This window comes from Salvia miltiorrhiza, chromosome 2 (genome assembly GCF_028751815.1).
Source record: "Salvia miltiorrhiza cultivar Shanhuang (shh) chromosome 2, IMPLAD_Smil_shh, whole genome shotgun sequence".
In the NCBI taxonomy this organism is placed as follows: domain Eukaryota; kingdom Viridiplantae; phylum Streptophyta; class Magnoliopsida; order Lamiales; family Lamiaceae; genus Salvia; species Salvia miltiorrhiza.
The window spans coordinates 46,445,944-46,518,032 of record NC_080388.1 but is presented as its reverse complement, the minus strand read 5'-3'; the positions used below and the strand labels follow the sequence as shown (position 1 = coordinate 46,518,032).

At 34.7% G+C, this 72,089-nt stretch overlaps 5 protein-coding genes across 18 annotated transcripts; 2 read left to right on the top strand and 3 right to left on the bottom strand.

The window, feature by feature from the left end:
• The first annotated feature begins 18,729 nt into the window (after positions 1 to 18,729).
• On the top strand, positions 18,730 to 25,158 carry LOC131011718 (pentatricopeptide repeat-containing protein At3g61360). Of its 11 annotated transcripts, none has more exons than XR_009097091.1 (5): positions 18,748 to 18,952; positions 19,064 to 19,465; positions 19,634 to 21,323; positions 21,443 to 21,622; positions 24,678 to 25,158. XR_009097091.1 is itself a non-coding variant. In XM_057939520.1 (2 exons), exon 2 carries the CDS (start codon positions 19,713 to 19,715, stop codon positions 21,201 to 21,203), a length of 1,491 nt encoding a protein of 496 aa, XP_057795503.1. In that variant the 5' UTR covers positions 18,730 to 18,952; positions 19,634 to 19,712; the 3' UTR covers positions 21,204 to 21,889. The 11 variants fall into 11 exon arrangements, 1 of the variants encoding a protein (XP_057795503.1); XR_009097087.1 differs by having other exon boundaries at positions 21,424 to 21,622; XR_009097088.1 differs by having other exon boundaries at positions 21,424 to 21,622; positions 24,668 to 25,158.
• LOC131011716 (probable metal-nicotianamine transporter YSL7) lies at positions 22,143 to 25,080 on the bottom strand. The gene is made up of 6 exons (XM_057939518.1): positions 24,660 to 25,080; positions 24,423 to 24,586; positions 24,222 to 24,319; positions 23,958 to 24,092; positions 23,612 to 23,801; positions 22,143 to 23,523 (listed from the first exon to the last, which is right to left on the bottom strand). The coding sequence occupies exons 1-6, from the start codon at positions 25,078 to 25,080 to the stop codon at positions 22,369 to 22,371; spliced, it is 2,163 nt and encodes a 720-aa protein (XP_057795501.1). The 3' UTR covers positions 22,143 to 22,368.
• Positions 25,159 to 38,711: 13,553 nt separating the features above from the next.
• LOC131011715 (fructose-1,6-bisphosphatase, cytosolic) lies at positions 38,712 to 43,826 on the top strand. 4 transcript variants are annotated; one of them, XM_057939517.1, is made up of 14 exons: positions 38,712 to 39,239; positions 39,350 to 39,522; positions 40,865 to 40,912; positions 41,022 to 41,096; positions 41,186 to 41,247; positions 41,340 to 41,406; positions 41,493 to 41,606; positions 41,706 to 41,792; positions 42,077 to 42,147; positions 42,223 to 42,288; positions 42,365 to 42,451; positions 42,526 to 42,601; positions 42,681 to 42,798; positions 43,582 to 43,826. In XM_057939517.1, the coding sequence occupies exons 2-13, from the start codon at positions 39,364 to 39,366 to the stop codon at positions 42,789 to 42,791; spliced, it is 1,023 nt and encodes a 340-aa protein (XP_057795500.1). In that variant the 5' UTR covers positions 38,712 to 39,239; positions 39,350 to 39,363; the 3' UTR covers positions 42,792 to 42,798; positions 43,582 to 43,826. The 4 variants fall into 4 exon arrangements, with proteins under 4 accessions (XP_057795500.1, XP_057795499.1, XP_057795498.1 ...); XM_057939516.1 differs by having other exon boundaries at positions 38,712 to 39,522; XM_057939515.1 differs by lacking the exon at positions 43,582 to 43,826 and having other exon boundaries at positions 42,681 to 42,895.
• Positions 43,827 to 48,318: 4,492 nt separating this feature from the next.
• LOC131009618 (uncharacterized) lies at positions 48,319 to 52,728 on the bottom strand. Its single transcript, XM_057937033.1, has 4 exons — positions 52,510 to 52,728; positions 52,305 to 52,444; positions 51,794 to 52,087; positions 48,319 to 48,484 (listed from the first exon to the last, which is right to left on the bottom strand). The coding sequence occupies exons 1-4, from the start codon at positions 52,726 to 52,728 to the stop codon at positions 48,319 to 48,321; spliced, it is 819 nt and encodes a 272-aa protein (XP_057793016.1).
• Positions 52,729 to 56,750: 4,022 nt separating this feature from the next.
• LOC131011714 (vacuolar iron transporter homolog 4-like) lies at positions 56,751 to 57,622 on the bottom strand. The gene has a single exon (XM_057939513.1). The coding sequence runs from the start codon at positions 57,547 to 57,549 to the stop codon at positions 56,923 to 56,925; it is 627 nt and encodes a 208-aa protein (XP_057795496.1). The 5' UTR covers positions 57,550 to 57,622; the 3' UTR covers positions 56,751 to 56,922.
• Between the last annotated feature and the right edge of the window lie 14,467 nt (positions 57,623 to 72,089).

The window sequence follows — 72,089 nt, the reverse complement described above, 5'->3', positions numbered from 1 at the left end:
CCTGCCATGTGGCGCGCTCCTAGCGCGTCACGTGGCCCTATTGTGTGGTCCAGATTTGGACCTATATACTATGAGGGGAATGGATATTACATAATTCCATCTATATATATATACGCACACACCTATATATATACTATATAACACTGGTTCAAATAAGTTTAGGTATATGTTGTATAAAATATGAATTATTTTTAACACTTAAATCGTGAAGATTATTTTACGATAGATTCATAATATTTCATAACAAATTCATAATGCTTCGTAACAATTTAAAAAGAGGAAGTTCAAATGAGAACCCTTACCATATATGAGAATTGATTTAATTTATGAAAAGTGAAGAAAGAAAATTAGTTAAAAATAGCAATCAAATACCTATTAAAAAAATTATGTCCTATTTCCTTTTCCCGTTTTTCAATTTCTCCAATTTTCACTACTGCTGCTGCTTTTTTTTCTTGATAAATTTTCTTTTCAGTCCACATAAATTAATCAATTATTGACCCTGAAAATGTCGTTTTATGTTTTATATGTGTCACGAAGAGCTAGCGGATACCGACGAAGCCACTTGAGATACTATATGGCTATATATATATGTGTGATTTTTTGTCAGTTCTCTCCCAATTCTATTACAAATGTATAGAAAAATCAGTTCTCTCCCAATTATATTACAAATGTCTCACTTTTTATAATTGAATGTATCATTACAAATGTCTCATTTCTTTTTTGACAAATAATTAAAGTATTTACATTCATTAATTAATGGGTCCACCAACCCTTCTCTCTATACTAATTACACATTCTTTAATTTTTGTGCCCAAAAGTAATGAGGCATTTGTAATGAGACGGATGGAGTTCTATTACTTATTATTATTATTATTATTATTATTATTATTATTATTATTATTATTATTATTATTATTATTATTATTATTATTATTATTATTATTATTATTATTATTATTATTATTATTATTTTCTTCAAGTTCATTTATTCTTGTGTTTTAGCTTAAATTTTCAGTTCTTGATTAAGATATCGAATTTGTTTTGAGTTCTTTAGTTTTTCATTTTTTAGTTAATTCATTATTATGGTTGATTATTTTCACAATTAAGATTTACGATTTTTTATGGTTTCATTTCTTAGTTAATAAATCTTAGATTATATTATTATTAGTTTTATTTTAGAACAATAATTATTAAAATATTAAATTGATGGCGGCACAGAGTGAAAGTGAGACAAAAAATCAGCGAAGCCGTAAAATCAAAAATAGAACATGAGACATTGTATTGCCACGCGCACAATCATACATACATATATAATCCAGTGATGATTAATGGTGAAGATATATAGTTCTGAGAAAAATAAGAATTAACAGCAAAAAAGTGGAGTAATAAACAACGTTGGTGTGATCAGTAAGCTAAGGAAACCATGTGGAGTGAGTTAATTGCGCAAGTAACTGTGATAATGATGTTGGTTTAAGACACAATTAGTTATAACGAATTTAATAAATGCCTTCTCCTAGGTTTACTTACTCTCTCTCTCGTTGTAGGGTTTAGTTCAGATAAAATTTAAATATCTCATGAATTCCTTAAGAAGGAAAAAAAAAACGGCATGTGAAGGCGCAGCCAAAATCATGATGTAAAGCACATGCAAGTGTGTGTGTGTTTTGCAAACGGTTAGAGGATGTGATGGGATAATTAAGGAAGCTAAGTAATTGGTTGTAATAAAAAGACAGGCAAAGCTAACTCATATACGTTCATCCATTCATTACCCAACGCTATTTAGCTATGCAGATCAGTTTGTTTAAGTTTTAATTACTTTACTTTTCACAATCACCTACTCATTGTGGCGTGCTTTCACCCAAATTTATACACATATATATTTGTCTGTAATTATATTTATAGTTATAGGCATCTCTCTATTCTCTAACAAGGGTTTTTTTTTTGTACGTAACTGCATGTACACGTACTGTTTTACATCGATCTTCTTCCAATACTGTTTTACGTGCTAACTATAAATCATAATAATATAGTTTGAATTTAGTTTTGGTACTAATACACTTTAGTTTGATTTATTAAATCACAAAGGTATACATATTTTCAATTTAATTTGATTTTAACGACAAGCCGCACCACACCAGCGGCGAACATCCATAAATGAGTCGATTAAATCATTTCACCAATTTATGTTTGATTTGGTGAAATTATGTAGCATTTGAAAATAATTAGAATAATATACAGTCAAAAAATTTAATTAAGTTGAAGACCATTCAAAATAAGGCGGGAAAGTCTCGTGTGTATAAAATTATTAATAATAATATGATATTTAAAAATGAATTTAAATCAAAACCTTCTCTCACATTTATTTTACGATCCCTATAATCAGCACTACGGAAGGAAAGAGATTAGCTTGTTACACATAGTTGCTAATAACATGTGAACCCGAAATAGAAGCAAATGAGTTGGACCCAAAATTCAAGTTGCGTTGAATTTATGTTAATAAATCTAGAAACGTCGATCGATTAAATTTTAATACGATTTCGCAAACTTTTAATTTTCATATTGACAGGAAGATAAGATAAAACACCTAGATGAAAGTCATTTCCTCAATTAAGGCACACAAGTTCTATCATTGCTACAGTACAAGCATATTAAATTTGAAATATAATCTATATATAATATAAAAGACCAGTACAACGGTCATATTTTCCCGGCAATTTTTTTAGCAGTTATTTTTCCAAAGTTTTAGTTGTATTTGAAAAAACGTGAATGAAGCAAAAATTCAACTTCTTTTTTTCTCTCTCTAAATTTGGAATCGGCAGTAAGTCAGTTTTCAACCCACATCAAACACATTTGGAAAAACAAATATGAATTTCAGCAACAATACCAACAAAATTAATTCAAAATCTTCATCATAAAAATATGACATATTCTTAAGCAATTGAACAAATTTATCTTACCTAAGAAATTTTCAAAATCACCCCTCAAAAAAATTCAAAAACTTGAATTTATTTTTTGCTTTTTCTGGAGAAGAGGAACTTTTGAATAAAAATTAATTTCGATCTGCTTAAGCAACTCAAACGAATTTGTCTTACATAAAGAACATTTCTTGAATCTTCTTGGATAGAGGATAACTATTGAGAAGAACCTGAATAACAATTCTGTTGAAAGAAAAAGAGAAAGAAAAGAAGAAGAAAAAGCGGTGCTATATTTCCATTCCAACGCCACTATAATTGAAATTTCAATGCCTTCACTCCAACGGTTGGTCTGGGCTATCGAAGCATTCAACTTTACACAATTCTGGAAATTTCATTTCACCAGTATTGTTTATGAAAATTAAGAGAGAAGAGGATGAAGCTATTTTTCAAAAGAAGAAGATAACGCTGCAAAAAGAAGATGAAGAAAAAAGAAAAATAAAAGGCTACGCCTTAGAAAAAGGGAAAAAAAAAAGACGCGTGAAGAATAGAAAAGGAGAAGATGGAAGAAACGCAGGCGGCGCAAACTGCAAAGGAAATAGAATAGGGTTTTAACTATTTCTCTTTCATAGCACTTATATTTGTATGTTTTATTAAATTAGATTTGAAGTATTTAAAAGTGGGCTATTAATATATATATAGTACTCCATAAGTTGAATAACGGCCCAATTTTTTTAGTTAGGTGTGTATTATTTATTTTATTTTATTTAATTAAAGATATAAAATTATTAAATTAAGTTTGGGATATTGATTAAAATTATAGAACTTTAAATATGATTTGTAATTTTTTTATTTTTATTTATTTTTGTATAGTGTCTAATACTCTATAATTATAATGTTATTATACTTACTAATAATTTAAATATTTATATAATACACCATCCGCTTCTTTTTTGTCCTTTTTATTAATGATTATGTTTGTTGGGAATTTGACTCTATTCTTTGTTTAATATTTATTTATTTATGATTATCATATTTCCAAATCAAATTGCTTTTTTATATTATCAACTAAACTCTTTTTTTTAATGATTTAGTATTATTTGTTCAAAATAAAATTAACTTAACTTACTTACTTTACTATCTATAAATTTATTTATTACTATATGAAACTCATTAAATTTAATATTATGCTAATTCAATTGATAATAGTTTATTCTACATAATAGTTTATTTATATAAACATATTTGTTGTTATACTTTCTTTTTAATGTAATTAAGGAGAAGGAACTTCGTAGTAATTTTAATATAAATTTGTAAATAAAATTATATATATATAAAACATATTTGTTATTATATTTTCTTTATTTAATATTAATTCGCATTAGTATGATTTATTAATTAATTTTGGGCTATTTAAATATGAACTTTTTATAATACTTGGACTTTTAAGAGCCCAAAAATATTATATTAAATGATGGCTATTAATTTTGTTATATTGATGGTTTAGTGTTATTTGCTTAATCAATGAGATTGACTTAAATTATTTGCTTTACAATCTATAAATCTAATTAGTATTATTATACGTAATATTTATTGAATTTAGTATTATACTCATTAAATTGATAATATTGTTATTGCATACCGTTCTAAATTAAATACTACTAATATTTAATTTAGCATACTTTTTTTGTCACCAATTAATCTAACTCATAAATAAAAATATTTTGATATTTTTACTTAAAAATAAATAAATATATCGTCGCCCGTGCATCGCACGGGAGGATGCACTAGTATTACTAAACATACAAGTTTGGTCAGAGGTCATAATTCGAAATTAATCACCTCAAATAATTTGCAAGAGGGCAGCACCGGAATTTCTCAAATCTCTTTCTCTCTCTCTCCATATAGCTAGATATACACGGTAGGATTATGATGAGAATCAATCTTATTCTTTAAATTGTGAACAAAACGTTTTATATTATAATATATAAAATTGTGTTTTAAAAATAATACTGACCGTCTATCATTTCATTTATATACTAAATTGATTTTTTTAGTTAACATAATAAAGATTATTTTTATATAATCATCTCCCTATATGCATCTATACTAGTATATTAAAAAGCCAAGATTTCATCAAAACAATTTTAAATTGATTTGAATTTTTTTTCTATATTTATTAAAAGATTAATTTTTTTAAAAAAATATCTTTCCCCTCTCATATTTTTTTAATAAAACTATTTTTAATTATTTTTATTTTTATTTTTAACCTTTCTTTGTCTTTTCATAATATCAAAAAAAATTATTGGGATTTTTTTATTTTTCGTAATTTTTTAACATTCAATTCAAATATATTCAATTAAAGTCGATTTTTTTATTTATTAATTGAGTTGGTATGGATTCTATATAAAATATAAAAATACAAAATATTTTTGTGCATTGCACGAAATGCAAATACTAGTATATAAATAAATGGAAAGGGTGAAATTTGAGAAAGCGAAATGGGTAAAAAGAAAGAAGAAAATAATGGATAGTAAGTGCAGTGGAGGTCCATGAAAAGGATGAGTGCATTGTGAAGATCACTGTTGAAGGGCCCATAGAAAGGCCCACCACTTTTAAGAGGCCCAAAATCAACACCCATTCTAATTCTAAACGACAGGTGCCACCTATATTTGACAGCCCACTATTTTGTGTGCACTGTGTGTGTGTGAGAGAGAGAAAGAGATGCTCACATTCACTATTTAACTGCAGTCATGCTCTTGTCTATTTTATAATAATATTTAAATGCCGTTACTCATGTCACATTCCACGATCTGACTTATATATGGATAAGGTTCCTGTTTATAAATATCATTTTTTTTTTGTCTCGACACCATTTATTAATTAACAAAAAGATGACCAATTTCACCCACATTCTTACGTTTTGGAACTATCTTCAAGAGTGAAGTAATCGAAATTCGGAAATATCAGGAGAGATCAAATAAATTTAGACCAACCAAAAATGATTATTTGGTCCAAAATTAGATTAATACTATAAGAAGCCAAATTGCGTAAGTTGTAAGAAAAATGCAGGATAATAAAAATAATAATAAACCCAACTACTATTACATAAATTCTATAATGATATTGTAACAGTATTTCCATCATCCATACATACGTAGTACTAGGTTTAATTGCTGTTATAAGATATATGTGCATGACTAAATTTAGAAACTCATAGTCTCATACCCGGACAAGCAGCAGCCTTTCCTAACTCAAACTATTAATTTTCTTATTTGATTATCACTCAGAAATATTAAAATAACTCTTGATTATTTGTAAGGCCAACCTGCCATGGAATATGATCTAAAAGGGGTAAAAGAACTTGCTATGGAATATGATCCGTGTATAATATAATGGTGGAGGTCCCAACCCAATTTGTAATGTCGACTCTTCAATTACAAACAAACTTGCAATTTATGGTCCAAATATATTCCATCTTAGTATCTTATATTCCCTCATCCACGATATCGTTTTCACTTTTACTATTTTGGTCCGTCCATAATATCATCTTCATTTTTATTTATAACAATAGGATCCACACACTCCACTCACAATAATAATGAGACTCAAACTCAACTCACAACAATACTCACCATTATCAACTACTATCCACACCACTTTCTTAAAACCTATGTCGTCTACAAAATGACAACAATATCGTGAATGGAGAGAGTATATAATAGGAAAATGACTTATCCTACGTGACATTCTCATATTACATTATTATAATTAAAACTATTTTACATATATTCTTATTTAGGGGTGAGCATTCGGTTATATGGTTCGGTTTTTGCTAAAACCAAACCAAACCATATTTTAGTTCGGTTTTAAAAAAAAAACCGAACCGAACCGAATTAACCGAACAAACCGAACCGAATTAACCGAAATTTTTATAATTAAAACCGAACCGAAAAACCGAATTAATCCGAAGAAAACCGAAATTTTCGAAAAAAAACCGAAAAAACCAAAATTTTAGAAAAAAAAAACCGAAAATTCCAAAAAAAAACTATAAAATTAAAAAAATATTAGAAGCTAGATTTTATAAAATTATAATTAAAATATTATATATATATTTATATATTTTTATATATTTTTATAAATATTATACATATATTTATATATATTTATATATATTATAAATATTATACATATATATATATATATTTATATATATTATAAATATAATTCGGTTTTTCGGTTTTGTTCGGTTTTAAAAAATCCGAACCGAACCGAAAAACCGAAATTTTATGAAAAAAAAAACCGAACCGAACCGAAAAACCGAAAAAACCGAACCATATTTTAAAATTTCGGTTTGGATCGGTTCGGTTATTCGGTTTCGGATTTTTTGCTCACCCCTATTCTTATTGCATATTCCTATAAAACAACAATGTATTACATAATTACATGATATTAATATATTATATTGATATCTTAATTTATTATTATATTATTTAATCAATATCATTTTATATCTAATAGAAAAACAGGTTAGTTTTATGTGGCATCACTATATTTTTATATTTATTGTTGCAAGTATTTTCACATATATTCATTCTTAATTATTTATTAAAATTATTTTATCCCACATTGATTTTAATGAACTCTCGCCAAATGGATTATACTCCACAATAATTGCTTATAAGAGATTAGCGAGAGGAGGCAGTCCGGACGAAGGTAGCAGACAAGATCGGAAAGCTTTCAAAAAATTATGGGGGAGTTATGCTCCAAGAAGAGTTCCAACTATCATTTGAAAGATGTTCAAACAAAAAATGCACGACGAAAGATAACTTGAGTAAGAGGGAATCATTTTCAATGATGAAGACTCAAGGGGCGTGTTTTGCAAAGAGGAAGAGGTAAATATAATCCACATTTTCTTTAAATGTAAGATCGTTTCCTCTATTTGAGACGAATGTCACAAATGGTTGAATATGTATATGGTATCTCATTTTGATCACATCATACATTTTCTTCTACATTGTGAAATTTTTGAAAAAGGTAAAGTGTCAAAAATTGCTGCTACAATTTGGGTAGGAATGGTGTGGTTGATATGGAAGACAAGAAATAAAATGGTCTTCGAGGGATGTGTGTTTGATCTCGCCAAGGCAGTTGACAAGATTAAGATTAGAGTTTGGTCTTGGATTTTTTTCAAAGGATCGGAACTTGTCTTATGTTTCTATTGCTTGTTGGATGTCTGGTCCTAGGTCTTGTTTGGAGTTGTAAGATTGTGATGCTTGGAAACTATAATTTAGGTGTATTCGGTATTGAGGCGGTCTTTTTGTAAGGGACAGAGTACCGCTTGTCTAATTTTTTGTTATTTTATCTCTTTATCCTGATAAAAAAAAAAAAAGATGCTTCTACTTTCGAAATGAAAAATTCACATTTAAATGGTGGAATATGGTTGAGATTAATACAAATTAAAAAATATTGTTGATTTATTTGATCAAGTTTATTTGATTAAATAAATAAATTTTTTAATTTAATTTTTAAAAAATAAAAAGTTTTGAATATATAGATTATTTCTTCAATTTGATTTGACCATAAAATTATAAATTACATACAATTTTTTATAATAAATTTTTAATTATTTTCTTGTGATGCAATTTGCACATATGAAACTTTTATTGTTGGGCATAATTCATTTATTTTCTTTTATCTTTCTTATTAGTTTATTAAATTTGTGATTGAATATGTTATATAAATATATATAGGGGTGGACTAAAATAAAAACACTTCTTATAATATAAAATGGGAACCATTTTCAGTCCTTAGATCATCAAGATCAACGGTTGATTCATCACCTTGTTGGATGAATTCATGGTCCCGAGTTCGAATCTCATAGGTAGCAAAAAATTTATTTTTCGCAATTCATACATTTACACAACGAATTCATACGTGTTCTACATAGAATTCATATATTTTAACTAGTTCTTATTTTATATGTTAAGAAGTGTTTATATATATATATATATATATATATATATATATATATAGGGCGGTTATTCAATAAACCACCCTTATTTTAAGAATTACGAACCAACAAAAATGCATGAATTTTATTTATAACACGCATGAATAAACTGTATAAAGGTATGAATTGCGAAAAATAATTTTTTACTACCTTTGGGATTCGAACTCAGGACCATGAATTTATCCAACAAGATGATGAATCAACCGTGTAGATCTTGATGATCTAAGGGCTGAAAATGGTTCCTAATTTATATTTTAAGAAGCGTTCTTATTTTAGCCTTCCCATATATATATATATATATATATATATATATATATATATATGTAGGGTTGAGTTCAATAGATAATTATCTTTTTATTCATTATGAACAAATCTATTCATTTTACGAACAGATCAACATAAGTAATGAACAGTCGTATTTTGTAAAAATAAAGAAAAACTCGCCACCAGCAAGATTCGAACCCTTGGCAAATTGCTGTTCATATGGTACATTGATCTGTTCATTAAAATTATAGATGTGTTTGTTTTTATTTTACGAATTCTCTATTCTCCACAATATTTAGCTTCTCTGTTGAACCCTTCTCTCTCTCTCTCTCTATCTCCCTCTATATATATATATATATATATGTATATATATATAGGAAGAGGTTCTAATAAAAACCTCTGTTAAAATGAGAACTAGGAACCTAATCTTGATCTTTTAAATATTAGATCTAATGGTTAGGATTTAGTCAACAAAAGAAACTGTGCATCTATTATATTTTACTGTGCACTTAAAAAATATGCAATTTATGCAATTGAAACCAACAATGCAAAATACTCAAGCAAATCGAAATTGTGCATCTATGCAATTGAAACTGTGCATCTATGCAATCGTGTAGATCTTGATGATCTAAGGGCTGAAAATGGTTCCTAATTTATATTTTAAGAAGCGTTCTTATTTTAGCCTTCCCCTATATATATATATATATATATATGTAATGACCCGACTTTTTATTAAGGATTATATACTTTTAATTACTGATTTAAGGATTTATATGGTAATTAGAGTTCAGCATCCATTAATAAAATACGAACTTATATGAATTTGATAATTTATATATGTGATGATTTATTTTTATTTTTTTCAATAGATGATGCACTCAAAATATATTTTGAGTCCATTAATTTATTGTGGAGAATTTAACACTGAAGTGTTAAATATGAATCTTTTATCGATTGTTTACTTAAGCTCATGAGTAATTTAATTTATGTTAGAAGCAAGCTCAAATGGATTTTATGCTTCAATAAGAATTAGACTTATATGTCTTAATGTATTTAAATGAGTTTGGAACCATAAAATTAATATATTAATCTCTTAGATTTTTTTTATTTGAATAATCCTAAGCATGCTGAATCCTAAGCATGCTGAAGAATTTACTACGCATGCTGAAGAAATTCTTCAGTCATACATGCTGGCTGAAAGTGTTCATACCTGTAAGTTGAAAAATTTCCACGACCCTCACCACCCCATTTTTCTTTTATAATCTACACCATTCTTCACCCAATCCTCACCACTTCACCATTTCTAAATTCTGCAGCAAGTTCACACAGCAACTACACTACCAGACCAAGGTTTTCTTCTTAAACTGAGCTCGTTTATTTTGAGCTCTCTAGTTCGTTCAACTGTTACAGAGAACCACCAACACATACCAATTTCTCATATTCCATTTTTATGTGCATATGCAGCCTGTTATAAACAGAATTTACATGTATAAATGGAGGATTGAAATTACATGAATGAATGTTTAAGTGCAGTACGCTTTATTGAAGTACATTTACAGTATTTGAAAATGAATTCAGTAAAAAGCCTATTTCTATGTTTTGAACTAAATATGAGGCTTGAACCCTGTTTTGTATATGTGAGTCGAGATCAGAGGGAGGCGGCAGCCGCGGTGGCTCGTCGCCGGCGACGGAGCGGCGGCGGTGAACCTGCCGTTGTCTCCGATCTGCCAAGAAAGGGAAAGAGGAGTTTCAGTTTTTAATTTAAAAAAAAAGGGGAAAAAGATGAGGAAATTTAAAATGAAATGAGAATAGGGAGATCCGGGGCTTACCTTTGTGAGACGGTGCTCGGCTCCTCACAGCGAATCCGACGACGAACGGCAGCGATGGAGGACGAAGAGACGGCGGCCTGGCTTGGACTCCGGCAGAGAGGGCGCATGCCCTGTTCCGATCTAGAGATCTAGAAACCGAGAGAGAGAATCAGGGCGGGCAGGCGGCGGCCGTGCTCTTCCACGGCCAGGCGATGGCCGTGAACATCCGTGGCGTTGAACGGCGGCGGCGGATCTGCCATGGAGGAGAGGCGGAGGAGATGACAGCGGCGGCGTGGTTGCGCTTGCTGTGCCTTTCCAGCGGCCGAGATTGAGCGAGAGAGATAGAGGAGAAGAGGGGGGGAAGAGTTCAGGGAGAGAGAAGAAGAGGCCGCGCCGCTCGCCGGCGGCGACGGCGCCGTTGAACGGCAGCGGCGGCGGCAGAACGATAGAGAGCAGAGAGAGTCGGGAGAGAGAGAGGTCCGAGAGTTAGAGAGAGAGAGAAGCTTGTGTGTGTTGGTGTGTTATGTGTGTGTTATGTGTGTGTTATATTTTAGGATTAGGCTTTATTTTTTTAATTGGGCTTAAACCTCTAATGACTGGGCCGAAAATTTTAAAGAAAAGAGAAGGAATGGGCCGAATTTTGCATTAAATCAGTAGGCCGAATTTTAAATGCTGGACACCTTATTTTAATTTCTGTTGGGCTCATTTTGCCTTTAAATCCTGATGGGTGTTTATTTAATTGTTTGAGCCTTATTCAAAGAAAAACATGATAGACTTAATTTATCTAATTAATTTGGGCTTATATCTATTTAAATTATTTGAGCTCTTAATTACTAATTTAAATTGAGCTTGATTAATTTAATTATATATTGACCTTTAAATTAATTATTTAAATGGAGTTCTTTTATTTCAAGTATTTTTAAATGGATTATAAAATGAAATATTTTGAGTTAAACTCTCATTTAAATTAATTCTTTTCAAATGACTTATTAATATGGATTATTTGAAAATGATTAAATGATTTTAAAAATAAGAAAGCATGATCTATGATGATATAATTTATCTATGTAATATTATAGGATTTGTTTTTAAATGACGGAATATTTGACTTGATGACATAAATAGAACGAGTTATGATTAATGCGCATGTTGATGTTCGAATAAATAGTTTCGAACCTAAATGATAGTTATGTGATAATGTTTTGAGTTTAAGGTTTTGACGAGATAAGATTAATTCTTTCCAGTCCACATTAATTATTACTTGGGCTCCTACGATTTAATTGATTAAGTCCAATGAAATTTATTTATTTAACCCAATAAGAATTATTATTTTAGGCTTCTTTATTAATCCTAATTATTCTTAATTAGTAATTAATATTAAAATTTACTATTTTTTTTAAGGGTGATGATGGGCTCACTTATTAGGCTTCATGATTTTATTATCTTGGGCCTCATTTGTTGGGCTCTAGAAATTAATTGATGTTGGGCCTAATATTATTAATGCACTGGGCTTCGAATTTATTCTTTTGGGCTCGAATTAAATTCCTTTTGGGCCTTGATTATTTTATTTTAATTGGGTCTTCATAATTATTCTATTAAATTTAATTAGAGAAGATTTTAAGACTTACTAATTATTAATTAGTAAGTGAATTAGATTATTTTAAGATGAGTAGATTATTAAAGATTAATAATCCGACCTCATAAGACGAGCTTTAATTCCTTAAATAGGATTAGCATCTCATAATTTAATTAAAGGAATATGAGTCATGCATAATCATTTCACGCATCCTCATTTATTGAGATTTTTCGAGAATTAGAATCTTATTTTATTTTCTCGAATTAAAGGTCAAACACCAGAGTTAGAGCTAAACCGTGAGTCTGCTATTCAGGTAGGCTTTCTACGTATAAACTAAAATTATATATTAGAATTGTTAAGACTTTATGCTTATGAATTTAAATGATATTGTCAATGCCTAAATGCTTTATGTTTTATTATTAATTGCCTATCTGATGTTAATCGAATTCGGATTCTGGATGGGACCGCAAATCCCTTCGGAATTAGTGTACACCTTGTGATCGTGAGTCATCTAGCGGGTTGGCCGATCATAGTGTCCGTAGAGGGAGGCCTCCCTCTCGGCACGAGTTACTGATATGGTGATTAATGATATAAAATACCTCCGCGGGTTATTGATGAAAGAAATGATATTATGTTTGGTAAATACGAGTCTTTAAAGGAAAACCCTCGTATCTTACTACTGTTGAAAGGCTTGACAATAAAATATTATGCATATATGTAAATTTCGGCAAGTGTCCACTAAGTACTTTTGTACTTAGCCCTGCATGTATTTTTAAATGTGCAGGTTGAGCTGTGATCGAGGATGTAGTGTGCAAGCGGAGCTTTTGTCAATTTAGGACGAGAACCTCAGAGTGGAGTATATGTCTTCATACATATACTCAAGTTATTGTTATTCCGCTGCGAACACTGATTATGTTAAGATATTATGTCATTTGTCAAACAATATGTATTATTTAATAATGTACTAAAACCATTGAGTACCCCGTTTTGGGATAATATTATGTACGGTCCCCTTGTGGCCTTCATTGATATCTAGATATTTCGATTGATTTCTTTATACAAGTCGAGTCATCAAGAAGCCGAATATGCCCTTTCTAACTCCCGCTCCTAAATCCCCTCCCTTAGTCGCGGTTTCCCCGAATTTGCTATCCTTAGCAAGTGCGGTCGTGACAATATATATATATATATATATATATATATATATATATATATATATATATAGGGTTGAGTTCAATAGAGAATTATCTTTTTATTCATTATGAACAAATCTATTCATTTTACGAACAGATCAACATAAGTAATGAACAATCGTATTTTGTAAAAATAAAGAAAAACTCGCCACCAGCAAGATTCAAACCCTTGGCAAATTGCTGTTCATATGGTACATTGATCTGTTCATTAAAATTATAGATGTGTTTGTTTTTATTTTACGAATTCTCTATTCTCCACAATATTTAGCTTCTCTGTTGAACCCTTCTCTCTCTCTCTCTCTCTCTCTCTCTATCTCCCTCTATATATATATATATATATATATATATATATATATGTATATATATATAGGAAGAGGTTCTAATAAAAATCTCTGTTAAAATGAGAACTAGGAACCTAATCTTGATCTTTTAAATATTAGATCTAATGGTTAGGATTTAGTCAACAAAAGAAACTGTGCATCTATTATATTTTACTGTGCACTTAAAAAATATGCAATTTATGCAATTGAAACCAACAATGCAAAATACTCAAGCAAATCGAAATTGTTCATCTATGCAATTGAAACTGTGCATCTATGCAATCGAAATTGTGCATCTGTAGTTTAATCTCAACCCTCTATTTTATTTAAATAAATGGCTTTAAATTGGTTCCTAGTTTTCATCTTAAGAGGGGTTTTTATATTAACCCTACCCTATATATATATACATATATATATAGAGGGAGGCTAAAATAAAAACACTTCATAGGCTATAAATTAGGAACCAATATGAGCCTTTGGATTTAAAATATCGGATGGCCAGAATTTTTTCTATTTCTAAGCCCTGCAATTCACGCCAACTTAGTTTAGGTTAGGATGGTATTTTCATTCTTTTATTTTTAGTTAATGCTTGATTTTGGGGATTACACCATTGATTTTCCATATCTAAACAAATTAATCTTAAATATTTAATATTATACCTAAACGTAAAAGAACAGAAACATCATTCTTTTCATCATATTGGGGATTACAACATCGATTTTTCATAGAATTTTTTCTGCGAACTTGTTATGTGCATTATATCACATTTAATTCAAACTATTTCATTATTTATTTTATTGTTGATGCATGAACTAACATTAAAAATTGTGAGCATATTCACATGAGATGCATTGCTCATGTAATAAATTTGGTGGTGCGGGATGGGCTGAAAGAGATGGGTAAATCTGTTGATAAGATTAGAAGTGTTGTGCGTTTTGTTAGACAATCACCTGCTAGGTTGAAGAAGTTTAAGGAATGTTGTGAGCATGAAAAAATCTCAACCAAACGTTTGTTGTGCTTGGATGTTTCTACTAGATGGAACTCGACATATTTAATGTTGGATGCTGCCCTTAAATTTGAGAAAGCATTTTCTAGGTTTGATTTACAAGATCCAATGTATAGAATTGAACTAGAAAGTGATGAAGGGGTTCCTGGTAAGACGTACTGGCAGAAAGCAAATAGAGTGTTGAGCTTTTTGAAAGTGTTTTATGAGATAACTTGCAAAATTTCTGGATCTTTATATGTGACATCTAATATCTTTCTTCATGAGATTTATAAGATGCATTGTTTGTTGGATGCTTGGATAAAAGATATAGATCTGGAATTGAGCAAGATGTCACTTAATATGAAAGCTAAATTTGATAAATACTGGGGAGATCCAAGGAAGATGAATAAAGTGATATTCATTGCTGTTATTTTTTATCCTCGGTACAAATTAGCATGGGTGCAATATGCTTTATGTGTTATATATGGTGATGATTTGGGTATATAATTGGCAAAAGAGTTGGAAAATGAAATAGTTGCCTTGTGTAATGTCTACAAGCCACCAAATGTCTTAGAGAAAAATAGTGGCCAACAAGATCAAGATGTGTTGATGTCAACTGATCTGGACAATCAAGATCGGACTGCACAAGTGTTGAGTAGGATAGATGCTCAATACAAAAGCTTCCATAAGAAGGGTGATAATGATTTGGATAAGTGTCTTAAAGAAGATATTGAGGAAGATGTAGGTGCCTTTGATATTTTAGGCTGGTGGAAATTGTATGCATCTAGGTATCCAATTATTTCACAGGTGGCCCGTGATGTTTTAGCAGTACCCATCTCTACTGTAGTTTCGGAGAGCACATGTGGACGAGTACTTGATGCTTTTAGGAGTTTATTAACTCCTAAAGTTGTCGAATATCTCATTTGTGGTCAAGATTGGCTTCGGAAATCCAAAACTCAAATTAATGTTGAGGAACTTCTTGAAGATGTTGATAGATTTGAAGAAGGTATAACATATTTTGTATGCATTAGTTTTTTTTGTTTTTAAATTAATTGATTTGATTTTGTTTGAAACTTATATAACTTGTATTTTGTTTTATAGGTTTACGAACTTTAGCAACAGAAACTTCAACGGATTGAATCATTCAAGTTGAAGTTGGTGCCAATTTCATAGTAAGTGTTGTGATCTTGTTCTATGTTATGTCTTTTAAATAACAAGTTTTGATTTTTTAAATCCATATTCTGCTGCTGTTTTGCTGCTGTTTTGATGAAGTTGTTATTTTTGTTGTTGTGTTGTTGTTTTAGTGTTTTGTTGTTGCTGTTGTTCCTGCTGTCCGATCTTGCTGTTTTGCTGTTGTGTGCTCGGAATAGTCATGTTTTTGTCAAGCAAGTTAATGACAATTTGTGAACAATTGAAGCACTTTTGTTTATTTCTATTGTTAGTGTGATCACTAAGAGTCTAAGAATTTGTTACATTGCTTGAAATTTTCTTAAGATTAGATTTGCTTATTTCTATTGTTTTTTGTTTATTTATATCATTTAACTGCTGAATTTATTTTATGTAAATTGATTAGGAATAACATATTAGTGATTAGTTTTTGAAATATATATTTTGGATTGATTTTTTTTTTTAAAATCTGAAAAACCTTAAAAACCGAATTAACCAAATGGTTATTTTGGAATTTTTGGTTTTTGGTTTTAGTGATAAATCGGTTCGGTTCAGTTCGATTCGGTTAAGAATTTAAAATTATGGTTATTTCGGTTCAGTTTTTTTTCGAGTCAAACCCGACCGGAAAAACTGAATACTCACCCCTACTCATACCTGATAGCCGATTCGAATTAACCGAATAACCAATAAATATTTAATTAATAATTATATAAGATCTACGGTGGATGCATAATCTTGTTGGATGAATGTAGATCCTGGGTTCGAATCCTGAAGGAGCATTATTTTTTTAATTTTTTTAGTGCATTAATTTTAACAGCGAATGCATTAATTTTTATGGATGCATTAGATTTGATGGTTCTCCCGTTCTCACAAATAATGTAGTTCTCTCTAGAACCACACCCTATATATATATATATAGGCAGTGACGTAGCTAGGGGGGTCCAGTGGGGGCACTGGGCCCCATTGGAATTTTTCAAAAAAATAGTATATATATATATATATATATATATATAATGTATTTCTTTATTTAGTATTTAAATGAAAATTCGTTTTATTTTTTAAAACAAAATTCTCATAATAATATTATATGATGTAACTTTGTTGTTATTTTATAAGTATTTTCTTTATTTCTTTATCTAATAGGTGAGTTTGATTTTAAAAATTTTATAGGGAATTTTTTTATATTAGACTCAAACAATTAAAATTTGAGTTTAAATGTAGAATTCTTGGTAAACATACTTGTAATTTACTTTTTATATTGGATTCTCTATGATATTTTTATGTAATAGCTTATTTATTTAGCTTTTTCACACATTCAATTTTTATTATTATGTGAATTATTAAAATATAGTTATTAATAGAATTTAACTAGAATTTCTAACTCATGTTAATTGTTAGCTCAGACCATGTACATGCAAGTGAATTATATTTTATTTATTTTTGTTAGATAATTTTATTTGTAATATCTTATTATTGAATATTTTTTTGTGAATATTAATTAATACGTGTTGGGCAAATGAATAAAGTTATTACTACATATTTATAACTTTAAACATATATGTAAGTCATTAGGATGCGTGATAGTCATATATAAATATTTCAAAAAAATTGTTATAAATTTTAATTTATATATCTCCCTTCGTATTAAAATAAGTGTTATATGACATAAAATTATACTCACCAAGGAAAAATATAATTTTACATGCTTTAAGATGAAGTATAGAAAAAATGACATGAGTAAAATTGAAAGTTTAGCTTACTTTTACTATTAAATTTTTACAATATGACATTTAAAAAGGAACAAGAAAAATTCCGTAATATGACACTTATTTAAAAACGGAAAAAATATATTAAAATTATTATAAATTGGCCCCCACTGAGGTGAAATCCTGGCTACGTCACTGTATATAGGCCAAGGTTCAATGAAGAAAGCTTAAATGTAAGAGAGAAGAGAGAAGTAATTTCATTCATTGATCTTATCTAATCTAACAGACATGATTTATTCACGCCATATTCAACAGATTTTTTCGTTGAACATATGGGGGGCCGAACCCCAGAACCCCAAAAATATTGTATATGTTCAATATATTTGATGAATGTTCAACGAAAAAATCCATTGAACATGACATGAATAAATTATGTCCGTTAGATTAGATAAGATCAATGGATGAAATTACTTCTTTCTTCTCTTTTACATTTAGGCCTTGATCATTAAACCTAATCCTATATATATATACTCCCACCGTCCCTAAAATAACTTCATCTTTTATCATTTTGGGACGTCCCCAAATAACTTTCTCTTTCCATTTTTGGACACCTACCACTAATAATATTTTATTTATTTTTACTTTTCACTTTTCACACTTTTCACAACTTCCAATAATAATTATATCACTTTTTCTCCACTATCAATACACTTTATAACTTTTTATTAAAATCCGTGTCGTCCTCAAAGAGGAAGCCATTTCAGGGACGGAGGGAGTATTAATTATAAATTTGTAAATTAAGTATTTAGTAATCTAATCTGCAGTTCGAGAATACCCTTCCCAGACCCCCGGCCGCTGACGCCGTCCGCCGCTGCCCTCCGTCCGCCGCCGCAAGTCTCCGGTGCCGCTGCCCTTCTGCGCGACGTCCGCTGCCCTCCGCAAGTCGCCAGGCTCCAGTCCGCCACGAGCCGCCCCGCCGCTTCGCCGTCCGTCCGCCGGCCGCAACTCACGCACACGGTAAGCCCTCTGATTATGTGTGTGCTGATTTGTTACAATATGCTTTCTTAATTTTCGTTTTTGAATTGTCATCTTGAAATCTTGAGGCATTTGTGCCCTACTGATTTGCAGCCTACTGATTTTGAATTGCCATCTTGAAATCTTGAGGTATTTGTGCTGAGTGTGTGCTGAATTCAGTTTCTTAAATGGGTGTTGGGATAGTTCTGGGTATGGGATGTTATCGGGTACCGCCTACCGTCGCCGTCTCTGACACAACTCCCTCCTTTCCCTCTCCGTCTCTTCTCTCGCATTGCTCCTCTTTGCTCTCTGTCGGCGCTACCTCCAGCACGCAGCGGCGATTAGGTTGAACACTACTGTATTTTAAGCTGATTGTTTTCCAGTTACTGCATAGTCAGTTGGTTTCGTTGTTTTGATTCCAAATCTCAGCTCCTTTTTGGTCATCAGTCGAATGCATAATATATGTTTGATGAAATGCTAAGCAATCGTCACCGTGCTATAACCACTGTATGGTCGGTGAGTCAAGTTCAACTTCTTACAATATGATTGTTTCAACTATGTACATTTCGTCAACGATATGAATTTTCCGTATTTGCAACATCTTGTTTCGTTGTTGTGGAATTTTGATTGTGGGTTTTACACTGTTAATTTGTGTTCTACTTTTTTTTTTTGGAAACATATTAGGTTCTGGAGCTTCGCAGATTCGAGTTAATTGGATAAATGACAAAATAGAAGCGAAAGAGCTGTATCTGTTTTTGATAAAATGATGCTTCTCACAGGCAGAAATTGTAGAATTAATCAACATTTCAATATCTATCAGAGGCTGAGTGTTGCCTTGTTTTGTTCCTCTATGGAAAAGGGCGCAGAAATTGAAAGAGTTGTGAGAATGATTAGTGAGCATCCTTTTCCAGATCAGCCACTACGTCCCACTCTACAATGCCAAATTCCCCCGGCTGCCTTGTCAACCCCGTTTGTTGAAAACGTGCTAGGTAGCTTGTTTGGTGCCCATACCAATGGCCTGAAAGCATATGAATTTTTCAAATATTGCCTTGATTGTAAGCTCTATGTTCCTAGTTCTGGTGCATTTGACAAGACACTGCATATTCTTGCACGTATGCGTTACCTTCACAAAGCATGGGAGTTGTTAGAGAGTATCAAGCGGAGCCACCCTTCCTTGCTTACGCTCAAGTCAATGAGCATAATGTTGTCTAGAATAGCGAAATCTCAATCCTATGAAGTCACCCTAGAAGCTTTTGAGAAGATGGAGAAGTATATATTTCGAGGAAAGAAATTTGGTACAAATGAGTTTAATGTGCTTCTTCAAGCATTTTGCACACAGCGACAGATGAAAGAAGCACGATCTGTTTTCCACAAGTTGCATCCTCGGTTTCCTCCCAACACCAAGACCATGAATATTTTGCTGCTGGGATTTAAAGAATCTGGTGATATTACTGCAGTGGAATTGTTCCATCATGAGATGATCCGGAGGGGTTTTAAGCCAAACAGTGTTACGTATAATATCAGAATTGATGTGTATTGTAAGAAAGGGTGTTTTGGTGATGCTCTGAGACTTCTTGAAGAAATGGAACGTGCAGGTTTCTCTCCCTCGTTAGAAACAATAACCACGTTAATTCATGGAGCTGGGGTGGCTCGTAATATCTCAAAGGCTAAGCACTTGTTTGAGGAAATTCTTAGAAGGTCTCTACGGCCAGACACTGGGGCTTATAATGCCTTATTGAGTTCTCTGGTAAGATCAAAGGATGTGCACGCTGCAGTAAGCTTAATGGAAGAGATGGAGAAGAGAAACATTGAGCATGACAATGTCACTTATCATAATATGTTTTTGGGATTAATGAGATCAGATGGTATTGATGGTGTTTCAGCACTTTATATGAAGATGGTTAAGAAAAATTTTGTGCCAAAGACTCGAACGGTTGTTATGCTGATGAAGTTTTTCTGCCAGAATAGCAGAGTTGACCTGGGATTGGACTTGTGGAATTACTTGGTGGAGAAAGGGCACTGTCCTCACACCCATTCACTAGACCTCCTGGTTACGGGGCTTTGCGCCCGAGGGAGAGTTGAAGAATCCTTTGCTTGCTCTAAGCAGATGCTGGAAAGAGGTAGACTTGTGAGCGAGCGAGTGTTCCAAATGTTGGAGAGGTTTCTGGAGGAGATGGGGGAGTTGGAGAAATTAGAGGAATTGGAGTATATGATAAAGAAGTTGAAGCAATTGTTGCCTTCAAGTCCTACATGAAGTTAGACCAGTAAAATATGATCAAGTTCCAATTAACGTCGGAAGAACCTATAATGTTGCAGAAATTTAGAAAGCAAAGGAGAAATAGTTCAAAGCATAACTTCTTTTTAAGAGGCACAGGTAACCCTTCTCCCACACAAGAGCTCGGGTCTTCTTAAATTTGTAGTACATTTTTGGCAAATCAAGTAATTTACTGCTTTCTGTAAACATGTCTCAACAGAAGCACCTTCATATCTCAGGGTTTTGAGGGGACGTAGTGACATGTAATAGCTTTTGAATGGAAATGGGGAAGGATGTAACCAATTCCTTCACTATGTTGTGGATGGAGCTTGATGATAGCCAGATGACTGTCAACATCATATGATTTTTGGAACTTCATTCACATGGTTAGCTAGACAAACCTCTCATCGACAGCAGAGGTAACATTGTTGCACATTACTTTAGCCATATATCTTTGTCTTCCTCTCGAGAGATGGGCAGAATTATATTTGGGGAATAATATGTGGTGATTAGTAACTTCTTCTTTGTTTCAAGGAAGGGCAGTATTTTGTGGTGTCATTTCCTGCTTCTGGCATATTTGTGACTTGTTTATGAGTAAAACTGGCTGGGGGCATTCAACCCAATTACTTATGACATGCTTGGTCTCAATACAATTTGGAAGCACTTCTACTTCGCTCTTATTAATACGCATTTATCTTTGTATCGTCGATGTTCAATTAATGATCAGTCGTTTTATCAATCTCTCATTTCTTTTGCTTTTTGTGCGTCCATGGTACTTTATCCCTGCCTGTTTATATGGTTATGTGTGTGCTCTTCCTCTCTCTAGCCCTTCCTTTAATAGTCCATAGATCACATTTTATGTCAATGATAGTAGGCTTTCTGATCTGTCTCATGTAATGCATCTTTTGTGATCAAGACCAGAAGAAAAGTTGTAGCAACTGCAGCACAACACAAATATATCATCACTTAACGTGCTTACTGTTACATGATTATAGTTTATCATCCCGGAAACCTAGAACCCTGCTTCTTGAACCAATATAGATCACCCTAAGCCAACAGGTCTATCTCAGTGAAAACATCAACATGTGAAGCAGTTGTACAAGATTATGCATCATCTATATAGCTGGCTAACGCCAGATGTAATAGGTAATTATCTCTTCCTTATCTAGGATCGTAAAAAATTATCGACCTTGCTATTTGTTTTCCTGGAGAGGAACTTCATGCAAATGGGAGGTTTGACCCCTGCTAGAGCTAGCACAGAACTAGGAAACGCCCACATTGCTTCTCCACATATTAGACCTGATGCTACGGCTGGCCCAAAAGCATCTGCCTTAGCCTTGTTTATCTTCTGCCAAATGTAGAGTAAGAGGCTTCCAACACACATGTCGATGGTGAAGTATGCTCCCAAATAAAATGGGATTGCCATTGCTGTTGGAAGTGGAATAAACCACGACCTTTTCTTGCCTAAAACATCTCTAATGAGATTGATGAGAATGGCTGCTGCAAAGAATACGTAACATAGCTTCATACAATAATATGGGAGTGCTGAGGGACCTTCGACTCCTAACTTAGCTATATTGTAGTAAATAGTAGCATAAGGAGCAGGATAGTTACTCGTAGGAAGCCCGAGATCAGGAATTGCCTTGTAAAATATCCAAAACACGCAAGGAGAAATGACGCATCCCATTGCTGTGCCAATTGCTTGGCTCACAAACATGGAACGAGGTGAAGACATAGTCAAGTAGCCAGTCTTGAAATCCTGCATAAGGTCGGAGGCAGTGGTGACTATGTTCATCATGACACCACATGCTGCTAGACTAACAAGAATTCCTCCATGAGAAGCACCTGCCCACGCCCCAATAGCAAAGATGGCAAGCTTCCCATATGCAGATGCTAAAGACCAATCTGTCAGCCCACACCCAAATGCATTGCAAAAGGCCAGGGATGGGCCGAAGATGTAGAGCACTGTTATGTAGTACCATTTAAGCTGGTGGAAGATTCGAGTAAGTGTTCCGAATAAGAAGTACCATTTCAGCTGGTGTAAGATGTGAGGAAGCGCCGCAGTAGTGATTGAAGCAATGATTATATAACCTCCAATTGCAAACCATGTTGGTACTTGATACTTTAGAAAGAACTGGGTACGGCACCGTTCGTCATAGCTCTTAAATGTTGTAGAAGGTGAAGAATGTTGTGACACTGGGATTTGCATGTTGGCATTTTTCTCTCGAAGTTTTGCAGCATATCTGGCTACTGCTAGGAACAGCAGCTTGAAGGAAAAGTATATGCCATCACCGAGTATCATGGCAATGCCGATGAACACCTGAGTTTGAATAGGTATTATCAACAATGAATATATACACATATATATTATTGAGATGGGAAACTAAATGAGGACACTGTAAAAGCACCTTATAACCTTGAAGCCCTTGTAAACTGCTTGAAGGGAGATCTGCAGAATACCAACTGCCCTTGCGAGTTTCAATAAGTGGCCACATAATACCCCAGGAAATAATTCCTCCGACTAGTAAAGATACATTTATGATACGAGGACAAATCATCCCAACTCCTACATAAGTTGTCGAAAAATCGAAGTAGAACCTATAATTGAATGGAAAAATATGGTAATTAGTTTATAGTTTTAGTGCTTTGTTTAAATTCTTACTGGTAGAACATCCAACATTTCCTAATTCCTATATCTAATGGTACAGAACTAACTCAAGAGATAAGGATATGTTCTTGTGCGACCATGCTTACCTGTTTTCTAATGCTTTCAATCCGAAGGTTGGGAAGCTTGAAAATCCACAGTCGTCCTCAGTTTGGAAGAACCATTGAAAGAAACCCCACAAGAAAGTATATGAGAAAAACTTGCCCAACTCCCTGACTTGCTTTCTGTGATAAAAGAACACGGACAAGCTCTTGACATCTCCATATAAGCTATATAAACTTTTAAGTTGTTTGTCGTCTCGTATACATTACTAAATGGATCTCTATAGCTTTAACCTATATAAACTGGCTTACTTTGCTAGTTTGACTCCTTGAGGAGTGTGGAAACTGTTAATAAGATTTGCTGTTGCAGTAGCGGATGGATAAGTCAACTTGAAGTTTATGATCATGACCTGAAATATTAAAAGCATAAATATAGATATAGTAACATGGATTGTGTCTGTGTGTCTCCAAAATGCAATATCTAATTCGATAAGCAGATTGTAGAAAGATCACCTTACTCAGAGGTGCGACACAGAAGAGTCCTAGAAAGCTAACTGCTGCTAGAAAGATAATCATCCACCCGAGGGATATGTTCTTGTAGTCCAGTCCATCTCTGCTGTCCTCTGATTGTTTGGCTACGCGTTCGCTCATTGCGAGAAGGTAGCTTCCAAATCCTCCTGTAAAACATATGATAATATGTCAACTTTATTTATGTAGTTGTGTCATCTTCTTCAACACATTTTTATTTACCGCTGAAGGCTATGCCAGATGAAGCAGTGACACAGGTCTGAATGACGGTGTTCTCTTGGCGCGTGAAGGGATGAGTCAACATGCCAAATTTCGCCATCAACTTGGTCCAAATCTTGACAAAGAAGAACCCGAGTAAAGCAGCTGATATATTGAGTGAAGGTATGATTCCAGTGGTGAGGTTGAGTTTCATCACTATGCAGCTGAACAGTAGTGACAGCAGAAAGCCTACAGCAAAGGCTCTCACACTCAACTGCTTCCTCCATGATGACGCCTCCTTGTTTTCGAACATCCTCTCCACAGATAACTCTTCATCTTCCAATTCTTTTGCTTCTCCTTTTTTCAAGTTTTCTTCGCTTTTTTGTTTTCCACATTCTATGCTGCTTTCATCCTCCACCACATTGATTTCACTTGCATTGCCCATTGATTCTGCCTATTATTAGGAGGGTAGTATTTCTTCTTCTGGTTAACAATCAAAAGTAGCACATTTTATGTTAGCAACATGTGTGAATCGTAACTATCACAGTCCTACAAGTCTTGAATCATAACATACGTTAATCTTATGCCTTGAAATGTCTCATTTCTTTTCCAATATTTGACACGAGCATTTTTTCTTCCTTATTTTCACTTCAAGGGTGGATAATATTATCACACCAAAAATGGAGGGATAATATTATCCACCCTTGAAGTGAAAATAAGGAAGGAAAAATGCTTTTGTGTCAAATGTTGAAAAATAAATGAGACATTTAAAGGCATAAATTTTTGTTATACATAATTTTCCATGGATAAATTTATCCATTAAAGTAAACGCAGTCTCAGTGTTATTAGTTGACCCAGTCATCCAATTGAAATATTAGATTACTTTATGAAATATCTATGCAAATGATTGGACTCTTGATCACGGAAACTTGGAAGTCTTCACGCGCTCAAAGTAAGTTGGAAAAATATCATAAATGTGGAGTTACATTCACGAAAAATGAAAAAGAATCAAAATGAGCTGATTTATACATTTCTTTAGTTTGTCGTTCCAACCTAGATTATGTAAAGTTAAAGCTCCACAAAATGAGAACCAAGCAGCAAAAAGATAAGCGGGAAAAAAATAAAATAAAGAAGCCCATCACCTCACAAATGGAAATCCATTTCCTCCCCAGACTTGAATATAGCCATGAAGAACAGAGGTTACTTACGATTGTTTTTTTTTTTTTTTTTTTTTTTATCAGTAAAAATACTTTATTGAAATAAAGGAAAAAACCATAGGTACCAGAGATACTTAAAACATTACAAAATAGAAAGTTTGTGTTCGCTTGAACACCAAGAAGAGAAAGGAACATTCCCATCAACAATTTGGTAAATCTTGTTCCAACTTCACAATCTACCCTTAATCTCCAGAACAAGTTGCTTAGCATCCCACACCCTACCCTCAAACCTGCTCTCGTTTCTACACTTCCAAATCAGCCAAACAATCCCGACCCAAAGTGCAAGAAGCAATTTTCTCCCTTTTTTCTTCCTAACTCCAAGGACAAAAGACTTAAAGTGTTGTAAAATACCTTTGGGTTTGGCTGTTTTTACGTCGAGCCATTGGTGAATTTGGTCCCAAACCATCTCAACTTTGGGGCAATGAAGAAAGAGATGTTCCGCCGTTTCTTCTCGCATCACACATGAGTTACACCATCTCTCTTCGAGACCAATTGAAACATTCCTTCTAAGCAAGTTATCACATGTAGGCAATCTATTGATCAAGCCTCGCCACGCCGTCACTGCTGCCTTATGAGGTGTCTGAGCCTTCCAGACTTGAGCTGCCTCGACCTCCGCCTCCGGCACCTACCCGCTTTTTGAAGCCGCAATGGTATCATAAGCTGCCTTTGTTGAAAAAGCATCGTCTTTACCGGATTTCCAGCGCCAATCATCTTCCTTACCTGCACAAGGGATAACTTGAGATATTAAAGTCCTCAAAGCCTCCCACATCCCTCTTTCCCTCTCTCTCAACTCCCTTCTCCATCCGATCTCCCAGTTCCAATCTCCATTCTCTCAAAAGCCCGATTCCCCCACCAAGCCTCTTTTATCAAGACATAAATTGAATAACCTTGGAAAAACAAATTTCAGAGGTTTACACCCAACCCAAACCTCCTCCCAAAAGCTCACCCTCATGCCATCACCCACCCGACGACAAATGTTACTCGAGAACCATCTCTCATTGAACTCCCCACCCTTCTCAATTATTCTCGCCCACCATCTCTTCCCGCTGCCCCTGTTCTCCAGCCTACATTCTCCCCAGCTTACCTCACCCTAAACAGATTTGACCACCCTAGCCCAAAGAGCTTCGCCCTCCGTCAAATATCTCCAAAGTCATTTAAAAACCAGTTCCTTGTTAAACCACTCAAGATTCCTAAACCCCAGCCCTCCCTCTCGCTTCTTGTTACAAAGAACACTCCATTTGACCCAAGCAATATGACTCGACTCCCCATTTCCCCCCCCAAAGAAAATTACAAAAAAGAGAGTTAAGCCTACTCAACACAGCTTTTGGGATAAAGGAGAAAGAAAGTTGAAACACCGGAATGGCTTGCAATACCGATTTGATCAAAGTAATTCGCCCAGCTAGCGACAAAGTTCTTCAATTCCAACCTCCGATTTTCTTAGCAACTTTATCAACCAAGAAATTCCAATCCCCAATGCTATTACATCGGCAGCCCCCCTTAATACCAAGGTAGTTGCAAGGGAAGGCGCCAACCTTACATTTTAGGATTGTTGCCCATCTCAAAACTTTTTCTTCGTTCACCGAAACCCCCATGATGCTACTCTTATCAAAATTGACCGCCAGCCCCGACAAGAACTGGAAGAGTAAAATCAGATTCTTGATTACCATCACATTCCTCTCATCTTCATTGAGAATAAAGATTGTGTCATCTGCATATTGCAAATGAGATATCGGAATTTTCTCCCTTCCCAACACCGTTGGACCCACAAGCTGTTTTTCTGTTGCTTTTCAATAAGCGAATCGGTGACATTGGGTCCCCTGTCGAAGGCCTCTCTCCATCTTAAAATCACCCGATGACGACCCATTTACCAACACGCTTGCGGTTGCTGATGACAAGCATCCCCGAACCCATCTTCTCCACTTAACATCGAAATTAAGGAGCTCCAGTAAGCTATCTAGGAAATCCCATTGAACGGAGTCATAAGCTTTTGCGAAATCGATTTTCAAGAAAATTCGGCCCATTTTCCTTTTCTTTGCCTCTACCACTGCTTCGTTCAAGTTAACAACCCTATCCAGAATATAGCGACCCTTCACAAAAGCACTCTGCTTTTCTGAAATAATCGACCCCACAACCTCCTTCAATCTCCCGACGAGGACTTTTGCAATGATTTTATATAAACTACTAATAAGGGAAATGGGTCTGAACTCCTCCAGAGACTCTGCACCTTCTTTTTTCGGGATGAGCACGAAAAAAGTTGTATTACACCCTCTAGGGATTGCACCATTCTGATGGAATTCCTTCAACACTTGCAGTAAATCCTCTTTGACTGTATGCCATGCTGCTTTCTAGAACATAAATTTAAACCCATCTGGACCCGGGCTTTTATCTCCACTGCAGCTCCAAACCGCCTTCTTGATCTCGTCCAGATCAAACTCCCGAACCAGCCACGATCTTTCCTCATTCGAAAGCCTTCTTTTCATGAGATCGAGGGGTAAGTTCGGTAGATGTCGCTGTCGCCGCCTGAAGAAAGCTCCGAAGTGATTCCTGATTCTGGCTTTGACCTTCACCGAATTTGAAATCCACTGATTCTCGAAATTTAGTCCAGAAATTTCGTTCATTTTTTCGTCTCCCTAAAATGGCCCGATGAAAGAAACTAGTGTTGAGATCTCCATCCTGTAACCACTTGATTTTTGCTTTCCGTTTCATCAAACTTTGCTTGTCTTTTAACTAAAGAATCAGCTTCGCTTGAACTTCATTTCTCTTGATTATTTTTGCTTCCGGCAGCCCACTCTCCTCATCTTTTTTATCCATTTCATGAAGCTTTAACTTCAAACTCTGAATCCTAAAATCATTACTCCCAAATGATGATTTGTTCCACTCCTTTAATTTCTCCTTAAGCAACTTTAGTTTCTCTTTGACAACATAACTTCTCCAGCCCACCACATTTGTCTTCGACCAAACATCCTTAACCACCTGTTGAAAACCCGGGTGTGACACCCAAACATTATGAAATCGAAACGGTGTAGGGCCCCAATCTTCGGATTTGGTCATGAGTTGAATAGGCAGATGATCTGATAAGGATCTTTTTAGACCATGGCCAGCTGATCCTTCTCAAACTCTCAGCCATTCCTCATTAACTAGGAAACGATCCAGCTTGCTCTTGCAACTCCCATTCGGCTTATACCAAGTGTATTTTCGACCTTGAATTTTGATTTCCTCCAGAGCATTACTTCAGATGAAATTTTTAAACCCTCTTGCCTCTGCCTCATTAAACAACTCCCCATTACCTGCTCTTTCATCCCCTCTTCTAACCGCATTGAAATCTCCCATGACACAAACACAGAGATCTGCATTTTGTACAATAATAGCTCCAATAGCATCCCACAATCTTCGTTTATCCCCTGCTCCAGCCGGTGCATAAACGTTTATGATACAGCACCTAATATTCCCTTGTTTAAAAATACCATTTACAACCACTGCCCCGGGCAGATTCCATTTACTGGATGCCTCAAAGACTTCCCTATTCCACACACAAGCAATCCCACCGGCCCTCCCCTCCGAATTCTTCACCGCCACTTCGAAATTATTCACACCCCACCACGAATGGCAAAAGAGTTCATTAAAAATCTCCATTTTAGTTTCCTGTAAGCAGCAGAAATCCACTTTCTGATTTTTAACCAAATCACTCACATCTCTTTGTTTCGCAATACTCCCCAAGCCCCTTATATTGTAAGACAAAAAAAAAAAATCATGGAGAACTTACTGAGATACTCCTAGCTTCTGCTGTCCCTTGCTCCTTACCTTGATTCTCCATCTGGCGTTCAATCTCGCTGTCTTCAAGAGAGCTTGTAAGCCCAAGCTTTTTCCCCAAAAATTAGATTTCATGACTCTCTGATCTTTCCTTATCTGGGACTTCGAGATCTTCCTTGTTCATCTGCACTTTTCTCAAATTTTCCTCCTCGCTGACCGACGCCCCTTCATTCTCCAGATTTGAGATTAAAGCCCCCCACTTATTCATCACCTCCTCTCTGCTTTGCTTTCTTTTTTTCTTTCTATTTCCTTTTGGTTTGAAATTTTTTATTTTTTGCTTTGGCTGTCTGGTCTTCGTGTCGCCTTCTTTTTCTTCCCTTTCCCATTACCTTCGGTTAGCTTCTCGAGCATCTATCTTCTAGAATCAACAATCTCCTCAAGATCTGTCTCAATATCCTCCGACATAGCCTTCTCATCTTCTTATCCTTTACTGCTCAAACCGCATTCAAATTCCTGTGGCTCCCGATCTATTCTTGTTGTTTGCACGAACATAGTTTTTTGTGTTGAAAAGATTTCAATCTCTGTGTTGCCTTCTTTGTCCAGAGTAGCTTTGTCCTTTGAGACGGAGGAGTCCATTCCTGTATCCACTAGAAAAGGGCCTTCACTGGATGGGCCTTGGTTCTCGGCCCACTTCAGGGGTTCAGCTTGTGTTGGGCTTTTCACAAAATGGTCCTCCCATAAGCTCGCCCCATCAGCATTCGTGTTTTGCCCTACCCCTTGGGCCCCACTTTGAATCTTTTTCGGGACTTTTAACTCCGTCTCCCCATCATGAGGGATTTCAAAAGGCGTGTCTTTAACGGTTGTGCGCTTTGTAAACGAGGGGTTTGATTCTTGGGAAACTGAATCGTCCCAAACCTCTTCACCTTCCACCGTCTCGCCTTCGATCGTGGCTTTTGCCGGCGCCATCGATTCCTCCTCCCACGTCCATCCAGACTCTGATTTCGTTTCACTTTGGTCCGCCGTACCTTCCGGATTGATGTAAGAATTATCTTGGATTTCCTCGATGCGAATGTTGAATCTAGCTCCCTCGATACAACATTCCGTTGTCCTATTCACTGACTTGAGGCCTGTTGAGATTTGTATGAAGGCTTCGTCCAACTTTTCTCTCGACTTGGTGTTTTCGTAAAGTTTCAGTACCAGTCCAAAGCTTGCGCTTATCGTATCAAAAAATCTCTGGTTCCATGCATGGAGCGGCACCCCTTTCCATCTTGTCCAAATTACCCTCTGTTGGTACACATCCACCTTATGTCATTTTCTATTCCATTGTAGCCAAAAAGAACACCATTCGTCCATCTCCTTTAAGGCCTTCTCCGTTGTTTCCTCACATAAGCTTCTGATAAGAACCAGACTTCTCCAAGCGATGTGATTTTCAGCTTTCCTGCACTCTCACAATTAATCTAGTCCTTAATATCTTTCCACAAAAATTCCCCTTTGATGAACCCTGTAAAGGCTCTTTCGATCCACTCCGTCTCATCCTTTGAGGGTTTGAATTGGATCACCTCGTCAGCACATGGAGTCCCATCTTTAACCCCAGTCAGAACTTCTTTGAACGTAACCCCCGTCTTTCTCTTGGCGTTATGTGTCTCTCCCTCATTGGCGATCTTCCTATCGTCATTGTTGTTCCTCTTTTGGTTCATTGGGAAGGAAGACTCTAATTTTATAACTGCCAATCCATAAACTATTCAGATCTTCCAGCAAGTTCTCTTTGTTTTCCACTCATTCGAAACGAACGAAGCCGAAAGGCTTCCCTCTGATATCTCTCTTTTTTGGGCAAAAGATATCAGCCGGTTCCAAAATGGTTCCGAACTTTCTTCTCAGGAAGTTAATATTACAATCCTCAGGGAAATTGTTAAAGAAGAATGTAACATTCGACTTTCCAAAGTTATGCCCTCCCACGGTCTGGGGTTTGATCCCACTTCTAACAACACCATTCCAATAACAACCATTCTTTCTCCATGGTTTAGGGTACCTAGGGTTAGGGTAAGATTTGTGCCTCACTGGTTTGCTCTCGACAAAGGGACGGTCTACCCCTCTCCTCCTCACCTCTCTCCACTCTCCCTCTTTAACCATACTAATTAATTCACAATATTCACAAAAATACATTAACTAATTCACTGTTTTAGTTACATGTACACAATTATTACTTATCATGAAGAATTTGGAATGGTTCTCGCACAAAAATAATTGTGAACTTATGATATTAAAGAACAAAGGTAAAGTAGGAACTTTGTCAATCTTTTATTCTCAAATTTTCCTTACGATTGTTATATATGATGGGGAAATTAAACACAATCTATATATATTAAAGCAAACGATTGTGTTGTAAGCCTTCAAAAGCCACATTAAATTGTTCATTGGATATATTAAGTGATGTTTCTAACTATTGGATAATAGCTATTTTTGAGAAAAACTATTCTCTCCGTCCACAAAAAGTACGAGGTGTCCACAAAACATTGTGGCATTTTTCTTTTTATAGTATGATCCCACCACTTTTTCTTATTTTTCATCATTACAAAAACTTCTTATTTACAAAAAAGTTGTCTCTAATTCAATCACAACCACTCATTTCAAATTTTGGCGGGACTCTTTTTCAACTACATAAAAATCACCACTATTTTTATTAAAACATGTGCCCATCAAAAGTATCATACTTTTAATGGATGGATAGAGTATTAGATAATAGCTTAAAATGTTGTGCCTTTGGAATTAGCTTATACATAAAGTATTAAATATTCAAAATAAATAGTGTAAAAATGTGAGGATTTGGACCAACAAGTAACCAACATGAACTTTAATACTCCACGAGATATATTTATGCATCTAAAATTACAATATAAATTATAATCTCATTATTTTTACCACTTGTTTATTTATTTTATTTTTGGATGGTGTTAATGTAAATATAGTCGAGTCTTAAATTGACAATGTATTTTTTTTGTTAGATTTGTTAAATATAGACTTTTGTGATGCTACCCAAATAAAAATAATAATATTAATCAGTCCAAATTATTATTTAGAAGTCAAAAAATAACTTATTGCTTGCAATGTACAATTAGACATCTAATTTAGTTCAGATATTTTATGGGTAATTCTATTTATAGCCCCCGTTTTATTCAGTATAACCCCCATCTAAAATAATACTCCCTCCGTAATGAAATGAGTACCCATATTTTCTTTTTAGTCCATCTATCAAATGAGTAGCCATTTTTTTTGTAAGTGTACTTCACACAACTCACTCACAATAAAAGTGGACCTCTTATTCAACTCATACATACTTAATCAATTTCTTAAAATTTGTATCACCCCAATTGGATACTCATTTCGTGGACGGATGGAGTAATAATAAATAATTATAAATTTATTATTCGACACTATAGCCCATAACCCCCATATTAAATATTTTAGATGTTTTCATAGGGACCAGCAAGTCACCAACATGAACTTTAATACTCCACGAGATATATTTATGCATCTAAAATTGCAATATAAATTATAATCTCATCATTTTTACATCGGGAATATGATCAACTTTAGTTGTAATGTCTGCAAAATAGGGCATCACGTCTTTAAATAGAGAATACATTGTTTATTAATAATTTAATATACAAATTATAGAGATAAAAACATTACCAAACAAATTATTAACGGCCAATTGTGCGATATTTGTAAAAATAGATAATTAACGAAAAACAAATATATTTGATGGAAAAGTATCATTGAATTTCTCAATAGCGCGAGTCATAAAGATAGATATAAAGTTAAACATGTTTGTTGTGGTCTTGAACCACATATTGTTGTGTTGCATTTGAACATTCGTGATTATTTAATCCATAAAATACAATGTGATTATTTGCATTTTAACATTCGTTGCCAACACAACCAATTAGGCAGAGTCTATCCTTTTGTAAAACTCGTTGCCAACACAACAAATTAGGTAGAGTCTATCCATTTTGTAAAAGTTATTACGTTGACACACGAAAATACGTATATACTTCAAATTATAGGATGATGTGTTAGAAGAAAAAAAGAAGAAGAAGCTTGGAAACAATTAATTCTCATGACAAAATCTTGAGCATCTCCAAATTGATATGAGTTTGCATTGAACAATCATTTTAGATATTTCTCCTCTGAAAAATTGTAATTTTTGTATATAATTTTAATTATTTATTTACTTGAGATTGTTTATGTATACATTTAAATCATCTGACATTTAAAACTAGCGTTTCATATTTAAATATAATTACAAATATATTTACTATAATTTATAATTACAATAGTAATTATAAATTATAAAATGTATTAATTGCAACACCATTTTTTTAATTTTGTATTGTTAAAAATAATCCTAATTTTTCGGACGATGTTTGTATGGTGTACACCAGTAAAATATACCGTTTTTACTGATAATATTATTCAAACAATTGAATATTTGGTAATTGCAATTTTAGTATAGTGTTGCAAATCTGCAATTATGATGAAATTACGATTTTATAAAACGAAAAGAAGAAAAAAAGAATCTATCCAACTCTTGAAACAAAGGGCCCGGCCTCGTTATGCCAGTCGATTACAATGAGTCAATGATCAAAGAACAAGCAAGCCAAACGAAAAACCAACGAACAATTGATATTCCTAATTATGAAATATGGTAAATATGATCACTTTTGAATTCAAAGTATGTGTGTTTTTCTTAAATCATCCTACACTAGAATGTCCATTCGTGCGATGCATGACGAACATCGAAATTAAATGACATATTTAAATAATAAAAGAAATGAAAAATATATTTTAATAATAAAATAAAATAATTCACATTTACTCAATAAAATCTTGAATTTTAACGTATATTTTCAACTTTGTACAAAGTATAATAATTATTATAGTTATTAAATAAATTTAAATTATTTGATAATGAAAATTGACATTACACATTATTATTATAGAGTATTAAGCGTCATAATAAATAAATTAATATTTTCATACACAAATATGAATAAAAAGTTGTAAAATGTTAATGAAGAGAGAAAAAAATAAAATATTTTTAATTTTATTTTTTTCATTTTAAATTCATTTTTGATGATTTTTATACCATATTAAAGATATTTTCATGAACTTAAATTTAAGATGTAGTATATTAAGTATTTACTTATGAATTAAATTTGATGATGTTTAGAAAAAAAATTAAAGAAAAAAAGAACAGAGAAAAATAGTGAAAAAAGAGAGAGAAATGTTGGAGTGAAAAAAAACTCCTCTTTTATATATTACTAACACGTCCTCCCGTGCAATGGACGGTGAGCATTGAAATTGAACGATGTATTTAAATAAATAAATATAAATATTAAACATAATTAAAATGTAAGCAATTGCAATTTTTTTTTAAAATAAAATAACCTACATCAAATACTCGATAAATAATCCAAATCTAAACACATAAATTTTTAATTTTATATAAGATGTAATGACAATCATAATTATTAAATAATTTAAATTATTTGATGATAAGAATTATTATTAGTTTTATTATTAAAAATTACTTTCTAATGCTTTATTCGTTCTAAATTTTATTTGGATTATTTCTACACCAAATTAATGATCATATCATAATATTTAATTTAACATGTATATAGAATATTTTTCATAAACCAAATTTGACGATTTTTAAATAAATAAATTGTAAAACAACATATTTTGGAAGATGATCTAATTATATATAAATTTATGTTTGCGTATATTTTTAATTAATAGTATAAAATAATGGGTTAAGTATCAATTTGGCCCCTAACGTAAAGGCCCATGTAGCTATTAACACCCTATGGGCAGGGGTGTATCAATTAAGCCCCTGAAGTACCTAATTTTCGCCAATTAACCCCTCCGACTTAACGGACGGTTAACACCGTTAACTATTTTAATTTTTTTAATTTTTTTATTTTATTGGTGGTGGGACCCACACCATCTTCTTCACCAAGCTCGCCGAAAACACGCCGAAAACCTAATCCACCCCTTCCCCGAAACTCCGGCGTCGCAGCGACGACAAGCTCACATCTATCTCTCTCTCACGCTCTGCTCTCTCTCGTCTATCTCATCTCTCACGCTCAACTCTCTCTCTCGGCCTACTCCCTCTCTTGCACAAAGGCAGCAACCGCCACCTTCCACCGCCGCCGTCGCTCCTCGCCACCACAAGGAAGATGAGAAACTCATCAACTACATCTCCACCTACGGCCATGGCTGCTGGAGCACTGTCCCAAGACTCGTAGGTCCCTCTCTCTCTCTCATAGATGGGCTCAAATAGCCAAGCATCTTCCGGGAAGAAAAGACAATGTGGTCAAGAACTTTTGGAACTCGAGCATCAAGAAGAAGATCATGGCCCATCACAACATGTCTTTTTCTGCATTGATCTCTTCTTCCAACCTCCAGCATCCTAATCTCATCATCCCAAATAATCCACAAATCGACCAAATTATAATCCCCAATTCCCAGATGGAGCAATTAGGGTTCCAAATTGATCCCAATTTGACGACCTACGCCTCCAATTTAGCCCTAATCCATCACAGCTCAGCCCCCGATAATTCACTCGATTCATCGGTTTTCGATCTTCAATCGTGGAGTTGTCAAGCTCTGAAACAAGATAACGGCGTCGTGCTCGGATACGACGGCGGTTACAATCAGGATTCGGCCTTGCTCGACGCTTTAATGCCGGAGCTCGCTGAAATGGCGAAATGGCTTGAGTTTGGGGTTTCTGCAAATGCTGCTGAGCCTCCTCAACGCGCCGCCTTGCCGAGCTCGCCACCAGAGCTCCGCCGGCCACCGTCGTCGCCGCCACCGTCATCGCCGCAATGCCGGAGTTTCGGAGAAGGGGTGGATTAGGTTTTCGACGTGTTTCCGGCGAGCTTGGTGAAGAAGATGGTGTGGGTCCCACCACCAATAAAATTAAAAAAATTAAAAAATTAAAATAGTTAATGGTGTTAACCGTCCGTTAAGTCGGAGGGGTTAATTGGCGGAAATTAGGTACTTCAGGGGCTTAGTTGACACATCTATGCCCATAGAGTGTTAATAGCTACAGGGGTCTACGTTAGGGGGCAAATTGATACTTAACCCTAAAATAATTAAAAATAGATTTAAATAAATAATGCGTGATTATTTAATAATATTTTAAAAATTATCTCATCTTTCTCTCTAATTTTTTTCTCTCTCATATCCTTTCTATATTTTCGATTAATTTCCTTAATTATTCTCTCTTCCCTCTCCTCTCTCCTCTCTCCTCTCTCCTCTCTCTTCACATTATAAGTGAAAAAACAAATTGAGTTTGAGATTTATAACTTTTATAATATTTTTGAAATTGAATTTTAATATTGTATATATCAAATTATAGCTCTTTTTGTGCTCTTTAATTTGATATGTATATTGAGTATTTTTTATTATTATTCAAACTGCACAAATTTTAGGGAAAAAAAAAGAAATAAGAAAAAGAAAATAGATAAAAACTGAAGATATAACTTCATCGTTAAAAACTTAAAATAGGAACCATTAGCGTGGAAAGGAAATAAACTAAATTTGCGTGAACTGTCATTTGGAAAGAAGAAAACTGAGTTTGCGCTAAAATTGAGCACAAAAATAGGAATTTTTGGTAGATGAATAAAAAACTGAAAATTTAAAATATGGTGCCAAAAGGTATCCGTTAAAATTGATGTTTCATATATTATATAAGGGCTGGTCTTGGGTGCGACCGTCACACAGTGTGCGACGGGTCCGCCCCGGCCCGCGCCCGACCCGGCCCGCAATCCAGACCCGAAATCCTAAATTATTACATTTGTTTATAATAATTATTACTTTTAATAAGCATGAAATATACATTTGTTCGCACAAATGTATACTTATATAAATATAGGTATTTTTCTTCATTTAATATACAATATTATATTTTCTAAACCCTAAATTCTATAAACTAAACCCTAAGCGTGAACACTAAACCCTAATAGGTGAAGACTAAACCCTAAGTCTGAACATTAAACCCTAATAGGAGTATTTACTTTTAATAAGCATAAGATATACATTTGGTCGCACAAATGTATACTTATATTAATATAAATATTTACCTTCATTCAATATAAAATATTATACATATCAATATACATTTATATGAACAAATGTATATATTATGTTTATTAAAAGTAACCATTATTATAAACAAATGTAATAATTATGAGTATGGGTCAAACTCACGCGGGTCAGGGTTCCGGGTCAGGAGGGCGGGTTTGGGCCGGGTCGACCCGTCGCACACCTGTGCGACGGTCGCACAGGAGAATTAGCGATTATATAAATATAGATATAGATTTTCGATGATAATAGATTATTATTGGTGCAATGCGTGTGTGTGGAGGGAGGAAACAACTGAACATTCTTTTCTCCATTGTCCGAAAGTCGACCGCGTGTGGGACAAAATCAATCAATGGATCGGAATGAAAACGGCTAAACCACAAAAAGTCGAACATCATTTCATGTCTTTCATTGGAGGAGGAAGAGGTAAGAGAAACAAGAACTTCCTTAAAGCTCTTTGGATCGGGACTGTTTGGCTGATCTGGAAGTATAGGAATGAGAGTAGGTTTGAGAACAAGAATTGGGAGGTGTCCAATCTTGTTAATGAGGTCAAAGGGAGGCTTTGGAGCTGGAACAAAATCTTCCATGTGGTCGAGTCCAATGTTCCTTTTACCTTGTGGTGCTCTAACGAGTACGCACCACTTGTATGATGTTTTTGGTACTCCTGGTACCGCCCCAGTTTTTTAATAGATTTTTAATTGATCAAAAAAAAAAAAGATTATTATTCACTTCAATAATAACATAAAAAAAAAAGAAATCGTTTTCAAATTAAAACAGACCCATTTTTCAAAATGAAAAGTAGTGTTGCCAAATGCCAACTGAAAATCTGTAGAAAATAAAATTGTAGAACACACTTGATTTTATTCGCGTACCATTTTTACAGAGTTTTTATAGCAAGACTATTTGATCGGAAATTGAAGTCTTTGTATTTGATAGCAATCCATCATTGGGTATTTTTTTTCTGACAATCATTATTAAAAACATAAGTCAATGTTTTTTGAACAAAAAAGTGATTTTGATGATTGTATATGGCACATAGCATAGCATGTTCCCTCGCACAGTGGATTAAATAATTTGCCGTCATCGAAAAACGCCACCACCAAAACCAGACAAAAACGCCATAACCGCCGATCACCCCTTCCCAGCAAAACTACAAGCTGATATTTAATTGATGCAGCATAAAACCAAAGAATCATTTAAAGAATAAAGACAGATACTATGTTGATGCAAACTATGCGGTAGCATCAAATGCACGAATTCCTTCACGCCATGCCCACCACGTGTCACCTTTGACGCTCGATAAATTCATCCAGATAGCCCTCAATTTTCCCTCCACTGCTGCCTCATCCCATCCCCATCCCTATCCACACACACTCCTACGTGTTTTCTGTGTCAGCTTTTCGTTTCCCGGTCTTCCTTGAATCGCGGTCCAACTCTACCAGATACAGATAATATTGGGGGCTTTAGATACACTCCATCTGTATCTGTGTGTATATATATATATAGATGTGCTGGCTATTTTTTCTTTTTTTTATAGTTGAGTAGGGAGTGGACTTATTCAGATATATAGATACATATTTTTTTGTGTACGTATAGGTTGGTTGTTTGCGATGGATCACGCGGCGGATGCTCACCGGACGGATTTGATGACCATAACGCGCTACGTGTTGAACGAGCAGTCCAAGCACCCGGAATCGCGCGGCGACTTCACCATCTTGCTCAGTCATATTGTTCTCGGCTGCAAGTTCGTTTGCACTGCGGTTAACAAGGTCTGATTTTCGATTCTGTTGTTTCCATTTCTTAATTCAGATTGAGTTTAGATTATTGGATTTTGGTTTTGAGGTTTTGGAGATGTGATTTGGGGATTGGGATATTCACATGGTAAATTCAGGTGATGATGAATTATGTACAGATGCTCGTTTTGTTGATGAGGATGATATTGGTTCTCATAGAAGATTTGTGTTCCTTTCTTTGATTCTGCATTGAGTTGCAATTGAAAATCTTCACCATTGCCGTTTCAGCTTTGTAGTGTTAATACCATTTTGTGTTCACGGATTTATTGAGAGTGAATCTGATTTTTAATAGAGTCACGTTAAATAGATGAACGTGAATTCACAGGCTGTTGTGAAAAGCCATTTATGAAATACGAATTGCATCTGTGTTTACACGATGATGATCGGCTTGAAACTTTCAGCATTTCTTGGCTGATAGAAAAACTTCCTTTTTTTTGTCCAGATAAAACATTCTTCGTCTTTTTATTTATTTATTTTTAGATAAGAGCTATACCGTTGAAAGAATCTTATAAGTTTCATTAAATTCTAGTATGATTGACACTTGACACCCCCTTATTCTCTGCCTCATACAAGAGAACAACAAAGATTGTATTGGAACTGGACCACATTATAGATGCTTAATTGATTGTAGTTTGAAAAAATATCCCCTGTTTGAATGGGGACCAGGAAAGAATCTAATTCTCTCATTATAGGGGAAACTTCAAATCTGCAATGACCACAGTTTAAACAAGTAGTGGATCTCTAAGCTAACAACTAAAGTGAAGCGTCATAACAGAAAGCAACTACAGTTCTCTTGCAATCTAAGTCCATATGATAAGTACAAACATATTCTAAACCTCAAATGGTCTCCAACAATTTTTTTAAAAAAGGAGCTCTGAAATAAAGGTAGTGTGTTATTCCAAGTTAAAAATTTCATGTGCAGTAGCACAACTCAAAATAATTTAGCCTAAAAAAGTATAACAAATAAGTAAGAAAATCAGAAAAACCATATATTAATTCTTTAACTAACATAATAGGTGAATTAAAATAGACGAGGCAAACTTGTCAAGACTTACAAAATGCTTCATAGTGTGTGCATTTAATTCTCGATACAATCTGCTCGCTTTAACAGCTGCAGTGGCTACATTTTTCATGTCAGTAGCCCACACTCTTTGGGTATTTGATGTTCCCTGCTCACTCTCAAACTTGGTTAACTTGATAAAAGCCAACCCCAATTCTCCCATGATCATGATCATGATCTCCCCCACTCTCAAATTTTGACTTCATTCTGGTATTTTTTGCATTATTACATCTAAACCATTGATATTGTGGTTTACAGGCTGGTTTGGCGAAGCTCATAGGACTTGCCGGAGAGATGAATGTGCAGGTAAATTCCGGCAGCATTCCTTTGGATGTGTATATCTTATAAGCATGCACTTTAGTCGTGCTAGATCTTTGTATGAGATATGTTGAACGTGTCGCTTTTGGTTATCAAGGGTGAAGAGCAGAAGAAACTGGATGTGCTCTCAAATGAAGTCTTTGTGAAGGCGTTAGTCAGCAGTGGCCGAACTGTATGGTGTTGTTGAATGCTTTTCACTCTTGAAATATATTGAGAGGTTACGTAATTATTTTTTCTTATAAATTTGTGAATCACTGGCAGTCCATCCTTGTGTCCGAAGAGGATGAAGAGGCAACATTTGTGGAACCATCCAAGCGTGGAAAGTATGTGCCCACACTCGAACTAAAAGATATTATATATTGAATTTTCTTGTCTGTTAACATTCATTGTGGTGATGTTCTATTTAAAAATACAGGTACTGTGTTGTGTTCGACCCATTGGATGGATCATCCAACATCGACTGTGCTGTTTCTATTGGAACTGTATGATCTCTTGGCTAGTACTCTCAGAACAATTTGTAGTATACATGATATTATGTTAATTGATTTGGTGATTCTCTTATGTTCAGATATTTGGGATTTATGTACTCAATGACGGAGTTGATCCAAAGATAGAAGATGTCTTGCAGCCTGGGAAGAATATGGTAGCTGCAGGCTACTGCATGTATGGAAGCTCTTGCATGGTATATATGCTAGTATAATTTTTTTTATATAGAGATGAAGATAAAGACTATGGTTTTGCATTATGAATTCTTAGTCACACCCATGCTCTTAATATGCAGTTTGTTCTTAGTACTGGACAAGGAGTTAACGGGTTCACACTCGATCCATCTCTTGGAGAATTCATATTGACTCACCCAGATGTTAAGGTCAGATCTCCTCCCTCCCTATTGGCCAGTTGTAAGCAATTTTGCATTTATGATATGATTATCTTCTTGCACGAGCTTCATTGACATACTATGTTGACTACTACTTATAGTTTAGGAGCCTTTCAACTTAATTTTGTATCCGACTTGCATGCAATGAAAATGGTAAAGAAATCAGAACTAGCATTTTGATGTTCTCATCTCTACTACACCGTGAAGTTTACTTGTCGAAAAGCAATGCCTCTGTTTCCTTTGATGTTTTTACCACTTCCATTTCTTTGATGCAGATTCCCAAGAAAGGAAAAATTTATTCTGTGAACGAAGGAAATGCCAAGAACTGGGACGGACCAACCGCAAAGTATGTGTGATTGTAGATGTTGGTTCAGTTGATGTTATATTCGATTTATGTATGTTATTATTTCGTGAACTCCAGGTATGTGGAAAAATGCAAGTTTCCCACAGATGGATCGCCAGCTAAATCTCTGAGATACGTTGGAAGGTAAATGAAAACTTAAATGCTGCCAAAACCTCTCAACTCAACACATGAGGGATGTTGATGATGTTGTTGTTTTCAGCATGGTAGCTGATGTCCACCGCACATTGCTCTATGGAGGCATATTTTTGTACCCAGCTGATAAGAAAAGCCCAAATGGGAAACTACGGTACAAACCTCTTAAAATGTAATCACTCATGGTCATGGAAATGCATAAACTGATACATGAATTGCGTGAAACAGGGTACTCTACGAAGTCTTCCCTATGTCGTATCTGATGGAACAAGCCGGTGGACAAGCATTTACAGGGAAACAACGAGTAAGATGTCGCCATTTGTAATTCCGTTGCTTCTCACTAGATTCATATACATTTTGAAGCATGTATATTTTGATTACAGGCGCTGGACTTGGTTCCTACAAAGATACACGAGCGTTCGCCCATATTCATTGGTAGCTATGACGATGTTGAGGAGATCAAAGCTTTGTACGCTGCTGAACCCCAAAAATAATCAACTTGTAACTCTCCTATTCACTTACTGAGTTTGCAGATAACTCATATATGTAGTCATACATAATATTCTTTTCAATATAGTTTCACTTGCCTCCACTTTAATAATGCTTTATCATGTTTCAATATTATTACATACCTATTAACTTGCCAGGGGCTTTTTTTGGGGGGGGGGGGGGGGGGGGGAGTTAGGATTAGGGGCAATTAAACTTGAAATGAGAAAATGTATATACATTTAGACAAGTTCAAATATGTGTGCGCCTACGTACATTTTTCATGATTTTTTGATCTTTTGTTATGTATATTATTTGTTATTAATATTTAGTCTATAATATTCGAGTCTTTATCGAGTCAAATACCATAATATTTTTGATTTTCTTAAAGTCGAATAACAAATTATTGTCATAGAAATCAGAGGTACAAATTTAAATGAGTTTTGAGTAATTAATCAAATTTGGGAACGGATATAGGTATACAAATTATAGACAAGTCCAAACATTGATTTACATGAATATATATATTTTTAATTTTATATTATTTATTACTAATGCTTATTTTTTAATATTCGAGTCAGTATAGAAGAGCTCTGATGATAAAATTGATACAAATTGAAAATAGGGCCGAGCAAAATTAAACTGAAACCGTGACAACACTCACTTTTAATTTCTATGGTTTTTGATGTTCTTAAAATGTCAATTTTATAGGAAATTGAGTGTTTGATAGTTGTTTTATACTTATATTGCTTTATCTTGTGAAATATGATATTTTTCCGTACTTTGATAAATCTACAGAAATATTGAAGGTGAATTTGAAAACATGGTCTCAATGAAAGTTGTAGATCCTCGCGATACGAATCCGTCGGTGCAAATGGATAACAAATTGGAGTTCGGATGAGCGAGATATGACCAAAATAATTCGTGCAGTAGTAAATAGTGGTCTGTAGGATTCTGCGAATTTTTGAAATTTCACGAATTGTCGAGTTTTGTATTGTATTTATCCCCTATGCCTATATATATGTCATTTTGTTGGCCTATTAGAGACCTCTCTACATCTCTCTTATCCCCATTTTCATATTTTTTTCTTCTTCAGTTTTTTAGACTTAGAACTTTATAGCTTTCATAGATTAGATTTATGCTCTGCAAGACTTCAAGCTTCAAGCTTTTCATTGACGAGTCTTTTCGGGTTTTATTTATTTCAGTCTTTTCAATTGCTTTCTTTTTAATTATATTTTTATTTTATTTTATTACGTCTGGCTAGTTCTTTATCTGATTCTATGATTTGTAAATAGTTGATTGAATTTATGTGATTGACTTGTTAACCTTTTTACCTTTCAGTTTCTTTCACAATTTTTGGTGCTTGTTTCTTGTGGATTATCTGGCAAATAATTTGGATGTTTAGCTATTCGGTTTGATACCTAGCGGAGATAATTGTTTAGCGGATCCAAGAATGTGTGGTATGATTTTAAACTTGAGACCTGACGAGATAGGTGGATTATAAGGAGCTACTCTTATCATCTTATGTGTTTTTGGAAGTTAGTAGATTTTCTTGAGGCCTAACGGAGATATATAATTTATAATTTACTAATCAACTATCATAAACTGCTCTAACGAGAGTGTATGATTATTTATGTGATCTCTCATCATGACCGGATCAAGTTGATAATTATGATTAATAGGTTAATTGTGTAGATTTAATTAACGAAATTACATTCCCAAGTGAGTGTCTTTGTTATTTGGTATATTCTCTTGATTTTTATTTGTTCTGTTTTGAGTCCAATTTGTATACTTTACCTTATTTATGTTTGCCTGAATATTGCAGTAGTATTTATTAGGATTATTCTTAGTATTTTCGCTTATCAGTCTCTGTAGATACGATATACTCGGCTGCTATTTATACTACGATTACATCGTGTTAGTTGTGGTATTTTTGTTGCTATAAAAACAGTGATTAAATTGCCAAATCAAACCGAAAATGACGGTTCGGTTCGATTTTTATACATGTAATTGTGTGATTCGATTTGAAATTTAGAAAACCGTATAGTTCTGGCTCGGGTTTGGAAAATCCGTGCGGTTTTCAATCCAAACCCACCCGAATTAAATATTATAAATAAATTTATATTTTTTAAATAAATAATTATTAAACATTTAAAATTATAAACTCAATTTCATCCAGTTTCATAAATTGAATTTATAAATATATATAGTGAAATTATAAATTATAAAATTTAAACTGAATATATAAATATATATATTAAAAAAACGATTTATGCCAAACTAAATCGAAAATTTGCGGTTCAAATTTTTTGGGCAGTTCAAATTTTGTGGGCGATTCGAGTTCAATTTTTTTCGGTTCCGCTCGATTCTATTTCAACCCGTACCACCCAAATGCTCAACCCTAATTGAAAAGGTTGTGATAGATTTGATATTTTTAAACATTGAAATAAAATTGATAAAATAACTAAAGATTGGGATATATTTCATAGTTCATCCATCACAATTCAATAGACCACTTTTTAAAATGAAAAATCAATACATAGCAAATATCCCCACATAACTAATTATTTACACAAAATGCCATTGTACCTCATACATAATTATCTCTTCTTTATTTCTCTTTCATACTTTTGGACAAATATAACCTCAACAAAGTTAATTTATCTCTCATATTTTAGTATAAATTATTTCGTTTCTTAACATCTGTGTCCAAGCCCTGTGACCTATTGAATTGAAATAGAGAGGGTAAATAATTCTTTTAAAATAAATAAATATTTATATTGATCATTTCATTCTAGGCGGTGGCATGCATTTTCAACAAATATTTTAACAACTTATATTTTTATAGACGAGGTAGGGTCATTAATCGAATTTGAAAAAAGTACGCATTATATACATTCTAGACAAGTACAAACTTTTTTTTGACATGTCTATATCGATTTTCTCTACCTTTTAATGTTTTGTTGTGTATACTATTTATTATTAATATTTAGCTTGTAATATTCGAGTATTTATTCAGAAAAATACTAATTGTTGTTATAATTTACATTTATAAATGGGGTTCAAGATTTTAAATACCACCTTTTAAAAATGATATGTTTTTTAGCCCCTCTTTAAAAACAACTCTTTTGTATGCCAAAATGAATTAAAAGACCAAAATACCCTTTACGGTCCCCGCCACTTTAATTTTCGCGCAACATGACACGTGCCCACGATCGTGGACACGATGGGCATGATCGTGTCCACCATCGTGGGCACGAAGGGCATGATCGTGTCCACCATCGTGTCCACGATCGTGGACACGATGAACACGATGGTGGACATGATTGTGCCCATCGTGGACACGATCGTGTTCACCATCGTGATCATAATCGTGGGCACGATGGGCACGATCGTGTCCACCATCATATCCATCATCATGATCGTGGGCACGATCGTGATCATAATCGTGTCCACCATCGTGATCATGATCGTGGGCATGATCGTGGGCACGATCGTGTCCACCATCGTGATCATGATCGTGGGCACGTGAAATGTTGCGCGAAAATTAAAGTGGTGGGAACCATAAAGGGTATTTTAGTTTTTTAATTCATTTTGGTATACAAAAGAGTTGTTTTTAAACAGGGGCTAAAAAACATATCACTTTTAAAAAGTGGTATTTTTTTATAAGTTTCCTCTTTAATAAATCCAAACATGTTTTGAAAGTACTGTTGCTTTCGCAAACACAAAAATGTTGGATAGAATGATGGAACAATCAACCAACATTACCGTATGAAAAACAGAAAAGCAACATAAAATAAAGTACGCACAATAGAATGATTTTATACTGCAATGTTAATTAATTGCAAATGTATGTTCACTATAAAAATTCCTTTTTATAATGAAGATACTTAAAACCACTCAAATAGAGAATCCCTCTTATTGAGTGAAATTGATAAGAAAAGAAATCTCTTCTAATCCTATCAATTATGCTAGCAACAACTAGACTTTAATGAAGCTATTTTATGAAAATCAAACAATCAAACCTACCAACTAGCCCTCACAAACGAGTCTCTCACTCAAGGAATGTTAGGCACACGAGTCTCGCACTCAAGGTGTGTTAAGATGTTGGAATAATAGCTTCGAGTTCCTGCACTTGTATTTTGTTTGAATGAACTGGTATCGAATGCAGAATGCTTTGCCCCTATTTATAGATGCAATCTATAATTGATGGGAAAAAAAATCGTGGCTGAAGTTATGGGAAACGTACGTGTTTTCTAGGATTTTCTTAGAGCCAAAGTAGTCTTGTTGGTTAAGCTAGTTAACTAATACTCCTAGATTTAAGGATGATCAAGTCTTTAATTGATTAATTCTTCTCCTCTCTTCTCTTGTGATATCCATAGGTATCTTGACCCAGTCTTTGATGAATTTAAATCTTGTCCTCCATTTTTTTGATATCACCGAAAATACATACATAAATATTAATTCTCTTATTAAAATGAAAGAAGATAAAACCAATAAGAAATGAATAAATAATTATTATAATGTAAATAACTCTAACATGTTTGAATAATTATAGAATATTACTATATATGGGTTAGAGAACATGCACGATTTCATGCATTGACTATTCTGATTTATCTTAAATACTCATTTTAACCATTCTTAATTTGTATTTTATAATTTTTATTTATTTAATATTTTTAAAATTTTCTTAATTAATTTTCATTTGTGTTTTTTTATTTTTAATTTAAAGTTTCACATCGATCTTTCATTTGACTTCTGTAATGACCCGCTCTTTTTTTTATTTATCTAAATCTAGTAGCGCGATAGTTAATGTCGCATCTTTCAGTAAATGGAGCCCAGTTGCCATTTTTATATGAATTCAACTTATAAACCTGAATTATTATTAACAGAGACGGAGCTATTACTTTTGCTTTATGCTTTTGTAACGCGTGATATAAATCGCGACGAGAATTATTGAAGTATTCAATAAGTAGTATTTCAAGTTTATAACTGACTTAGAGAAGTCATGTTATTTATTAATCAAGATGCAGCTATAGTTATACTTTGTTGAAACCAGAGTCGTAAAATTATTTACGACTGCAAAGCAGATTAAATCCACGGATTTAATTTAAGTTAGTATGTTACAAATTGTTGATTTTAGCAAGGCAAGGAGACTAATATCGAGATACGAGATTTATTAGTGTATTCAGTATATTAGCAAAACTCGAATCTTTCATTACGAATATAGAATTACATAGACCGAGATTTAATTTCTTCTATCTTACAAGCTCTACTTCCACAACCTATAGTTATCAAATCCCTACTTCTACCTTCCACCTAGTCAACACCAAAGAAAAGAAACTGCAGCAATAAAAAGAAAAGAAAAAGGGGGAAAGGGACGTGGGATAAGGAGCAGCTGCAGTAATCAGCCACCCTACTCTACAGCTACAACTACATCCCATCCCCATCTCTGCTACAGTAATCAGCCACCCTACCTCTGCAGCTACAACCACGCCCTATCAGCCACTCTACTGTTGTACTGCTCAATGATCACACAACCCCTACTTTAGTCTCACATTTCTGCTCCCAACACTTCACACTTCTCCTCCATCTTGCAGCAGCGAATGCAAAGAGCAAAGGGGACTTGTTTGAATATTCTGCCAAGACTTCAAGGTAAATCCAGCCTCTAAATCCTCCATCTTCTCCATGTTTCCACCTGCAATTATTGAAGGAACAACAAATTTTAAATCGTTTCCGCCTTTCCAGTTCAGTTGATACATCCAACACTGAAGAAGGGTGAAGGAACCCTCATTCATTACTCTGACTCTACCAGAAAAAAAAAAACTTGAAGAGATATTCCACAACACGTTCAATTCCAACAACAACCCAATTGTTTGAAAGCATTCAAGGTAATTTGCTATCTCAAGTATTCAATTCAGTTCGCATCCATATTTAGCATAATCATAGTTCATCTACCTCAAATAGCCATGAAATACTTTACAACAGGAGGATTTATATACTTCACATTCACAACCTGATGCATTCTAGAATAGCAAGTTGTAAGAACTTCCCCAAATCCTTAACAACTAGAAACTAGAGAAGAAGAAGAAAGTGGAACTTAGCTTTAGAAGGGAAGGGCCGACTGCCTCGTCCGGTGGGGACTGAGCGACGATAACCGTGACAGTGACGAACTCACACGACCTCATCGAGAACGACGACTACGGCGATTTCTGAACCAGAAGAGACGACTCGAGGTGGAGAGGAAGAAACCAGCCGGAACCATGGCCGAGCAGAGGCTCGTGCGCAGCAGCAGCAGCCGCTCAGCAGCAGCGATTGTCCCTTTTCCTAGACGACGACCGGCGCCGATTGAATCGCCAGATTCAGACGAGGATGCGGCCGCGGCGCTGATTCCAGAGTTAGGGCTCGACTGAGTTCTGCGCGAGGAGAGAGAGATAAAAGGCGTCGCCGGGGTTCGACGCGTCGGCAGTAGACACCGACCGGAGCAGGCGGCAGCTGAGTGGCCGGAGAAGGCAGGGCCGATCGATTTGGAGAAGAGGCCGAGCGGGTGGCCTTGAGGAAGAAAGACAGCGTCGGTTCTTTCAGGAATGAGGAGGAGAGGCCGAAAGTTTAGAGAGAGAGGGATTGGGCTTATTCTTTTAGTTGTTAGATTGGGCCTTGATCTTTTAATTATTGGACCCCATTCTTTTATTACAGTTGGGCCATTCTTATTAATTTGTTGTTGGGCTCTAATTGTTTAAAGATTTGGGCTAATGTAAAGTTTATGATGGGCTATTATTCCAAATGCCCATTTATATTTCGTGGGACCAGTTTAGTTCTTCATTTGGGCCGATTAAATTGCCTATTGGACAAAAAAAAAATTATTCTTCCCAGCCCACATTAATTATTGTATCATTGGGACACTTTCGTTATTTTATTTAGACAAGCTGCAGTACTTTAATTCAAGCCATTCTTGATTAATTAGTAGGCTACCTTATTGAGCCTCTTAATTAATGAGCTTATTACTATCTCCTTCAAGCCCAAATAATTTAAAGTGGACTGTTATCGTTTATTTCATTAAAGCCACTTGTTTTATTTAATTAATCGGCTACCTTATTTTGAGTCATTAATTAATTGAAGTTACATTAGTGATTATGTTCTACTGTTAAGCCCGATAAATTCTACAAGGTCACATCTCGATTAAAGCCGAGTTAGTTCTTTTTCTTCGATCGAATACAAGGACGAGATTGTTTATTTTATATTTAGAATATTCCGATGAAAAAGGAAGAATCACAACTTTATTCGACCGCGATAAACGAGAATTAGCTAAATTTATTAACGAGGATTTTATAGTAAAATTTCCCGACTATCGCTCAGAAGATTAGTTCATGCATACCAGATTCATGCATGTTGAATTATGCATTCTCATTCTGAGAATTTTTCCCGAGTAAGTATCTTATGTATTTTCTCGAAATCAAGGTCAAGGTCGGGAATAACAGTCAATCAAGGAACCACTGAATCATAAAGATTTCATATCAGGTGGGTTTACTTTCATATATATCAAATGAGTTTAATGTTATGTTTGAACAGTTATTTCATTGCAAAATCATTGAACTGAAAATTATTTCAACTATTGTCTTGCCATAAATGTTTCAATGTTTGGTATGATATCTATCTGATGTGGCTTTGCCAGTTATTATGCAATCGAATTCGGGTCCTGAGCAGTTGATAGCTATCCTGCCAGGGCTAGTGTACACCAGTGACCGTGAGTCATCTAGCGGGTTGGCCGGTCAAGTGTTTGTGAGAGGTGGCCACCTCTCCGGCACACAGTTCCAGATATGATAGATTACAAGAGAACTTAGACTGATCAGTCGAACTTTAAGAATCACAAACGAATTTAGTGAGCTTGGGCCTATTTCACGGAAACTCCCTTGTTGCACTGTTAAGATGGCATGACAATTTGATTATTTCAATGAAAATTTCTATAGGCATATGTACCCACTGAGTACTTTTGTACTCAGCCCTGCATGTATTTCTAAATGTGCAGGTTGAGCAGTAGCCGGTGGTGATGAAGTGACGAGCAGGAAACCCCTTTTGTCTGAAGCCATATGTATTAAAGAACTCTTGAGTACATGTCTTCATACATGTAGTCAGAACCTTCTTCCGCTGCGTACTCAAAAGAATTTCATGTTATTTTAGCTAAGTCGGAGCTATCCGGACTTACTAGTTTGACTAAGTCATTACGACTCCAACTTTGTTGTAAATGTTCCCTTCGTTGTTAATGTTTAAGTATATTTCTTCGTCGTTTATTTCTTATTCGTTCATCCCCTTTCTATCCCGCTTCTTATCTCCAACCCTTGGTCATAGTTTCCCGGCTTAATTATCCTTAATTAAGACCAGTCGTGACAACTTCATCTATTACAAACCTAAATAAAATAGTACTTACGTGTTTGAATAATTAGCCAGTTTTAATATACTCCTTCCATCCTTAGAGCATCCACAGTAGACTTACTTGATAGCCTACTTGATAGCTTACTTGATAGTAGGGGACCACATTGAGTAAAGGATGTCACAGTGAGGTTATTTGATAGCTTACTTGATTTTTTTAGTTTTGATTTTTATGCTTTTCATTTAAATTTAATTGCTCAAATTTAAATAACACAATTTAATTCAAATTTAAATTGCATTAATTTTAAAATTCTAAAAATTACATAAAACTTAATTAAACAAAAACAATTCCTAAAATAACTATTCCGGTCCTAGAGGTCCGAAACGTGCCCAAACGTGCTCCATCAAATCATATTGGAGCATAGCATGCATCTGCCTATCTCGGAGAAGTGTATCTCTTTGCACGTATTCCTCGAAGAAAATCGGGGTTGCTCCAGTACTCTCCGTCGAGTCACTGCTAGACGCCCCGTGTCCTGCATCGTCATCTCTCCAATTGGTAGCCGCTTCACCTTCGTGCTCCAAAATTATGTTGTGGAAAATGATGCAACACATCATGATGTCCTTGAGATGCTCCACGTACCAATTACGCGACGGACTTCGAATGATTCCCCACCGAGCTTGAAGGACTCCAAATGCACGTTCGACATCTTTTCGTGCCAATTCTTGCATCTTCTTGAACCTCGCCTCCTTCGGATTGATCGCCATCGGTGGGCTCTTGACGAAGCAACGCCACTCCGTATATATGTCGTCGCACAAGTAGTAGCCCATCTGGTAGTAGCGCCGGTTGGCCTCAAAGATCACTGGCGCCGCCGTTCCATCCAACACGTCGGAGAAGAGAAGCGATTGGTTCAGAACGTTAATGTCGTTGTTCGAACTAGAGACACCGAAGAAGGCGTGCCAACACAAATCGTGGGATGCAACGGCCTCCAAGATCAAGGTGGGCTCTCCTTGATCACCGCGTGTATATGCGCCGTGCCACGCCTTTGGGCAATTCTTCCACACCCAATGCATACAATCAAGACTTTCGAGCATTCCGGGAAATTCGTGTCGCGCCTCGTGCATTTGAAAAAGGCGTTCGACGACGAAGATACTTGTCTCTGTAAGCCTGGATGACAGCCTTGCAGAATCTCTTGAGGCATAGACGCCTCGTCGTGTCGGCAACCTTGAGATACTCGTCGAAAGTATCCGCATTGACGCCGGTGGCTAATAGGCGGATAGCCGCCGTGCATTTCTGCAAAGGCGTGAGAGAGTCTCGACTTATTGCATCACTGCTCATCTGGAAGTAACTATCGATACCTTGAACAGCTTCAGCTCCTTCTGCATTCGAAAACGATGTCGGAAAACTGTAGGCCCGTACGTCGGATTGTCGTTGAAGTAGTCTTGCATAAGACATAAATGAATATCCTCACGATCACGGTGGACGTAAGACCGGAGATGTCTAACACGTTCCGGCTCCCGCGCCCATTGGGAGTAGATTTGAGACATCAATTGTTTGTGCAACTCTATCTCGTCCATGATCGCTTGAGCTACACCGTCGGATGTATCAGATGAAGAATCGTGCAAGCCATTTTTTGAAGAAAAAGAAGGAAATATTGAAAGAGAAATATTGGAAGATTGAAGGAGTAGAATTGTTGTTGTGTGAATGAAGGAGTGTAGGAGTATTTATAGATAGGAAATAAAAAAAACAAAAAAAAAACTTTCAAACAGCTAAAATAGCCGTTGCTTATTAAAACAAAAAAAACACAATTGAAAATTGGCTTAGTAGCCGTTGGCAGCAAAATTATAATTTTTATTTATTTATTAAGTCGCTTGTACAATACGCGCCTGAGAAAAACACCATCCAGTAGCACTCGACCGCTCGAGTAGGCCTCGAGTAGGAGGCCTTTGCATCGGCCTACTCGATCTCCACCTTACTCGAGTAGGTGGGATCGGGTAGACCGATGCAGATGCTCTTAAAACATCTTTTCTTTTGTTTGTCTCCAAAATAGCTTCCTGATCTATTTTTGGAAATAATTACATTAACTATTACCCTTATATTGTGGGACTCTTTTTCATTCCTCAAATACACAACTAACTTTTATTAAAACCCGTGCCGCATCTCCTTAAGAAGATATTTTAGGGTCGGAGGAGTATGATTTTGTGATGAGAACAAACACTAAAATTACTTTTTAATTGAATTTAAGACAACTATAGATATATAAATTCTAAACGACTTGGAACATTAATCTACATGCCTACAATTTTTTTTGTTAAATTACTTCTTAATCGAATTTTGGACTAGTATATATATATATATATGGAGAGGTTCAAGAAAGAACCACTAAATAAAAGAAGAACGGAGATCCATTTTCAGCCATTCGATCATCAAGATCTACGGCGGATGCATCATCTTGTTGGATGAATGCAGATCCTGGGTTCGAATCCTGAAGGGAGCAATTTTTTTTTTTTTGAGTGCATTAATTTTAATTTAATAGCGAATGCATTAATTTTTACAGCGGATGCATTAGATTTGATGGTTCTCACATTCTCACAAATAATGTAGTTCTCTCTAGAACCACACCATATATATATATATATATATATATATATATATATATATATATATATATATATATATATATATATATATATATATATTAGAGGAACAACCTTAATTTATGTGCCTACATATCATCTCATACATTCTCTATTTAAATTGATTTTAAATGCTCAGTTTTTTAAAAAATATATTCATAATTTTGATTTTTATTAATTATTTAATATTCTCAAATTGTCTTTAATTTAAGAGTAGGAACCTATTTTTTTAATGAGACTTTATCGATTGAAAACATAAATAAAAGGATATTTACGTGTTTGAATAATTAGTGGGTATTAACATATTTTAATTTTGGAGTCTTACATTATTTTTTTTGTTAAATTTTATCAATTGAAAACCTAAATAAAAGGATATTTACGTGTTTGAGTAATTAATAAGTATCAATATACGTGTTTGAGACGATCAACATTTAACATGTAGTGAAATCGTTCTCTAATTGAGTCTAGAACATTTACGAGTACATAACTATAAACAAATCGGAACATTAATCGACATGCGTACGTGAATTTTCTCGATGCAGGGCGGCTGATGGATAGTCTCCTCTACATGTCTGCCGATTTCTGGACGGGGCTCCAGGCACATTGGGCGCGGGAGGATGTTATGGCGGTTTCCCAGCGAGCGCGTGTGAACCGGATGTCTGAGCCTGATGGACCCAGTACATGGATCAGCAGGCACGTAGGAGGGTCTCAGTCCACTCGTATCCTGCAGCAGAGTCTGGTTAGTAATTATCAAATAAGTTCATAAGTAATATATATATATATATATATATATATATAATATCGTTAATAATATAACTTATTTATCTTATATATGCATGAATGAACGAAGCTTGGAGATTGGACTCCCCCCGGCTGCACAGAACTATAGCACCTTCCTCCGTCTCCACATGCGCCCAGATGGAACTTTTCTGTCAGCGAAGGATGAGAGACTAGATGTAAGTGTTTAAGTTTAATCAAACATTAGTAACACATAGTGAAATGTATTTATTTTCTAACAATTATGCATTGTTATGTATAAATTAGGCGGAGATTTGTCGCATTGCTGTTGAGACTGGACGATAGAACCAACTGGCTGAGATCTACTTGGAGGTCGTACAACCCGACAGGTCACTGCTCTACGGCACTAGAAGTGCCGGCCGAAGCCAGGTTAGTAGGGGGTCTACTCACAACACAGACACTTCCGCGATGTCTCAGCAGCTGTAAGAGAGACACAGATCTCCATGCTGGAGGAGCGGCTGCAGAAGGCTGACGAGGACAGGGCTGCAGCACTTGAGGCTGAACGAGCAGCACATAAGGCACTCGAGCAGCGGATGGCCTACTTCGAGGAGATACTGAAACAGTCGGGCCAGCTACCTTGAGCAGCACTTCTACGTATTTATATTTGTTGGAACTATTTAATTCATGTTTTGGAACAAAATTATACTTGCACTTTTTTTTTACATTTATGTTTTCTTGAACTATGTATTTCATGTTTTCAAACAACATTGCACTTACCTCGTAACAAATTAATAAATAAATATTTTTTCGACATAAAAATAAGGACATATGGAAATAAATTCAAAATACATTACAATTACCAAATTAAAATATATATGGTGTATAAACTAGATTGATAAAAAAAATATTAATAATAAATTAATAAATAAATATTTTTTCGACATAAAAATAAGGACGTATGGAAATAAATTCAAAATACATTATAATTACCAAATTAAAATACTTATGTTGTATAAACTAGATTTATTAATAATAAATTAATAAATAAATATTTTTTCGATATAAAAATAAGGACAAAATCGAGACCAATCCGTAATTAACAACATCTCTTGGATATCATCTCCACATATTCTAAGGTTATTAATATATGATATTGTATATTGAAGTAGACTTTAAATGAATTAATAGGTACTAGATATATCAATAATACAAGTGTTTTGTACTTGTGACCATTCGAAATGAACTTTAAGGTTAAGCGTACTTGACTTAGAGCACAATTAAGATGAATGACCGACCGGGAAGTTCGTCTAACTTATGTCATTCTGTATAAATACGGAAATAAATTGTGGGTATAAATAAATGAATAAAATAAAATAAAATAAATAAATTTCAAAAAAATATCGGCGGCATCGGGCCACCGCCGGTAATACTGCGTGATTCCGTCGAGAGGCGAGCGGCGCCACTGCCGTCCGGTCAATCTTACCGCCGATGCCGCCGCTAATTATTGACAGCTGGCGCCGCCGATATTTTTCCGACAGTTCTCCGCCCGTTCAACGGCGAGCGTTAATTAACTGGCGGCGCCGCCGCCATTAGGTGTTGTTGGCGTATGTTTGCCGCCGGTAATCGAGTTACCGACGAGGAAAGCTCCGGCGGCGTCTCACCGCCGATAGTCTTTTTTTCGGCGCCTCCCTATTACCGGCGGCAGACGTCGCCGGTAATCTCTAGTTTTTTTTGTAGTGTTCCGTCGTGAAGGAATGGTACGAAGAAGGAAACAACGACGCACATATTCCAATATTCATAAAAATTGTGGTTATTATATTTAACAACTGAAATTATGTTATTCACTACGAAATATTCTCTCGTTATTTTCGTTTTTTTTTTTATTATTATCTCTTTTTTTTGCAGTGGGACCAACCGAAAATTTTAGTTCTATACAGTATATGGTACTGGCCATGGTACAACTAAAGTAGCATTGAACTCTATAAAAATACGAGTCAATATATGATTTTTCATTCGAACAAATATATATATATATATATATACTTATTTTTATATTCTATTTATTAGTATAATTATATTTATTTTCTTTACTTAATATTCAATTAATTAATTTTTTTCTTCAAAAAATCAAGTAGTATGAGAGTAAAATCATAGCAAATATTAATCTAACCTAATTGCTTGACTATTTTGGTAGGGACAAATTTTAATTGCATGAGAATATATAGTTAAAGCTTGTAAGTGGAATGACAATTCGACATTTTATTCCAATATACTATTCTCAATTTTAAACATATATACGAGTCTTGTACAAATACAAATAATGAATATAGGAATTGACCATGCCATGCTACAATTTAATTTCCTATACTCATATCAAGAGCCAAAGCCACCTTCAATTTACAACCCTTTGGATCCAATCAACTTTGTCAAACCGAAGGTTAAGGCCATGGCCAGCCACCCTCCCACCAAAACCCTAGCAGTCGACCGCACCACCGGCGCCCGGCCCAGCGCCGCCCCCAGCCACCCAAACGCCACCAGCGCGGCGCTCACCGCGGCCACCACCGCCCCCACCCTCACTTTATACTCAGTTATAAAGGAGGCAGCCAGCAACGGCACCATCGCACCAACTGAAAATGCGAGAGCTGACGCCGCGGCCGCCTGAATCGGATTCGGCAAACCCTCTCTCTTCTCGTCGTCGCCGCCCAACGCCACCACGCCCGCCCGCTTCTCCTCCCTCCTCATCTGCGCGAGCTCTATGTCGAGCTGCGAGTACACAGACACGAACTCTCCGATTGCCATGGAGCAAGCGCCGGCGACCAGGCCGGCGAAGCCTGCGAGAATCATGGCCTTGATGGCGTGTTTGACGGCGCCGACGCCCATCATCAGCGATGCGGTGGAGACGAGGCCATCGTTGGCGCCCAGCACGGCGGCGCGCAGCCACTGGGAGCGTTTGGAGTAGTCGAATTCTTGGTCTTGTTCGAGGCCGAGGGGGGAAGGGGGTCTGGAGTTAGAGTTTGAAGCCATTTTAGAGCAGTTTGTTTTTGAGGATTCGGAGAAGAAAGGGCTACTGAAATATTAAGAATTGGATGAGTATGGTTGACACACGCCTACACTTACGATATTTATAGATGGGAAAAGTGGAATAGTTACTTATATTATATGTTTATAGATGTATAAAATCACAACATATATTAAAATAGGGGCAATATATCTATTTTGAAAGATAATTTTTTTTAAAAAATGCCTACTTTCTATAAAATAGTAATTAAAGTATACTCGAACCTTTTTACCCTTATGCGGAGCATGTATATATTTTGTACTAATGTTCGACCAATGATGGTCGAGTATATCGAGCATTAGTGTATGTTTAAAGAATGCTCGACTACTAATTAATGTTTAATTGCTCAACTCGCAATGATCGAGTATTGATGTATGTATCACATTGACTTCACAGAGGTCGAACACGTAGAGCATTAATGTATTTATCAAAAATATACTAACACTACAAAAAAACGCGCAAATAGCGACGAAAACTACCGACGGCGCCGCCGCCGCCGGCAATTACCGACGGCACGGCGGCGGCAAAAACGGCGACCCGCCTTTTGACTATTACCGGCGAATTACCGACGGCAAAACGGCCGCCGCTAATTAGCGGCGGTTACGCCGTCGCTAATTTAAATATATATTAATATACATATATATTATTTATTACCGACGGCATTTGCCGTCGGTATTTACCGGCGGCAATCGGCCGCCACTAATCGCCACCGCCGGTGACATCCGGCGATAGCACAACCGCCGTCCGACCAACGTTACCGACGGCATTTTTCCGCCGCTAATTACCGACGGCAAATGCTAATTACCGACGGCATGCCGTCGGTAATTAATTTTATTTTTTTTAATTTTTTTTTAGTTTTTTTTTTAATTTTTTTTTATTTTTAAATTTTTTTTTTTCATTTTTTTTTCATTTTTTTTCATTTATCATCTAATAAATTGATCAAAGATAAAAATACAAAAACATTGAAATCAAATATATATTGAAATACAAGTGAAAATTTAAACATTGATTATTACTAATCTAAGATTATTACTAAGAATTCAAGATTCTTAGTAAGAATCTTATAATTATAACTTAAGAATGTTAATTTGATTAGTGATTCACTCATCAATCATCACTAATCCAAGATTATTACTAAGAATTCAAGATTCTTATAATTATAACTTAAGAATGTTAATTTGATTAGTGATTCACTCATCAATCATCACTAATCCAAGATTATTACTAAAAATTCAAGATTCTTAGTAAGAATCTTATAATTATAACTTAAGAATGTTAATTTGATTAGTGATTCACTCATCAATCATCACTAATCCAAAATTATTACTAAGAATTCAAGATTCTTAGTAAGAATCTTATAATTATAACTTAAGAATGTTAATTTGATTAGTGATTCACTCATCAATCATCACTAATCCAAGATTATTACTAAGAATTCAAGATTCTTATAATTATAACTTAAGAATGTTAATTTGATTACTGATCCACTCATCAATCATCACTAATCTAATATTATTACTAAGCATTCAAGATTATTAGTAAGAAACTTATAATTATAACTTAAAAATGTTAATTTGATTAGTGATTCACTCATCAATCATCACTAATCCAAGATTATTACTAAGAATTCAAGATTCTTATAATTATAACTTAAGAATGTTAATTTGATTAGTGATTCACTCATCAATCATCACTAATCCAAGATTATTACTAAAAATTCAAGATTCTTAGTAAGAATCTTATAATTATAACTTAAGAATGTTAATTTGATTAGTGATTCACTCATCAATCATCACTAATCCAAAATTATTACTAAGAATTCAAGATTCTTAGTAAGAATCTTATAATTATAACTTAAGAATGTTAATTTGATTAGTGATTCACTCATCAATCATCACTAATCCAAGATTATTACTAAGAATTCAAGATTCTTATAATTATAACTTAAGAATGTTAATTTGATTAGTGATTCACTCATCAATCATCACTAATCCAAGATTATTACTAAGAATTCAAGATTCTTAGTAAGAATCTTATAATTATAACTTAAGAATGTTAGATTGATTAGTGATTCACTCATCAATCATCACTAATCCAAGATTATTACTAAGAATTCAAGATTCTTAGTAAGAATCTTATAATTATAACTTAAGAGTGTTAATTTGATTAGTGATTCACTCATCAATCATCACTAATCCAAGATTATTACTAAGAATTCAAGATTCTTATAATTATAACTTAAGAATGTTAATTTGATTAGTGATTCACTCATCAATCATCACTAATCTAATATTATTACTAAGAATTCAAGATTCTTAGTAAGTAACTTATAATTATAACTTAAGAATGTTAATTTGATTAGTGATTCACTCATCAATCAACACTAAGGTTATGAATGGTGTATAAACTAGATTGATAAAAAAAAAAAAAATCAAAAATTAATAATAAATTAATTAATAAATATTTTTCCGACATAAAAATAAGAACGGAAACGAGCCCAATCCGTAATTAACAACATTTTTTGTATATCATCTCGACATATTCTAAGGTTATGAATATATATGATATTATATATTGAAGTAGACTTTAAATGAATTAATAGATACTATATATATCAATAATACGAGTGTTCTGTACTGGTGACCATTCGAAAAGAACTTCAAGGTTAAGCGTGCTTGACTTAGAACACAACTAAGATGGGTGACCGACTGGGAAGTTCGTCTAAATTATGCAATACTGTATAAATACCGAAATAAATTGTGGATATACAATAAAATAAATAAATAAATAAAATAAATAAATAAAATAAATAAAATAAAAAAAATAAATTAAAAAAAATTACCGAGGGCAAATGCCGTCGGTAATGCCGTCGGTAATTACCGACGGCATTTTGCCCTCGGTAATATCGTGAACAACTCCGGCGTGTGCGCCACCACCGTCCGGTGGAAATTACCGACGGTGATCTCGCCGCCGCTAATTACCGACGGCAAACGCCGTCGGTAATTTTCCGGCAACTCTCCGCCGTTCAACGGCGGTATTTAACGGCGAAAATGCCGGCGGCTTCGCCGTCGTTAATTGCCGGCGGCGGCCGATCGCCGTCGGTAATGGCGTTGCCGACGAACCGTTTAGCGACGGCGAGTTGCCGCCGGTAACGCCGCCGGTAACACTATTTACCGGCGGCCGTCTTTTGTTACCGACGGCATTTCGCCGTCGGTAATCAACGATTTTTTTGTAGTGTAATGCTCGACATACTCGACTCGCAATATGATCGAGCATTAGTGCATTTATCACTAATGTTCAACATGCTCGACTTGTATTAGACGAGTAAAGTTCACGATTTCAGAAAAATTATTATTTAAGTAACGGTAATTTTATCATTTTTCAAGCTTAAAATGAGTAATATTAAAAAAAAAAAAATCTGTGTCGAGTATTTTTTGTTTTTTGTTTTTTAGAATGAGGAAACGCAATCATAATAAATATGTATCATATATGTCACACGTACGTATTGATAATATTGGAATAGAAGGGTGAAAATATGGCACCAAACTACCTTTTCAAGTTACAATTCTTACATGCATAATTAATTAAAAGACTTATTTATAATTGGATTTTTGGTGTTCTTGCGGAAAAGATTCAGGAATATTAATCGCAAAGCTAGTTTTACTTATATTATTGGCATTGTTTTTGTCAATTCCATCATTCCATGTGAGATTCTTGTGGCCCACGTACGTGTCATTGAAATTAATATTATTTATGAGTTTTAAATATCTTAATATATTACTTAAATAATTAATAGTATAAATTATTAATGTTATTATTTTGATTATGGTTTTGATGAGAATGGAATGAAGGGGTCTCCTTTTTTATAAGAAAAACCCAAGATACGCGAAGTCTATCTAAGGCCAAGTAGACAAGCTCATATGTGGTTATAAATAATAGGGTTAAGTATAATTTCACCCCTAACGTGGAGATCCTTATTACGTTTAGCACCCTATGGGCAGGGGTGTGTCAACTAAGCCCCTGAAGTACCACTACTACAAAATTGAGTATATATGACACTGCATACATGACGCTTTTTATGAAAAAGCGTCATGTATGAGCGCCATTTTCATATATATGACGTTTTTAAAAAAAACCGTCATGTATGTTGTGTCATGTATTGAATACATGACGGTCTGACGACACTTTTAGGATAAACGTCATGTATGAGCGTCATTTATTCATAGTATAAATGACATTTACTATAAACCGTCATATATGTGCGTTAATTTATATATATATGACACTCATTCAAACTGTCATGTATATTAGTAAACAAACTGTCATGTATATTACTCCCTCCGTCCACAATTTAAAGCCCTACTTCTCCTTAAATTTTTGTCCACAATTTAAAGCTCTATTCTGCTTTTTGTACCTTTTTACCCTCCCTCTTTATTTAAAATTACTACCATTTGCCACTAATGGACCCACCTTACAACACCTTTATTATTTTTATATTCTATATTTATTACACTTTATCACTAGTGGACCCACAACACAACACCTTTAACACTTTAGTCAACTACTTTATCACTTTAGTCAACTACCATTTTATTTCATCCACATCACCATTTTCAGCTTTCTTAGTCTCCGTGCCCACATCAAAGTGGGGCTTTAAATTGTGGACTGAGGGAGTAGTATTCTTGACATTTGGTATGAATCGTCAAGTATGTTTAAACAAGTGTCATATGGAGTATGTGAGTTTATAGAAAAAAAAAATCGAATTTTTATTAAAAAATTGCCAATTTTAGATTGTCATTTTTTTAAATGCCAATTTTTTAGATAAAAACTAAATAAAATACAATTCTTTTTGAAAAAGACGCCAACTTTTTTATTTAAAGGCTGAAAATATTTTTTTTAATGCAATTTGAAACAACCTAAAAAAATACTCAATTTAAAAATTGCCAATATCTTTATTAAAAAGTTTAGATTGTCATTTTTTTTAAATGCCAATGTTTTGGATAACAACTAAATAAAGTACATTTTTTTTGGAAAAAGACGTCAGCTTTTTTATTTAAAAGCTGAAAAATATTTTTTTTAATGCATGAAACAACTTTAAAAAATACCCAAAAAAATAGCAAATTTGCAAGAGGCAGGAATCAAACTCTTGCCCATATATTTTGAAGGCTATAACTTAACCAGTTGCGCCACTACATATTTTCAAAATAAAATGTACTCTTTTAAATATATACTTACTATAATAAACAAATTTAAACAAATATAAAGTATTCATATCAATATCAGGCGCGACATTCACCCATCTGCACGAACTTCATTCGAAACCCTGTTCCGCGCCATCTCAGAAAAAAGCGCGGGCAGGCGCCCTATTTCTCTCACTGTTATATTCAATTTTCAATTCGTTCGGAACCCTTGCCCGACCATCCCAGTTGAAGCAATTCGCCGCTGCCTCATCTGCGTAAAAATCAGTCGCCACCGCAGCCTCGTGGACTCCGGCATCGACGTCGTCTTCAGCATCGCCGGCACGCCCTTTTCGAAAGGATTCATCTTCTTTGCTGCCTCAAGCAACACCTTTAATTAACTGCAACTCAATCAGAGGTAATATCATAGAATCTGAATTAAATAGAACATGATTATTAAGAGCAGTAGAATAATTTTGATTGTATATTCTTCATCTACTTTTAATAAATGTGCTGAGTCGCAAATAATTTTTGTGATTTTGAGTGATTTTTGGTGATTGTATATGTTTAATTAATGTGTTGAGGTTGAATTTGGGAGATAGAATGCTAGGATTCGTTGGTTTGGCTTGGATTCATTTTAGGTCAATGTTGTTTAATTGAATTTGGGAGATACAATGCTAGGATTCGTTGGTTTAATTAATGTGTTGATTTGGTTATACATTGTCCACAGCTTTCTCAGACCACACCTAAACTTATTATTATATTATTATTTATTGATATTTATAAAATTAAAACAGGAAAAAATATTTTAAAATTCTGTTAGAAAATAGATGACGGTTGAAATAACCGTCATCTAAAGTAACTTTATATGACGCTTACAGAGTGTCAAGTATTACAAAATAATGTCATCAAATCTATCATACACGACGGTTCAGAAGTGTCATATTTTATTATAAAAACGTCAACAATACAAGCATAGATGACGGTTGTAAAGTGTCAAATATAATGATCTATAGCGTCATAAATTGTGATATCCATGACGGTTATAAACCGTCAAGAAAAGTTTCGTAACTGTCAAGAATTACATATTACTTGACAGTCGTAAACCGTCAACAATACTTCTAAAACCGTCATAAATGATTATTATAGATGACGGTTTATAACCGTCATGTATACTAGGTACTATACACTACACCACTATATTTGACAGTTTGTAAATGGTATACATGACGGTTTTTAGCCGTCATGTATGAGAGTTTTTGTAGTAGTGTACCTATTTTCTTCCAATTAAGCCCTCCGACTTAACGGAGAGTTAATACCGTTAATTATTTTTATTTTTTTATTTTGTTGGTGGTGGGACCCACACCTTCTTCTTCGTCAAACTCGCCGGAAACTCACCGGAAACACGCCGGTCCGACCCCTACACCATGAACTACCGCTTCATCGCCGCCGACACGCTTCAGGAGCTGATCGTCCTCGCCGTGCTCGCCGGAAACATAATCCACCCCTTCATCCGTAGCGGGAGGGGACACTCCGGCGGTCATAATGTTGGCGGGCGTGTTCAACGGTTTGGTATGGTATAAACTTGAGATTCAAAAAATCAAACACATTGCTTTGGAAGGACGCCATTTCTGAGACAAACTCTGACCTTGAGAATTCTTCGTCGTCGGTGAGGTATGGTATAAGCCCATCTATTATTCGTTGTTAGCTTTCTCTTTCTACTGGGTATATAGTACTTTCCGATGGATTCCGGCGTCTGTGAATCGATTTGCTAGATGGATATGTAATGGCTATGGTTTATCAGATTTTTCGGCTGGAATGGTGCTGCGTTCTCTGTAAATGAAAGAAATTCCAAATTTTTTTCTTACTTTTCAAAAGTTTGTAGTAGCCGCTGATGTTGAGGGATTGATGTTGCTTTGGAGATATAAGTAAATGACTGACATTTAGTGCTTTAGGAAGTGAGGGAGATATGAAATTGACCTTGAATCAAACAAACAACATGAGACGACGATCGGTGGCTGTAGACGATGAGCGACGCGCATATTAGACTCAGACGACGGCGATTCAGCAGTGATGGTGACTACTGAAACGATGCGGCACCGATCGGTGGCTGTTGACAATGAGTCGCTCGGCTTTGTTGTCAGCCACGGGTACAGATGAAGGGGTGGATTAGGTTTTCGGCTAGTTTGGTGAAGAAGAAGAAGGTGTGGGTCCCACCACCAACAAAATAAAAAAAATAAAAATAGTTAACGGTGTTAACTCTCCGTTAAGTCGGAGGGCTTAATTGGAGGAAAATAGGTACTTCGGGGGCTTAGTTGACACACCCCTGCCCATAGGGTGCTAAACGTAATAAGGGCCTCCACGTTAGGAGTGAAATTGATACTTAACCCTAAATAATATTCCCTCTGTACCAATTCAATAATCCATAGGACTTGGATACATATGGTAAGAAACCAATAATTTATAATAAAATAGGAGAAATGAAATAACTTTTTTTGAAGATATATTTGTACAGAACAAAAAAGTAAGAGAAAGAAATAAAAATATTATTTTTTAAATAAAATGAGATATAATTATGCATGGACTACAATAGCATTTGGTGCAAATAATGAGTTATGTGGGGACATTTATTATGTATTGGCTTTTCATTTCTGGAAGTAGCCTATTGAAATGGGACATCCTTGGGACGAATAGAGTATGCTTTATTCGTATTCTTTTAATGCGCTCGCAGGTTTAAAACCATGCTTATCAAATATGAGCAATCACATATCTCGATTCAGCAGAGTTGAGTAATACAATTCGCCAGAGTTGCGACATAAACCAAAGGTCAAATTAGAAGAAAGATGTCAAACCTAAAGAGAAAAAGGTCAAAGAAGATACAAAGACATCGATCATGACTCGAATGTTAAGCTGATCAGATTTGAGCATCATTGTCAGATTTAAAAGTCAGAACACGTGTAGATGAAATTGTATTTATTCTATCTTTTGAACTTAATAAGCCTTAGCCAATAGATCTCAATATTAAGTCTAGATTATAGCAGATAAATAGAAGTAAATATTCATATTTAAAGGAACATTCAATTCATTTATTCAAAAAGAATACTACAAAACAAGAAATTCTTTTATTTCTCTACCAAGTTTTTACAATTCATATCATGTTTTTAGCTCAATTAAACCACCTTCACCAATTTGAATGTAAAGTCATATGCTCGAAGAAAGTTCTATGCATTCGAAGAAAAACAATTCGCTCCTTTCAAAATTTGAACTCAGGTGTTGCATTCATCCATCAAAAGATTATACATCCACTATAAATTTTAATAATAAAAGGGTTGAAAATAACTCTTCGTTCTTATTTTATTTAATAATTCTTATTTGAACCTCTTCCTATATATATAAAAGTGAAATACAAAACTGAAATATTCTTGTAAAAATAGGATCGTAACTTTCAGGAATTTCATAAAAAAGGACTATATGTTATGGAATTTGAAAAATGAGGACTATAACCTTTTTTTCTTAACATTTACACTTCTGTTTCGGGCCCAAAATCAATTATTCGAGCTTTTGATGCCACCTAGAGCCCGTTGCTGATGTGGCCGTGCCATGTCAACTTTTTGGCAATTTTTTTTTCTTTCTTTTTTGTATTATCATTTTTAAGCACAATTTAGCTTAGAAGAGAAAAAGAATCAGCAATTTTGATCTCCAATTTTCACTTGATACCCATACTTTATGTCAACTGTCATGAAGCGTCATGAAGCATCTAGATGGCATGACCACATCAACAACGAGCTCTAGTTGGCACCAAAAGCCCGAATAATTGATTTTGGGCCCGAAACAGGAGTGTATATGTTAAAGAAAAAAAGTTATAGTCATCATTTTAAAATTTCGTAACATGTAGTCCTTTTTATGAAATTCCTTAAAGTTACGGTCCTATTTTAACCATTAGGTCTATAAGCTAGTTAATCCTTTCCCCAATAATATATGATATACTCCCTCCGTCCCATTACAAATGTCTCATTTTTCATAATGAGTTGTCCCATTACAAATGAATAATTCTCTCTCTATACTTAATATTTAAATAATTTTCATCAATCTATTTTATTTATTTTCTACATATTTCTTAATCTTTATGTTAAAAAATAATGGACATTTGTAATTTCTTAATCTTTATGTTTAAAAGTAATGGACATTTGTAATGGTACAGAGCTAGCTAGGAAGTATTATTTACTCTGACACTACATTAAAATTCGACTCATTGTTCCTTTAAATTAAATTTTATTGGGTTAACTAGCTTATACATGATCTTTATCAAGTTGATATGGAATAGTATGATTTCAACAATATTTCAATTTTGCATTTCGTTTAAGAATTAATAATATGCCACTCATGTGATCACCATATACATGACATATGCCTAATAAAATTGTGGCATGAAGATTCCTGAAAGATTAAATATTCTTTTTTTTTTCTAACTAAATATCAAATTACTCATCACAATATTTTCATAATGAAAAAGAGATTTTTCACACTATCGTGGAGACAAGAGCTTTATATCAGCATATATTACTGCTTTATATCTTGTAGCAAGCAATTTCTAGACGCATCAGAATCCATTCATAGTTGTGGCGATGAATCACCATGCCATTTAATTTGGGAAAAATCATTACGTACTATAATTAATTCTTTCCATTTATAGACAAGCGTTGATGGGACTCGTTTTCGTTATGAAACATTTTAATATTGAAATCTCACGTTTTAGTTTAAAGCATAAAGATTAAGACATAACGGGTGCGTTTTCTTTAATGGAAAGATGTGGAATAATTTTTTACCATTTTTTTCACTCTTTTTATATGTTTTGTACGATGAATAGTTTTTTTTTATCAACATAAAAAAAAAATTGAACAACTCATTTTATCTCATTTTCACTCAAATTTATGATAATACTATTATGAATGGCAAATTCATGATAATACTATTATGAATGGGGATAGTAGTGTGATAATATTTTCTCATATTTTTCTTTCTAGCAAACATGAGATAAAAAAAAAGTGATGTAATAATTCTTTTTTTCATCTTTTCTTATCTTTTCTCTTCTCACGATAAATTTACAATTAAAGATAACGTGATTCTAATTAATGAAGTACTTTTGCAAAAAAATCACCTACTCAAGAGTGGACAATTAAATAATATTCTAACACGATCAGGGACGGATCTAGGATTTGCCAATAAGGGGGATGAACTTGTTGAAGATATCACACGGGGGTTCGGGGGCAGTAGGCCCCGAGCCAAAATTTTCGGATAGTCTGTACAGTTCATTTTTATGTTTCAAGTAGATTTTTAATGGACATAGGATTAAAATTCGGACACTGATTATAATAAATAATTAATAATATATACATTGAAAGCATATAAAAAAACTACCTCTATATGTTTTCTAAAAAAATAATCTATCTTCTACAAAAATAAACTACTCCTTCCGTCCGCCAAAAGTGGACCACTTTTACTATATCGAGCGTCCGCAAAGAGTATACTACTTTCCTTTTATAGAAATGGTCCCACCATCCACTTTAATCTTTTATCCTTACAAACACTCTTTATTTATATAAAAAAAAAAAAACCACCACAAATTCAATCTCAACCACACATCTCATAAAGTGGTGGGACCCTTTCTCCACTACATCAAAATTATCACCAATTTTATTAAATCCCGTGTCTAGCCAAAGTGGTCCACTTTTGGCGGACGGAGGGAGTATTTTTTATTATTATGTTGAAAGATTTTTATTTTTCTCTGAAAACTGGACTGGGCTAAGAGCTGAACTATGTAGATATTAGGCAAAATATATTTAATATATATAGGACAAAATTTGGATGCTTGCACTGGACTGGAGCCGAATGCAGCCCCCTATGAAGATCCGCTCATGAACACGACATTTTTATGTGATTAATAGAATTATATTACTTCCATGTTCTTGATCTGTCTTCCTTAAAAAAGAAAAACAAAGTTAGCATATACTCTATGATAATGTTATCATGAATTAGAATGAAAAAAAAAGATCTATCTATTTTTTTTCTATTTTTTTTTCATACTATTCAGAAAAAATTATCTACCATAAAAAATAGATTTCGAGGGTTTTTTAGGACAGTAATTTAGATTGATTTGGAAATTAGGACAATAACTTTTGAACTTGTAAAAATAGGACACTAGTTTTTTTAAGAGTAAAATAGGACACTAATTAATAAGTGTTGCATCCGCAGGATATTTTTCGGCCAATTATCGACCTAGAAATGTCCTATTTTTACGATGCTTATTAATTAGTGTCCTATTTTAATCTAAAAAAAAATTAGTGTCCTATTTTTACAAGTCCGAAAGTTATTGTCCTAATTTCCAAATCAATCTAAGCAACTGTCCTAAAAAATCCCCTGACTCATAGAAAATATATGAAAATATGTACTATTTTTCACCTTTTCTATGAAAAAGAACGCAACTTGTAAACTTGAACTGGAGTTGAGCTTTTTAGAATCTATAACGTAAGTGTTGGAAATGGTCACGCTTTTGTGGCTATTTCTCTAGTTTAGGCTGTTATTGCTTAATGGTCTTTGGTTAAGTATGTGTGGCCCATTGGACTTGGTTTCTTGGCCTAGTCCCTAATTATGCTCTTTTTACCCTAGCTGAATAGGTCTTCGACAGTTGAGATTTTTCCTTAATGTCACTGGAACACGTCTTCTTCTTTATCTTTTTAAAAGTTGATTTCCGGTGAGTTGAGAGAGAAGTGCAGTGTTCTTCTTCTCCTCTCAGAAAAAGAGATTGTAACTACATCTTTCTTTTTCTTTTGGTATTGGTTCTCTGTTTCTCCAATCCATCTTAAGCACGAAGTGCGTGCTTCGGGTGGAACTTGCGTTAACCTTGGGCAACGAATTGGCGCGTAGGGCGTGGACCTCGTTGCCGACCAAATCTCATTTTCAGGGCAGTGGTTTTCACCACGACACAATGCTTCTTATTCTTTGTTTGTTTTATGTGCAGGTTCTCAGCTTGAAGTTTTATCGAACACCTGGTGTGCGTTGCTTATTGTTGCTGAAGGTTCTTTATTTGTTTGGTCAGTTAGCTAACTATTAGGTCCGGAGGGTCTCGAATAGGTGTATGGGGGGGAATACACCTATAGGCTATTTTTGCTTTTTACAAGAGATCAAAACGAAACTTCAAAACACAAACTCACACAACCTGTTTTATTGAAAAGAGTTTTGACCAAAACAGGGTTGACGACTGATACTGAATACTCTTCAGTAAAGAGTTATCAGTTAAGTCAAAAGACCTTAACTGATGCACGTAAGGCTTCAGTCGAGTTTGATAAAAAGAGATGTTATAAATCTTACTGACTATCAGAAGATAGATCAGTTAGACTGATAACACACGCAGTGGAAAACTTTTGTTTCGAAATAGTCTGTGAGTTAAGCACGTTGTCAGTCTTTGGGTTTCTCTTTGTTATTAATCAGTTTTCACTTTACGAAGGGAAGAACACAAGTAAGAAAGTAAATACTGAAAGCTGTAAATAACACAAAGATTTTTACGTGGCTCGGAAAATACTTCCTACATCCATGGTCGGTTGATCAGACCAACAACTTCGCTGGCAAGTGCTTACGGGTGCACTGCGAACCGATGCTCGTGCTTACGGGTGCACAGCAAACCTGAACGTGTGCTTTCGGGTGCACACAACCGAAACAACTGAAGATCCAATCTTCAGTACCAACACACCTTGTTGGATTTCTCACTCCTAGCACGCATTGGGCACTAGGACCTCACGGAGACAGAGTACCTTTCTGAACTCCTTTTTCACACAAACACTCAATTTGGTCGGTTGAAGAGAGGTTTAAAAACTTGCCAAATAAACTTCAAAGAACAAGTTCTTTGGAGTTAGTTTGACCTAAGCTTTGGATAAACAAGGTTTGCCTAAGGTCTAAGAGAATATATGTAATCAGCAGTGACTGATTTTTAGCTTTGGGATTCTCTTCATCGATTCAAACTTTGGAGAGTTTAGGCTCTGGGCTGAGTAAAGATTTTGGCAGCGTTTCAGCTTATGTTGTTAAATCGGTGAAGATTGAAGTGATCCTCGAGCGCTATTTATAGGAGACGTCTTGAATAGATCTGTTGGCGGAGAAGGTCTTCAAGATTTCTTCCGTTAGAGAGTAATTCAAACTTAGGCTGAGGCTTCAATCTTCGAAGTTCCTTGTTTGGTGAGAACGACTACTTTGAAGAGCAGGAGATGTGACATCTCTGAAAAGGTAATCACCAAAGAGGAATGACCTCTGCAGAGAAAGGACGATCCTGAGATCTCTGCATTTAATGCGGCTGTACTACTGAAGTGTGTGGCTTCCTTTGAACGTTGGAGGTTCAGTGCGAGGAAGAATGTTTAACTGATACTTGACTTTAGTATCAGTCCACTGATTCCACGTGGCTCGCATTAAGTAATCAGTTAAAACTGATTCTTCGACTTATGCTTCAGTCGGCAACTTCAGTCTTCAGTCGGCAACTTCAGTCTTCAGTCTTCATAACAGCAACTAAACTAGAAAAAGAACTCTAACACTTAAGTTTGAGTAGTTCTAGTCTATTACAAAGGAAACCTAATGATTTTGGTATCATCAAAACAAGGAATAGGATATTTCACTAAGTTTCCAACACCAACTTTCAAAAGAGCTTCACAAAGCTCTTTGCCAACAATCTGAAAACGAGATTATGGCCCTGCTGTTTTAGAGGGTTTTTGTGATGCTAATTGGGTGTTTGATAATGATGAAGTGTGCTCTACCAGTGGTTATGTATTTACTTTTGGAGGTGGAGCTATTTCTTGGAAGTCTGCTAAGCAATCGTGTGTAGCTAACTCTACTATGGAATCACAATTAATTGCTCTTGAGTTAGCAGGTCAAGAAGTAGATTGGTTGAGAAATCTATTTGCAGAGCTTCCTATGTGGGGGGATTCTTCAGCTCCTATATCCCTACTGTTGGGACACAAAAGATATCCAACCAATTTTGATGACACCAAAACCATTAGTTTGCTTCTCCTGTCTTTGTCTCAATTGCAGGTCCAAAGGTTTCAGTTCTCACAGGCCTTGACTAGAGTTACCAAGACGTTAGATCAAGTGGACAAGGAACCAAAGACTGAAGATCAAAGACAACTCAACTGAAGCACGCCTCACTGAAAGGACATACCTCGACTGGAAGTCTTCAGTCATCAATCGTAGATGATCACACAACTCAACATCAGCATTGAACTGAAGACATCTCAAATAACAGTCGACATTCTGCATCTAACTGAAGAGAAGAGTATCGGACACGCTGCATT

Coding starts and splice junctions, on each gene's coding strand:
- LOC131009618 (XM_057937033.1), bottom strand. CDS start 52,728: ATGGACGAGATAGAGTTGCACAAACAATTGATGTCTCAAATCTACTCC. Junction 52,445..52,509: donor AGGAGCTGAAGCTGTTCAAG/GTATCGATAGTT, acceptor ACGCCTTTGCAG/AAATGCACGGCGGCTATCCG. Junction 52,088..52,304: donor ATCCAGGCTTACAGAGACAA/GTATCTTCGTCG, acceptor CGGTGTCTCTAG/TTCGAACAACGACATTAACG.
- LOC131011715 (XM_057939517.1), top strand. CDS start 39,364: ATGGATCACGCGGCGGATGCTCACCGGACGGATTTGATGACCATAACG. Junction 42,148..42,222: donor TGGGACGGACCAACCGCAAA/GTATGTGTGATT, acceptor CGTGAACTCCAG/GTATGTGGAAAAATGCAAGT. Junction 42,452..42,525: donor AGCCCAAATGGGAAACTACG/GTACAAACCTCT, acceptor TGCGTGAAACAG/GGTACTCTACGAAGTCTTCC.
- LOC131011718 (XM_057939520.1), top strand. CDS start 19,713: ATGATGCTTCTCACAGGCAGAAATTGTAGAATTAATCAACATTTCAAT.
- LOC131011716 (XM_057939518.1), bottom strand. CDS start 25,080: ATGGGCAATGCAAGTGAAATCAATGTGGTGGAGGATGAAAGCAGCATA. Junction 24,587..24,659: donor ATCTGGCATAGCCTTCAGCG/GTAAATAAAAAT, acceptor TATGTTTTACAG/GAGGATTTGGAAGCTACCTT. Junction 24,093..24,221: donor CAAGGAGTCAAACTAGCAAA/GTAAGCCAGTTT, acceptor CTTTTATCACAG/AAAGCAAGTCAGGGAGTTGG.
- LOC131011714 (XM_057939513.1), bottom strand. CDS start 57,549: ATGGCTTCAAACTCTAACTCCAGACCCCCTTCCCCCCTCGGCCTCGAA.